Genomic DNA, 72,089 nt, shown 5'->3' with positions numbered 1-72,089 from the left:
TTGCCTACCTCCGAGTATCACTGTGAGGATTAAATCAAACAATTTTGTAAATCACTCGGCTCATAGTAAACACTAATTAAATGTGTGCTATTGTTACTATAATTTCGTGTTAAAGAATATGTCTTATATTTTTCCTAATATTTTATGGCATAAATATCAAGATGAATCTCATGCATTAGATTAGAGAAACTCATTTATAATTATTAAAACAAGGAAGGTGGTAATGAGAAAATTTGTGTTTAAATTTTTATGTTTTTAAAAACAACATTTAATTAGTACGATTTAATCCCAAAAATAACCAACCATGTTGCTAGCAATTATATCTGTTTGTAAACATAACTGCCAGAATATATACGAATATATTTAGCTATTATGTGTCACCCAAAACAGTTTATTCAAGGAAAAAGGAATGGGTGGAAGATGTGGCAGAAAACACTCATTTTAAGATTAAGTGTGAAATGTGTTGGGAAGTCACCATGGAGACGTTGTAAACAGCCAAATAACACAAAAACTAGCCAACGTTTAGAATTGGAATTCTTCTGGATTTTGTAAAGTGGAATAGTCTCATGCCTCAAAGCCTCAAGGACTAATAGGGTTTTAAGGGATCATTCTCCCTTCCCAGATGTTGCAATTAAAAAGTCACAATATGCCTAAATTAGCAAATCAGCCACTGGATAAAAGTTTTAGAGGGCAAACTTCAAGGCCTACTTTTTTGCAGTATTAATAAAAAGTGTACCTAATGAGCCTGGCAGTTAAAAACTGTAAGAGAAAAATTTCTTTCAAGTAAACTGGCCACTACTTCTGATCCAGGTGTTTCTATTTCTTCTATAATAACTTTTAGAGGTCATAGGCTATTATGGGTTAAAGGCGTAAATTCCCTAAAGGGACATGCTAGTAATTTTCCTCCTAACAATAGAAAAATTTCATATTATTTTACAAATAGAAAACAAGTTTGGCCAATAGCAATAATCTTCAGCTGATATTAGATAACCCAGAGAACCAGGCATTTATATCATCTTAAAATACATCAAAATTTTGGTGATTTCAGCAAACATTTATATCTCCACAAATCATTTTAGATTTAAAAAACGATTATGCCAAACAGTAACATAGAGAAAAAAAGTTACTTAAAGATCCAGAAAGAAAGAAACAGGGTTTGCCTCAGACTAGAAAGCAAATTAACTTTTTCTGCAATAATCCAAACATATATTCCTAAATGTCATACAGTGTAAACTGACACTAGAACTCAATTCTAAAGTATTGGACAGTCTGACATTCTTCAGACACCTCTCCTGGCCATCTATGAGCGTTCAGTGTACAGCCCCTTTCACATGACCTGGTTAGCCTAAAACACCCCTTGGTTCTACATACCAATGGTGGGAGATACCAAGTGAAAGGCTAGGGCCATTCCTTTTGAGTTCCCAACTGATATCCCATTTCTGTAACTTAAATTCTAGCACACCCAAGGTTACATAGTCCCTCACAAAGATATTCACAGAGACTTTTGAGTCCTGTTGGTAGCATCTCAGTATCACCAACATTACTGTCATTCTCTATATTCCACATCATTTACTCAATAACATTTCATTAGAGCCCCAGAATGGGCATGGGCAAGGTTAGGAGATGACAGATAGAGGGGGATGAGGGACAGAGATATAATCTTATTCTAAATGAATTTTCTATCTAGTAGCACAGGATGATGACAAAGTAGATGTTTTATTCCTTTCATTAAGTGCTAGACAAAAAGTAAGCTCAGGAATAGAGCCAAGAAGCACAGATTCAACTCCTTAATGGCTTCAAAAATTCTTGAAGAGATGGAAGGGGTGGAGGGATCCAGGCTCTCGAGTCCAGTTTATTTTTAGAAGAAAACAGGAACCAATTTATAAGTAGGCAGTGGCCTATCAGGTACAATTTTAATGGAGGAGGAGGGCTGTAGGCATGGAATGTCCCTAAAATATCACCAATAGGTGTCATTTCACCATTCTTTTGATTAGACCATTCCTTCCATCTTAGGAAAACCTCTTTAAAGGAAAAATTACTTTAAAGCAGATAATGTGTATCCCAGCAGTCCACTTGTCTCAATGCCCATAACAATAATCCTAATCTGCATTCTGTTTGATTTTAGGAACTCCAATATCTCGGGAAATCCCTAAAGAATGTATATTCTACAAATATGTACTACTTGTCACTTGTCACCTCAGCAACCATATCTGTAAGCAAGTCATCTCTTGGTCTCTTTCATGTTCTTAGGATAGAAACACAGACATAAGCCCCTCCCCAAAGTACAGCTAGTTAGAACCTTTAACATTTAGCACAATGTTAACATTTAGCCCAAAATCTTGTGGATAACAGAGAAGAAAGAAAAACTTAACCTATGCATTATACTGGGAACTAGATGTGCCTAGTATAACTAGGTGGCCTTGGGCAAACCCCAACGAGCAAGAGTTTCCTGATAAGCTCCCATCCCCTCATCTACCACACTGTCCCGAGTTTGAAGAACCAACTCACCAGCTCACAGTGGGCGTGTCTTTCAACACATTCTTCTCCACAAAGCCAGGCTTCTCGGAAGTGCCCATGGGGTTTTCTTGTGTGGGAGGATGGTTATTTCTCCCACAGCCACAATAAGTACAATACGCCAGCTAAAATATAGAATAGGAAAGGAGGCCATGCTATAAAGAAGACTAATTCTTCTACCATGTTATTATGTAATTTAGCTCCTCAAATGCCAAAGATCTCCATGCCAGAATAGGATCTTGGCTTTTCCATCTGTATGACCAAAAAGTAAATAAAGAAATGTCATCTAAATGAAGGAGCAGGGGTCTGCCCGTGGCCGAGTGGTTAAGTTCTCACGCTCCACTTCGATAGCCCAGGGTTCGGATCCTGGGCGCGGACATGGCACTGCTCATCAGGCCATGTTGAGATGGTGTTCCATGTGCCACAACTAGAAGGACCACAACTAAAATATACAACTATATACTGGGGGGGTTGGGGGATAAAAAGCAGGAAAAAAAAAGATTGGCAACGGTTGTTAGCTCAGGTGCCAATCTTTAAGAAAAAATAAATAAAAAATAAATAAATGAAGGAGGAATCTGTTTGCCCTTCAAGCGAAAACAGAAAAACTATTGGTAATTGTAACATAGCAGCCCCTTCCCACTGGATTCCCACTACCCAGGCATAAAAGTTGTCAGAGTAGTCAAAATGTGAAATTTTCTCTTAGCTAGAGCAGAGTGCAATATAAGTATTATTCAATTTAGTCCTAACAACAGATCTATGAAATGGATATTATTTCCCCATTTTTACAGAAGAGGAGACTGGTCTGAGAAAGTCCTGTAATTTTGCCCACAGTCACCCAGGCCCGTCTGAACCTAGCACCTTGGTAGACAGCTCAGAACAAGAATGTCACCATGGTAAAGACATGGGGAAACAAGATGTAGCTAGAAGGAAAAGGAAGAAGCCAAGCAAGGGCCACAGGAAGACACCAGAGCTAAAGTCTGCCCATGGGCGAGCCTGCATATCCATCTCCAGACCTTCACCTGTGCAAGAAAGGGTCACCCAGGCAACCAACATCCCTGACCGTCTGGCTTGAGTTTAGTTCTAATACGCTAGTTAGTTCAAACTGTCTCTTAAGTCTTGACTATTTGGCATTCAAGATTTATTCCTCTCTCCAGACTAATACTCTCATTTTCTGAAATCGTTTATTTTTATTATTTTATTGGTTCATATCGAAGAAATCCGAAGTCAAAGCTCTAAAGTTATTTATCCTGATATGAGAAAGCTGCCAATACCATAATTATTTTAGAGGCCAGTTTATGTCTTCTGTCACTGCAATTAGCATGAGCTGATTAGAGTTCCTGGAGATGGGCCACTAGAGGTGTCATTTAATCCCACGCACTTCATGCATTTGTAGTACAGCAGGATCAGACTTATTTACGACAATGACTGTGACCCTCTTAATGGAGTTAACTAAAACTAAGAGATCAAATAAAGAAGGTGGATTTAAAATCCATGTCCTAATTTCATGATAAAGAGCAACAAATAAGAAAAACACCAGGACCTGGCCCCATAGCCCAGTGGTTAAGTTCATGCGCTCTGCTTCAGTGGCCCAGGGTTTCCTGGTTCACATCCTGGGCATGGACCTAGCACTGCTCATCAAGCCACGCTGAGTGGCATCCCACATAGCACAACCAGAAGGACCTACAACTATAATATGCAACTATGTACTGGGGGCTTTGGGGAGAAGAAGGGAAAAAAAAGAGAAGATTGGCAACAGATGTTAGTTCAGGTGCCAATCTTTAAAAAATAAAAAAATAAAAACACCAGAATTGCCTTTGCATAGGAAACTCCTCTTGTAGATGAGTCTACTGAAAAACATCCAAATTTCTGATGATGCGTAAATGCCAATCACACGTCTATTCAATATACTTCTAAAGTAAAATGCAATATTTTGAAATTGATTTTGATTTTATAATGAGGTCATTAAAAAACTCCAAAAGTTCTGGAGACCTCTTGCTGAACATACTTGACACTACTGAACTGTATACGTAAATATGGATAAGATGGTAAATTTCACGTCAGTTATGTGTTTCTTACCACAATTTTAAAAAAATTATTAAAAATTCCTAAGTAAAATAAAATTTAAAATATTCCAAATCAATAAAATCCTTTTAATTATTTATGCTGCAATACTTCATGAGTCAAACAATAATAATCAGTTCAGCAATAATGATAATGCTAATTTTCAAAGATTGGTTTGAGAGTGCTATCGGTTGTTCTGTTGGGTAATATATAAGTATCATCTTTATGGTAGGTTCTAGACATTTTGCTTAAAAAGGTAAAGATAAAAATAACATTTGAAAAATATTTCTATTAAATTTCTAAAAAAAATAAAGTTTATCATTTAAAAGTGTATGTGTCCTATACTAAAATTCACACACTAGAAAAACTTTTTCTCTGGAGACTTTCAATAATGAATTACACTTGGTCTTAGTGGGGAGGAGACGATCGAAATTGAGATAAATGCAAAGTGTACAGAGCTATGAGTGAACAATAATGATTTTTGTAGAACCATCGAGTCAAACTATGTATATTTTAAATTCTGGTCGTAAGACAATATTATCAACACAATTTAACCAATGAACATAGGGATCACAGTATATTATAAAACTTTTACAATTATCAAATTCCCCCATTTTCCAAACTAATGATTAAAAGAATTATAAAGGGGTAGGAACAGTATTTTTACAAACCATAAACAATTGTGCAAAAATAACTGGGTCTTTTCCAAGAAATATTTTAATAATGGCATCTAACTGTACACTTTGAAACTTGCTTTTTTCACTCAACATTACATTTCTGAGTTCTATATTTATCACAAACTATCAATCTAATATAATCCTTTTATCTAGTCAAGCAGTGTTTTTCCAACTTTTGTGACTGAGTCCCACAGTAAGAAATACATTTTATATTGTGACCCAGTTCAAAGTTGTGACTACGCAAAATTGAAAAAAAAATCTCGCCAAAGAATATTTACCCACACTACGTGTAATGAACTCTTTTATTTTCTCTTTTTTTCCAGTTTTATTGAGATATAATCGATATATAGTATTGTGTTAGTTTTAGGGGCACAACATGATGATTTGATATATCCATATATTGCGAAATGATCACCACAAAGTTTCGTTAATATCCATCACCTCACATAGTTACACTTTTTTTCTTGTGATGAGAACTTTTAAGATCTACTTTCTTAGCAACTTTCAAATATACAATACAGTATTGTTAACTATAGTCTCCATGCTGTACATTATATCCCAGAACTTCTTTCCTTTCTTTGAACTAAATATAGACCATATGGAAAAAGTCAAAAATACAAATAATATTAAAATAATCAACTGAGAAGAATCACACTACCCAAAAAGCCACACTATCCAAAAAAACCATTATTTAACATTTTGATTTATCTTTCTGTCTGCTTTGGAATTTTACATAACTGGAATGCATGTATTCTTCTATATCTGGCTTCTTTCACTTAATGTAATATTTTTGAGATTCCTTCATGTTTTGCATGTATTCGTACATAGTTTGTTACTTTTAATTCTAGGTTGTATTCTATTGTGTGAATATACCACAACTTGTCTATTTTCCTGTTGATGGACACCTAAGTGGCTTCCGGTTTGGGGCTGTGAATAAAGAGTTATGAACAAGTGTTCTTGTGGACATGTATTTTCATTTCTCTTGGGTAAATGCCTAGGAATGACATCATTGTGTCATGTGCTAAGAGTATGTTCACTTTATAAGAAAATTCCAAATTGTTTCCAAAATAGAGTGTCATTTACACACCTCTCAACAGTGTACAGTGCCTGCTGTTTCACATTCTTACTGACATTTGGGAGTAGCTTTTTTGATTTTAGCCATTTTAATGGGTATGTATATCTCAGTGTGGCTTCTCATTTGTCTTTTTCTGTGACTAATGATACTGAGCATCTTTTCATGTTCTTATCTCCATTTTTATATAATTTTTAAACAATATTTGCTCAAATATTTTTGCCAACATCCTTGTTGAACTCTTCATCTTTTAAATATTGAATTGTAAGAGGTCTTTATATTTTGGACCTTACTCCTTTGTCAGATATATAGTGTAGATATTTTCTCCCTGTCTGCAGCTTGCATTTTCATTTTAATGACATTTTTCAATTTTCAAGTTTAATGGTAGATTTATTATTATATATATTTTATATATATATAATATATATATATTTAATATATATAGTATATATATTTTATGATGTTATGGAAGAATATATTCATTCTTATTTTCTTGTGAGTTTTTATCAGGAATGGGAGTTGATTTTGTCAAAACCTTTTTCAGCATCTATGAGAAAATCATAAAGTTTTTCTTCCTCAGCCAATTAAAATAGGAAACTATATTAGTAGATCTCATAATATCAACCCTCCTTACATTGTTAGAAAAATTCCAGTCAGTCATAGTGTATTACATTCTAATGTGGTGTTGAAGTTGCTGTGCTTATATTTGATTTAGGATTTTTCATTAATATTAATAAGTAATACTTATTTATGACTTCCTTTTTTGTGTTACATTTAACAAATTTAGGTGTCGATGTTATACTTGTTTTGTAAAAACAATGTGTACATTTTATTTTCTCCCTTAAGTAATTTATATACCATTGGCACTAATTGGTCTCTAAAGTTTGTAGAATTATTCTGTAAAACCATCTGGCCCTGTTGCTTTTCTGTGTAGTAGTTCCTTGATAACTCTTCTATTTCTTCTATACAAAGTAGTCTATGTAAGCTTTCTATTCTTCCTGAGATCAATTTTGGTAAACTGTCTCTTCCTAGGAAAATATCCTTTTTATCTAGGTTTTCAATTGTATTTGCATAGAGGTGTGCAGAGTAATATCTTGTGATTTTTAAAATTTTCTCTGTATCAATCATCATTTTCTGTTTATTTATTATCTCTTATATTTTTCTCCCTTTTCTTCCTGCTTAAAAATGCTAGTAATTAGTTTATGTTGTCAATTTTTCCAAGGACCCAGGATTTTGACTTACTGATTTGATCTGCTTTCCATTCTCCATCTCATTAATATTTATTATCTTTAATATTTGCTTCTTGGTGCTTTCTTTGAGCATCATTTGTTGTTCTTTTTCTAGCTTTTTTTAGTTGGGAATTTTATTTCTATTCTTCCCTTTATATAAGGCTTGCTGTGCTTTTTGGCACATGGATATTTGTAACATATCATCAGAGTGAATTGCAGTTTTTAATATTAGAAGATATCCTATGTCTCCTTGAATGTTTATTGGCCTGAATCCTACTTTATCTGATATAAGGATGAGAACACATGCTTTCTTATTGTTTTCATTTGTGTGCTTTATCTTTGTCCATCCCTTTATTTTTAGCCCTTTAAATCACTGGTTTTAGCCATATCTCTTGTATATATAACCTAGCATTGGTTTTTGCTACATAAGCCAATTTTCAAATCTTTTTCTTTTAGTGGGCAAGTTAAGCCCTTTTGCCTTTTTAATATAACTGATATATTGCTCTCAACTCGATTATATCATCTTACTTTGCATGTACTATGTGTATTACGTGATTCTGTTTCTCTATTTGTTATCTTTATTAATTAAAAATTTTTTCTGGTATTAGGAAGGTTTATATTTTTATTCTTTTGGCTACCTTTATATATATGCCTTTTATTGTGCTCTTAATCCCCTTTTTTTCTTACTTTATACTGTCTTGGCTGCCAATTGAAATAAATGGTATCCTTTCACTCCCACTTACCATTTAGCCATCAATAATAGTCTACTTTTTCCTTTCTCTCTGCATTTACCTCCTAGTTATTTAGCTGCATTTTGTACTTGTCAGAATATACAATGTTTGCACACTATTTTCCCAATCCTTGCCCCACCTTTCATTTTAGTCTTAGCTCTACAATTTAATATAATAAATTCTCACTATCTGTCATTTCCCTACTTATCTCTAGGTTAGAGAAAACACATCCCCTGGATTCTTCAAGAAGGGCTCATGTGGACAATGTTCCCTTAATTACCCCCTCGGTTTCCTTCTTTTGCCTCCCTGCCACATATTCAAAGGCCACCACACCTTTTCTACATATCTAATGACCCTCAGAAGCACTGTTTCTCCAGGGCTGCCACCACTGGTCACTTTCAAGCCTGTTCCCTGTAGCTGGTGCTGAGAATGACCAAGTTGCTGATCTCTGTGGAGTATTTGACTTTTAGTGTTGAACTTTCTCCGTCGGAGGCTGATTTCATCTATGCTTCACCCATGTCCTCTGTCCTTCTCACCTCTCTTACTTAAGATCCCCTAAGCTTCCTTTGCCTACTTTACAAACCCAAGAGTTCATAGTAATAATGCAAGTTCTGTTGGAATTTGGTGGTTTTTAAGTGCATTCAAATTTAGGACAGTTACAGCTTCCTGGTGAACTGAAACTTTTAGCATTACACAGAGTCCTATGGTACTATTGGTAATTTTTTTTTTTTTGCCTTTAAATGCATTTGGTTGAATATTAAAATAGCTAAACTGTCTTTTGTAAGCTAATATTTGCACGCTACATCTTTTCCATCTTTTTGCTTTCAGCCTTTCTATATGCTGATATTTTAAATATTTCTTCTAATCAGCATATCATTGGACATGGTTTTATTACCCTGACAATATTTGTGTTTTAATTTACATTTAATGTAATTACGCTATATTTTAATCTACTATATTACTATTCGTTTTGTATTTGTTCCATCTAATTTTTTTCCTTTTCTTACTTTCCTTGTAATAATTTTTATTCTCTCTCCCCTATTATCTTAAGAGTTATACTAATCTCTTACCTGTATCTTTAAGGCTATAAAATCCATCCTTTACTTATTCAAGTCTAATATAAACTGATTTTTGTATCTCTTCTCAGACAATACATGAGCCTTAGGACTCATTGACTTTATTTACTCTCTAGTTATTTTGGTTCATTTTAATCCCGTATATATGTAAAACTTTAAAAGACATTATCATTTTGTTTATATGATCAATTTGAACTTAGATTTACTTACATATGTTCTTCACAGCATCTTGGAGGAATGTCTGCTGTTTGGGGCTTCTCTGTTTATGTTTTCCCCAAACTGCATCTATTTCACCATCATTTTGAGAGTTGCTTTAACTGAGTATAGCATTCAAATTTGACAGTTATTTTCTCTCAGCCATTTGAAAGTATCATACAATTGTCAACTGACTTCCATTGTTTCTTTTGAGAAGTCAGTTTTATTGTTGTCCTTTGATGGTAGTATGTCTTTCACTCTTTGGCTGCTTTTAATTTTTTTTTTTTTTTTAGTTTTACTGTGATATACCTTGGTGTGGGTTTCTTTGTATCCATTCCACCAGGGTTTTAGGGCTTCTTTAATCTGTAGTTTGATGTTCTTGATCATAGTTGGAATATTTCCAACCACCAACTTTTCAAATATCGCTTAAACTCTCTCAACTGTTTCTGGAGGTCTATTCACAATATTTCCTGTATCTCTTACACTTTTTCCCGTGTATTTCATCCTTTTGTCTCTCCATAATTCAGATTGATCTTTTCTTTATTTCTTTTGACTTATCTCTTAGTTCACTAATTCTCTCTTCAGCAATGCATAATCTGTTGTTAAACTAATCAATTGAATTCTAAATTTCGAATAATAAATTTTACAATTCTGGAATTTTTTTTCTTCATCTTTGCTACTTGCAGTCCTCTGCAAGTGTTCTTAAACTTTTTTTATTTCAAGGAATGTATTTGGCATCTTTTTAAAGTCTGACTATGATAACACGGTAATTTGGATCCTCTCTGAATATTTTCCTATTGTATATTGCTGTTCTTTGCTTTTGGCCACTTTATCTTATCTCTTCATGTGCCTGGATGTTTCGGGTGAGTGCCAGACATTTTATGTGACATTGTAGAAATAATTTAAGGCATGATAGTATATTATCTTTCTCCATAGAGAATTTACATTTGATTATTATAGGTGACAATCCCAGAGCATCTTCATGCAATTATAGAGAATGAAACTGAGGTGATCTGAAGCTATATTTAAGTCCCTATGTGAGCTCTCTTGTTACTCTTTCTAATTGTGCGTAGTTTTTTAGAGTCCCAACCCAAAAAGCAGATTGGGTCAGAGGCAGTTAAAAGAGCTCCCATTCCATTTTTCCCCCCAGTCTCATGAAGTTGTCAATGATCTATTCATCATTTCAACCTCTTGTCCATGTCTTTTGGAATTGGCAGATACCCCATAGGGAAAAACTGCCCCCAAAGTCCACATTTACCAGGCTCACATGTCTTCTAGATCTCAACCCCATAATTTTTCACTGCCTTGTATGCTTTAAAAAATACTCATGGAGGGGCTGGCCCTGTGGCCGAGTGTTTAAGTTCGCGTACTCTGCTGCAGGTGGCCCAGTGTTTCGTTGGTTTGAGTCCTGGGCGCAGACACGGCACTGCTCATCAAACCACGCTGAGGCGGCATCCCACATACCACAACTAGAAGGACCCACAATGAAGAATATACAGCTATGGACTGGGGGGCTTTGGGGAGAAAAAGGGAAAAAATAAAATCTTTAAAAAAAAATACTCATGGAGCTTATGGCAATGGTGGACTATGTAATGATCCTTCCATTGTGAATAACTAAAAAAGCTAGAAAATATTTTTAAATATATTTTCAGATATCTAAGAACCAAAAACTTGCTCTAACTACCATATCTACCAACCTACCTGCATCTATGCTCATATATTCTGCCTGTCCTCTTGTTACAAAGGATGCACTCTCCTAGTTCCTAAAGCAAATCCCTCCACTTGGGTCACTGAATCCCATCCCAGTTCACCTACTCAGAAACACAGCTCCGGAAATTATTGCTTCTTTCCCTTGGAATAACAATATATGCCTTTATTCTCGTTTGCCACAGCACACAAAAGTATCGTAATATATCCCCATCTTGAAATTAAACATTTCAAACTAAGTAAATAAAAAAATCCTTCCTCTATCCTATCAACATTTTCTGCTCTTCTCTATAGCAAAACTCCTCCAAAGCACTGTCTATACTCATTTTCTTTACTCAGTTCCATCCCATTCACTATTTAACCCACTCTAATTGATCTTTTTTCTCATTACTCGACCAACCTCTTTTTAATAAAGGGCATTAGTGTCCTCACATTTCCAAATCCAAAAGCCTCCGATCTCATCTCACTTGAATGATCAGGATAAAACCTGAAGCCTTACCAAGGCCTACATGATTATACCTGCTCTCTTCCCACTCCCTTCTCCCCTTACCTCATCCATCACACTTATCCTCTCTCTCTCCATTTCAGCCACACTGGCCTCTTTGCTATACCTCCACCATAACAACCACGCACTCACCTCAGGGCCTTTCCACTTGCTGTTCCTGCTGTCAGAAGCGTTTTCTCCAGTTATCTACGTGACTTTTTTCTTCACTTCTTTTGGGTTCAGCCTCAAATGACAAGTTGTCAAAGGGACCTTTCCAGGTCACGCACGAAATCGTTATCTGACCCCATTGCCCCGCTCTGTTTTTATTCTTAGCATTTACCATTTCCTGACATATTACAATTTTTGTTTGCTGCCTGTCTCACCTAAAATGCACCTCCAATTCAGAGCTGTATCCCCAGTTCAGAAATATATTTCAGCACTGTATCCCCAGCACTGATAAATATTTACTGATAGCCTTCAATGAATATTTACTGAAGAAATAAACAAACCAGAAATAATTTGAACTAGTCATAGGGATCTGGCCAGAAAATTATGCTGGTCTCAACTACTAGCCAAATATTCTTACACTAAGTAGGCTAAAGCAACAGAGCCCATATTAATTAGTTATTCACTTCCCCAACTAGACCTTAATAACAAATAAACTTATGAAAAAGCAACTAATTCTGACAGCGGATTTAAGAAAATGAACAGTGAAGGTGAGGTCTACTTCTGGTGGACATGAGTGTGTTGGAAGAACTCTATAATGTGTCTGAGTATCTGAAAAGGGTGGTCTGCATAGTGCCCATCTGTTTGTTCATCTAACATTCTGAGCTCCAACATGAACTTTCATAGTTTACGCAGCAAATAAGCCACCGAAAACATGTGGTGAGTGGGGTAGGGAGGTGCAACAGAGGTCATGTCATGTTCCAAGAGAAAGCGTGTCACACACAACACCAAGCTTACGGTAAAAGAGTATGGAAGTATTTTATTTTGCATGCCAGAGTGAGAAAAGAAAAGAATGGGTAATTTTCATTTTTCCTTTTCTATATACAAAACTCAAACAAAAAGGCCTTTATTTAAAAAGGAAACCATTTTAGTTTGCTGCTGTATGGCACCTATTTCTTGGGAGACAATTGTAGGAGGATCCAAAGTAGCAGATATAAAACTGCTCTCTGCTCATACAGATAAATGGGATGTTGTAAGACAAGAAATACATGTTGGATTCTATTACCACCTACGTTTATCTTTCCTAAAATACAAATTCTTTACCTTGAAACTTAACACTTTTATAATGTCTAAGCCTTATTCACCCAACAAGAAAAGAAAGTAGTTCCATCATTTTCAAGAAACCTCCTTAACTCTATTAATATGAAGTACTAAGTTAATGGCATCTAACAAAGGGGCTGGAGAAGGAAGAGGTGGGAAGATTAATTTAATGACCAAAGAAATTCTGGTCATCTAAATTCATTTTATTTTAATTTTTAAGGAGACTAGTGTCTCAATACTTTAATAAAGATGCATGTGCAATTGTAGGTGTGTGCATAATTCAGGGCAGGATGTTGTAAATTTTGATTAAGCCAGAAGTACTCCAGTGCAATAAATATTCACATTTGAGGTGCCTCAAGTCTACCATTAATATAATACTCCTAATAGAAACAGAAAGAGAATACATACCATATTGACATAACAAAGCTCCTAAGTAAAAACATAAAAATAAATTCCTTATTCTATAAAGTTTTCTCTGAGGATTGGGAAAACAATCAATCATGGAGGCTTTTTGTCCCTGAGTCACTATGACTATCACAAAAAGATAATATTTCTCTTAATTATCGTCTGTGGAATATCCACAAATAGCTATAAAAATCTAAATAAGAGTTTCTGTATATACAGTAGAGAGTGTGTGCTGTTCTGAGAACAAACTCTGTCCTTTACTCTGTCATTCTTATGTGCTCTTGAAAGAGTCTCACGTGGCTTCTAACACTTATTAGGAAAAAAATCTATAAGAGTTCCCCAGAAGGATTTTCAAAGCAGAATAGAGGAAAAGAGGGATAAAAGTTGGAAAGACTTCTGAAGCCCAGGGAAAAATAAATCAGTGTCATAAAATCGATGACCTGACAAGTCTAAAAATTTTATTTCTCTTGGTTGAGTCTCAATGCTAAGTTAGCTTTTGTGTTGTTATTCTTGAGCTAGGTGGAAAGAATCTGGGGAATAAGGTAATACAAAGAAGTGTAATTTGAGAATACGTCCTAGATTCTCCAAACCAAATTTTCTACCTATAAATTCAAGTTTGGCTTTTCTAGTGCAGCAAGAAAATATACCACAATTCCTGGGAATAATTTTTGTAATACTCACTTTTAAATAAATTTCAATGCACAGAACTAAGTTACTGCTGCACAGTTTGAAGATCCATAATCTTAAAGAGTACCATATTTGTTGGAACTCTCTTAATCTCAACTGAGTAAAACCCAATTACAATTTAGGAGAGCAGTGGGCCCCAGGGTTAAGTTCGAGCATTTCCGCTTCATCGACCTGGGGTTTCACTGGTTCACATCCTGGGTGTGGACATGGCACTGCTCATCAGGCCATGCTGAGGCGGCGTCCCGCATGCCACAACTAGAAGGTCTCACAACTAGAATATGCACCTATGTACTGGGGGGATTGGGGAGAAAGAAGCAGGAAAAAAAAAGAAAATTGGCAACATTTGTTAGCTCAGGTGCCAATCTTTAAAAAGAAAAAGAAAGAACTTACAGGAAATCAGGGAATGGGGAATATAAATTTACATGGCATATTTCTATTTCCTCCTGAAACCCCATAACAATAGTAAAGAACTAATAAAAAATAGTAAGGAATTTTTTTAATAAACACTCAAAAATAATATAAGTGAAAAAGAAGACAACAAACATTTCACATTTGTTGCCAGGAATATCCATACTAAAGGAAAAATCCTGGCCCATGAGAGTATCTTACATAAGAGATATCAACATATTTGGGGCAGAATGAAGGCAGCTGGCAGAAAAGTAATTGACATGGCAAAGGGAAGAAGCAACTTAATGACTTGAAAGTGATTGTCTCTTGGGATCAGCACCCAGAGTGATGGGAGGATTTCTGCTTTTCTTAAAAGCCTTTAGCATCATTTATCTTATAGACGTTTATTACTTCATGAAAGTAAAAATTAATATACTAAATTAAAAGAGGAATTTAGAGGAAGGATAATAGCACATCTCAGGGAACGTGAAGGATTGAAAAGAAATCTGTGGGACGATTAATCTGACAGTCATTCATGCTGTTAGATCAACCTTTTTCTGTTCTCCCCCAATCTGGCCATATGGCATGTACTTCATGACACACACCCCCCTGTGGTTAGGTGGTACAATCTAACTACTCCTGGTCAATGATTTTCTGAAAGGAAGTGATATGTGGCATTTCTGGGCTCGAGCATTTAATTATTAGTGAGAGATCCTTTGAAGTTAGCTCATTTCCCTCTGTTATGGTGAATAACATCATTTGAGATGGGTCTGCTCCATAAACCTGGATCCCTACATGTCTGTGATGATCAAAGCCCTCCACTTATTCATGATAGATATGAGCATGGTCAAGAAGCAAGTCTGTATTATCTAACCCATTGAGATTTGGGGTTGGTCAAACATAGATGATCCTAATTATTAGATGGACCTAAAGAGCAGTCAGAATCAGGACTCTCTGTGCAGTGCCCATCTCTGCTTTTCCATGAATGTAGCTGTCTTTCTCTTTCCCTTCATTTAGCAGCAAAATAGTTGCCAGCAGCTTCTGGGCTTCACATCCCAAAGCATGTCAGTTGAAGGGGACTAACTTTCTTCCTTACTTCTAGGTCAGAAAACTTTGGGGAAGGATTCTAATTGCCATAGGTATACTCTTGAGCCAATAAAGAGAGGTCAGTGCATCAGAGTCAGGAAATGACAGATAAAAGCGTGTAAGAATCATGTAATGACGTTGTTGGGAAGAGAGCAGGGCATATCTTCAAAATAACTGAGGAATGTTCCCAGGACAAAAGAATTTGCTGCGAAGACAAAATAATGGGCATCCACTCCAAGTCACTGTAAATTTACTTTATATCTTCTTGACAATTTGATGTTTAAATAAGACAATTTGACATCAATGATATAATCCTTGCTTACTTTTACAGTTTGACCTCCCATCATTCACCAAACATATTAGTAACCACTCTAGATAGTTACACAGGAATGCTGCATAATCTCCAAACAAGCCTGCTGTCACATCTCTGTGTCTTTGGCCCTTTATTTCCTTGCCAGAGTACCCAAGTCTACCAATCCCTAGTGTCAACTCAAGTGGTATCACCTCTCAGAAGGCTTCCCAGAGAAAGTGTGCCAAAGTGGAAAGAGTCTAAACTTTGGACTCAGAGAAACACAGACTGAACATCCATTGTGCCATTTATTAGCATGTGACCTTGGTCAATTTACTAACCTTTTTCAAATTGAATTTAAACATCTGTAAAATGATGACAATAATTTGCAGGGTTTTATGGATTAGAAATGATATATGTATGTATAGTTCCCAGAACATGGTAATGCATACTGAAAATGCATGTTACATATTTCACATGATATTTTAGTGCAATTTTATACATATATATTTGTCTTCCATACTAGTCTGTGAGTTCCTTAAAGAAGAACCATGCTTTATTCATCTTCACTGAGTAGAGCAGTTTCTAGTACACTAGAATCACCTGGAAAGTTAAAAACAATACTGACTGCTGAGCCTTACCCTAGAGACATTGATTAATTGATCTGGGATGCCCCCAGGGCATTGTTGGTGGTGTTTAGAATCTTCCCTAGTGGTGTTAATGTGCAGCCATGATTGACAAACACTGTACTAGGTACTCAAATATTTGTTGAATGAATGTTGTTTGTTTTACAAGGCATTTCTAAGGCTCTACTAAAAGCTTCATTTATATACAACTTTCTCCTTATTTAGTCTTAGTGAAAGCCTCTTACCTTACTAAAGGTGGCCGTTTAATGAGATACATTACTCTTTTGTACCTTGAAAGAAGCAAATGGTAATAGACAAGGAGCTCAAGGCTGAACAAAGTTGAGTACAGTCACCTGTACTTTTCTGTCTCATATAAATAAGTACCACCATCTTAAAAATGAGAAAAATTGGCTGTCTTAAAAAGTTAGGAGGAAGAGGATACTGAAGACATGCTTTTCTTGTTTTTTTCTAAATTCCTATTTATAGGTTTTAAATTTCTAGCTAGCTTGCTGAGTATACATTACCTCCACCACAAAAATATTCTGATTAATGAATGATCTTTCTGTTTAACATAGCAGATATTTGCTCCTCCCTCCTGATATATTTCTGAAATTGGAGAGGGAATAAATAAATAAGTGGTAGATAGATAAGATTGATAGACAGCCATAGACATATAGATCTATATCAGCTGCTTCTAGTACTGGGTAATAACATTCACATTGAATTTTCCCTTCTTTTAAAGATGCATTGGGGATTTATGCGTTTCTTAGTTTACAATTAAATCGTGCAATGAATAGAGAAGATCTGCAGCAGCTCCAAGTGTTGCCCATTAAATAACACTTGTTGTCAAAAGGGTATTTATTGCCGTGGATAGCAAAGAAAACAGTTTTAGAAAACTCTAAACTCTGTAATGCCTTTCTATGCTTTTCCTTGCTTTTCTTTCCTTTTTGCCTTTGATGTTCTCAGAGCAAGTAAATAATATACCACAGTGTCTCTGTGACTTAAAAGAATTTGAAATTACAAAGAAAACCAAACAGCAGCTTCTTAATGCCTTCCAGACCTTCTGCCTCATGTCTAAGCAGCTGCCTCTGGATAATTAGTGGTGTGTGAGTAGAAGGGCCAGACAAAAAATTAGAATTTTGTTTCAAAATAGATAGTTGATCAAATCTAGATGATAAATTATAGTCTCTGAAGTACTCAGTTTTTATAGTAATTGCATGTAATTGTTTTGACAACTCAAATTAGTGGACTTTTTTTTTTCTATTTTAAAACAGTTAGCCATCCCTAACCATCATTGAGACCACAGATTTTCACTTCTTTGGACCTCAACTTCCAGGGTTGCCCAGTGAAGAATTGGAATAGTTAAATTCCAGATTCCTTTAAATTTCACCAACCCTATGCTTTTAAGAGACACTAGTTAAAGAAAAAGGAAGATAAAACCCATAAAGAGACAAGTTATCAATCAGTGCTTTTTTACTCTAATTAAATTGTTGGTTGATTTTGTTTTCCTATGCAACACCCACATATTACTTTTCTGTGTGTGAGGAAGATTGGCTCTGAGCTAATGTCTGTTGCCAATATTCCTCTTTTGGCTTGAGGAAGGTGGTCACTGAGCTAACATCTGTGCCAACCCTTCCTCTATTTTATGTGGGATGCTGCCACAGCATGGCGTGAAAAATGATGCTAGGTCCGCACCCAGGATCCGAACCTGCAAACCCTGGGCCACCAAAGCAAAGCGTGCAAACCTAACCACTATGCCAGCAGGCCAGCCCAACTTGCACACTACTTTCATAGCTGATGGCCACGTTTGTTTCAGTTTTTAATTAGTTATTACTGAAAGTAGTCATTATGAAAGTGTGCTTCTGAAACCCTGCGGCCCCCAAGATCCTCTGAGAGTGTCCACAAGGTCAAAATTATTTGTATAAAAACGTGTCTACTGAGGGGCTGGCCCCGTGGCCGAGTGGTTAAGTTCGCGCGCTCCGCTGCAGGCAGCCCAGTGTTTCGTTAGTTCGAATCCTGGGCGCAGACATGGCACTGCTCATCAGACCACGCTGAGGCAGCGTCCCACATGCCACAACTAGAAGAACCCACAACGAAGAATATACAACTATGTACCGGGGAGCTTTGGGGAGAAAAAGGAAAAAATAAAATCTTTAAAAAAAAAAAATGTGTCTACTGAAATAAAGAGTCTAGGTAAAGGTTATATGGAAGAGTTTATTCAATAATCAAAGTGAGGAACTCAAGTCCCAGGAAACAGTCCAACAGAGTATTCTGAGGAACGGCACTGAGGTCTTCAGATCTTCTATACTTTTTTTTAACAAAGCAGTATATGAGCAGGAAAGGGCTTACACATCTAATAGTCATATTCTTCAAAGATAACATAAACAAGAACTTTTTGATAATACCTTAAACAAGGCTTGGAATGTTGGTGTTATCTATGTGTGGAGGGAGACAAGGGCCAGGGTCATTACTTTTTCCCTCAATCTCTAAGGAATGCAGCTGGGAAATGTGAGAGCGAGGTACCCTTTATCTTTTCCTGTTGGGAATCTGTCCAGCTGGCATCTTCAGTCATGAGGTGTGGGTTGCAAGGAGATTTTAACACAGGCTTCAGATGGCCTGCTCAGCTGCTTCACAGGACAGCATGGAATTTGTACTGACTTTAAGCCTATGCAGCTCCCTTGCTGGATTCACCTGTTAGACCAGGGAGCGGGGTCCCAAATGTTTGTTCACAAATACTAAGCAGCTATTTTCTTGTTTGTTCTTGTTCTCTCACGACTGTATGGTGGAGTTTTCCAGAAGCCATGTGGCACATGCTATCACAGCATATTAAATGCAGAAGCAGATATGAAAATCCAGCTCTATCTATGAAGTCAGAGATTGGTAAAAAAGTAAAACAATGCCACTTTGACACTGAGTATTTTTTGTTTGGGAAAGATAGTTATTTCTTGTAAGAAATATGTTAATCTGTGAGCACAAAATGGGTTTATTGCTATTTTTAAATGAATTAAATAAATATTTTTTAAATATCTTGATTTAAATTTCTAATATGTAAATATCAATAGATATAACCACATAAACAAAAGCTCTGTGTTGTCTTCAAATTTTTAAGAGTATGAAAGTGTCCTGAGACCAAAGTTTGAGAACTCTGACTTAGAATAGTGTAAATAATTGAGTTCCATATAATTTCTTTGTACTGATGCATGATATTTTCAAAACAGTTATTTATTTTCTAGTCTAAGTGGATTGTCCTAGCCTTCCACATGACCAACCTATGTCATCTGAGCCTATTACCTTTCCTTCCAGAAACATTCATTTAGCATTTGCTATATGTAAACTCCCTGAGGACAGCAATCATGTCTGTGAGCCTAACACTAGTATTTATGGAATGAATGAATACGTTGGTGCCATGCAAAGCAAGATGTGAAATGCTCACATCACTTCTGAACTACTTTTAGATGATAATCCTAAATGTAAAACAATAAGTGATCAGAAACCCCAATCCTGGGTAAAATCACCTGCTTCCTGGGCAAACCCCATGGCCTAGTGGTTAAAATTCCACGTGCTCCACTTCAATGGCCGGGGTTCACAGGTTCAGATCCCGGGCGCGGAAGTGCTCCACTCATTGGCCATTCTGTGGAGGCATCCCACGTACGGAGTGGAGGAGGATTGGCACATATGTTAGCTCAGGGTTAATTTTCATCAAGCAAAAAGTAAAAAATAAATAAATAAATAACTGCTTTCTATGCCACAACCTTCTACCAAATGTTAGTAAGTAAAGGATTTTCAGCATTTCAGACCAAGTTCCTGGGTTAGAGAACAATTATTCTTGAGCATGATGGGGAACTAGACACAGTAGTCAATCTTCTTTTCTTTTATTTTGTTTTTTGTAATCTTCTTCTTTTAAAATCCAATAATTTTAGCCCCTTCTTTCTAATGTGTCATAAATGAAGCCAAAAGAAGCACTACACATCTTTTAAAATGTACATGAAATAGTATAAACTTCATGAAATGTATTCCTGAATGTTAACTTTTCAGAAATCTTGGGTGACTTTATCTCTAAAAATGTCGTCTTGGATTTATACATAATGTTTTTCAAACCTCATCATACATCATCATTTAAAAGAGAGTTCCTTGGAAACAATTGACTGGAGTGGGTTTTATTTTTCCTCCCTGAAATTATCAAAAGAAAAATGCATTATTAACATGTAGCTGACAATCATTTGACGGCCAGGATAAGAAGTGAAACCATTTGCAAGAAGCGGCTGATAAAGGGCTAGACTCATTAAAGTGAATTCAAAGGCTCATGGCTAAGTGGTAAAATATTTCAGAGGATCAAATCTAATAAACTAATAAGAAAGCTAAATGAATGCCATATCTACTATGCACCAATTTAATTCAATGTTGCACACGTGGTGAACCTCTTAGCCCAACACTTGACAAAATAATTACCTCATTAAAGGAAGGCTGTAAGTGTAGTTTAGAAATCTTCATGGGTTCAGGTTTTCCCAAGGAAAAGAAAAGCTTTGTATAATCTACTTTACACCTGATAACAGAAAATGTAAGCTTAAAAATGCAACAAGGTTTTTTGAAGAGTTGAAAAGTGACTCTTTAGATAAAAATAAAAGCATATAGACAGAATTAAAAAATGTTTGACAATGTACATTTTTATGTTTTATTCCCTACTGTATTTATAACAGTAGCAGAGTTCCAAGCTTTTCTTTCTTTATGGAATACAACAAATATTCTCAGAAAATAGAATTACAGGATTCAGTCAAGATTGAACTGGAAGGAAAGATCCTCCAGGCAAGGGATTCTCAAGCCTGTTGCACATTAGAATCACCTGGGAAGCTTTTGAAACTACTGACACCTGTATTTCATCCTCTGGATTCTGACTTTAGTTGGTATGGGGGCAATGTCTAAGCATCGGAACTTTTTAAAAGCATTCAGAGTTCCTCTGATATTTAACCAGCGTGAGAAATCACTGTTCTGAGTAAATGACTATATCAGTTACTGGAGCACTTTTGAGAGTAAATGGAGCCCCATCAATAATTACACTTGAATTAAGGAGTAAACAGCCCCCAAGATGGGCAAACTGGGAGTTATGGTCACTCTACCACATATCCAATGCTGAACACATGTACAACATTTCTGATAAGAGATAGAAATAGGAGCCTACACCTCATTACCTGCATAATAGGAAATTCCTTATCTCCCAAGACAACACCTTAGAGCTTTTGACAATTGGAATATACCCCCTGTTAGATCTACCCATTATTTCTGGAATTCACAATTAAGAGATTAACCCCTCTTCCATAGAGAGGCCCTGCAGATATTTGGAGAAGCATCTCTTGTGCTCTCCTTAGCAACCACATTTCCTCTTCTGAAGCCAACTTTTTTCACTCCATATTAAATATTATTCAATTTTTCAAGTCTTGCCTCATATGTCATGGTTTTGAGTTTCCTCATCATCATGGTTGCTCACATGTGAAGATTTTCAAGTTTGTTTATACCTTCTAATAACATAGATCCAATGAAGGGATCCTTAAGTGATTATTATTTGAGATAGATATATGTGCAAAATTTAAGTAAAGATTTGATAGAATAGTAAAGCCTGTATAATTCTCTAAACTGCTCAAACCTCTCCTTCACCAACCAGAAGAGTTTTGTAGGCACCCTAATAAATAGATCCTCTGACTATGAGGAAGAAAAGGGTTAACATGAGTCTCTAACTTGTTTATCCTCAGGGGTGCCTGAGGCAATTTTGATCCTAACCAGAACTCTTGGCAAATACTGGCTGATGGAATTTACTAGCTAAAGGACGAATATGGGACCTGAGGGTTTACTTTGTCATGATTTCTTATCAAGGGCTACTTTTAGCTGGATATACCTGGTCTCCCTAGATTATTTAATGTAAATTATCCCTCAATTTTGGGGCTGCAGCTGGGCTGAATAATGGACATTAGTCACTTGACCCGACAGGGCTATGGGCAAACAAGATGTAAAAAGAGATCCCCAAATTCAATGACTTCTCTCTACTAACTTTGCATGTATGCAGTTAGCACTAGCCATCCCGAAACTAAACTACATCTCAGGATGGGAAAAGGAGCTCCAAGAGCTGTGTCGGAAAGAGGCAGGCCTCCCAGATATGCTGTGGTTCGTGACTTCATCTTCTGTTCTAATCATTGGTAAAATTCTCAGTGCTCAGTAAGCCACTCACTATTCCCTGTGTGTCTAATAGTTCTAGACTTTGGGGTTTCAGCTTTGCTCCATTCCCAGGGGACTCTCTTTAGGACCCTAGGGTTTATTCTGAACCGGTGTGCTGCCTTCATTGTCTTTGGTTGACGTCTGTCTGGTTAATTCCTTTAGACTACTATATCCTTTGGAATAAAAACTTGACTTTCAATTCCAACTTTCTCTCTATATATGTCCTTCTTTAAAAAGACTGCTTCAAGATATTATTCACATACCATCCAACTCGCCCATTTAAAGTCTACACTTCAGTCTTTTAGTATGCTCATAGAGTTGTACAAACATTACCACAATCTAATTTTAGAACATTTTCACCCCCAAAAGGAAACCATGTACCCCTAACAGTCACTCCTCCACTACTCACCCACTCCCTCCCCAGAGCTAGCAACCTCTAATTCACTTTCTGTGTTTACAGTTTTGCCTATTCTGGATTTTCATATAAATGGAATCTTACAAGGGGTGGTCTTTTAGAACTGATTTCTTTCAATTCACATGTTTTCAAAGTTCATCCATGTAGTAGCATGTCTAAGGATTTGGTTCCTTTGTATTGCTTAATAGTACTCATAGTATAGACATTCAATTCATTCATTCATTAGATGATGAACATTTGGGTTGTTTCCACTTTTTGGTTATCATCAATATTGCTACTATAAACATTCTTGTACAAGTTTTTGTGTAGACATATTTACATCTATATTGGGAACACACCTAGGAGTGGAATTGCTGGGGCACACGATAATTCTATGTTTAACATTTTGAGAACTTTTGCACTGTTCTCCAAGCATTTGTCCCCTTTTACATTCCCATCAGCAATTTATGAGGGTTACAGTTTCTCCACATATTCACCAACACTTATCTTTCTTTTTTATTTTACTGTGGTGTCACAATGTGATTTTGATTTGCATTTCCTTAATGGCTAATGCAGTTGACATCATTTCAGATGCTGATTGACCATTTGTATATTTTCTCTGGAGAAACGTCTTTTCAGAACCTTGGCTCATCTTGGCGTTATTTTTTTATTATTATTATTGAGATGCAAGAGTTCTTTTTATATTGCAGATTCAAGTCCCTTATGAAATATAGGATTTGCAAATATTTTCTTTCATTCTGTGGATTGTCTCTTCTCTTAATGGTTTCCTTTAAAGTAAAAAAGTTTTTAACATTATTGTAGCCCAATTTATCAGTTTTTTCTTTTGTTGCTTGTGGTTTGGGGGTCCTATCTCAGAAGATTTGCTTAACCCAAGATCACTAAGATTCACTTCTCTCTTTTCTTCAAATATTTTTATGGTTTTAGCTCTTATATTTAGGTCTATGATTTATTTGAAGTTAATTTTGTGTATGATGCAAAGAATGGATACATCTTTGTTATTTTTGCATGTGATATCCTGTTGTCCCAGTACCATTCTTTCCCACAATGAATATTCTTGGCACCCTTGTTGAAAATCTATTGACTTTATTTGCAGATGACATGACCTAGTGTACATTAAAGATTAAAGAATACGTGAAAAAGCTTTAGAACTAACAAATGATTTCAGCAAGTTTTGAGGACACCAGATCAATATACAAAAATAAATTGCATATCTACACACTAACAATGGACAATTCTAAAATGAAATTAACAGTAGCATAAACATTTAAAATAGTGTCAAAAAGAATAAAATATTCAGGAGTAAATTTAACCAAGGAGGTGTAAGACTTGTACACTGAAAGCTACAAAATATTGCTGAAATAAATTTAAGAAGACCTTTATAAATGGAAAGAATGCCATATTCATGGTTCATAAATCTTAATATTGTTAAGATGGCAGTCTTTCCCAAATTGATCTACAGATTTCAGATTCATCAAAACCCCTATCAAAGTTTCAATTCTCCAGCTGGCTCTTTGCAGAAACTGAGAAGATGATCCTAAAATTCATATGAAAATGAAAGGGATCCAGAATATGCAAAACAACCTTTAGAAGAAGAAAATAGTTGGAAGAGTCACACTTCCTGATTTCAAAGCTTAGTACAAAAGTAGAGTAGCCAATACAGTGTGGTACTGGCATAAAGAGAGACATATAGATCAATGGAATATAAATGAGTCCAGAAATAAACCCTCACATTTAGAGATAGTTTTACTTATTTCTTCCCAAGTGGAATGACATTTGCCTAATTGCCCTGACTAGAACCTCTAGTGCAATGTTGAATAGAAGTGGTGAATGTGGACATTCATACCCTATTCCTGCTCTTATTCAGAAAGCATTCAATTTCACAACTAAGTATGACGTAAGCTATGGGATTTTCATAGATGCCCTTTCAGGTTAAGGAAATTTTCTTCTATTTCTAGTCTGATAAAGGCATTTTCGTAAGAGGACGTTGGAAATAGTCAAATGCTTTTTCTGTATCTATTGAGATGATCATGTGATTTTTGTTCTTTATTCTATTCATATGGTGTATTACATTAATTGATTTTCAGATACTAAACCAATCTTGCTTTCCTGGAGTATAGCCCTCTTGGATATGGTGTATGTTTTTCTTAAGCGTTGCTGAGTTTGGTTTGCTAATATTTTATTGAGGATTTTTTTTTTTTTTTTTTGCCTGCAATCATAATTGGTATTGGTCTGTAGCCTTCTTTTCTTGTGATGTGTTTGTCTTATTTTGGTATCAGGGTAATACTGGCCTCATAGAATGAACCAAAATATGTTCCCTCTTCTTCTACTTTTTTGAAAGAGTTTTTGAAAAGTTGGTTTTAATTATTCTTTAAATATTTGGTAAAACTGACTAGGAAATCTTAGCTGAGATTTTCTTTGGAGGAAGATATTTAATTACAAATTCAGTCTCTGCTTGGCGAATGTGTATTTGGATTTCTATTTCTTCTTGTATAAGTTTCATTAGTTTGTGTCCTTCTAGGAATTTGCCTATTTCATTTAAATTATCTAATTTGTTGGCATAGAGTTATTCATAGAATTAACTTATAATCTTTTACTGTTTCCGTAAGGTCAGTAGAAATGTCCTCTCTTCATTCCTGATTTTAGCAACATGTCTTCTCTCTTTTTTCTTGGTAAGTTTAGTTAAAGATTTGTCAATATTTTTTATCTTTTCAAAGAGCCAGTTTTGGTTTATTGATTGTCTGTGTTGTTTTCCTCTTTTTGATTTCATTAATTTCCATTTTAATCTTTACTATTTCTTTTTTTTGGCTTGCATAGGTTTAGTTTGTTCTTTTTTTATCAGTGCCTTAAGAGAGAAAGTTATGTTATTGATCTTTTTTCAATTTTACTTTAGTATAATTTGATTAATAAAATTGTATATACTTAAAGCGTACAACATGCTGATTTGACTTGCATTTGCCTTATGAAATGTCACCACGATCTGGTTAATTAACATATCCATTACCTCACATAGTTACCTTTGGGTGTGTGCAAAGAACTACCCTCTTAGCAAGTTTCATTTACAAAGCACAATATTATTAACATAGTCATCATGCTGTACATTAGATCCCCAGAGCTTATTTATCTTATCATGGTAGACTTATCCCTTTGGCCAGCATCTACTCATCTCCCCCAGCCCTCTAGCCCTGGGTAATTACCATTCTACTCTCTGTTTCTATGAGTCCAACTATTTCTTTTTAGATTCCACATCTAAAAATATCATACATTATTTCTCCTCCTTTGTCTGGCTAATTTCACTTAACATAACATCCTCTAGATTCATCCATAGTGTTTCGAATGACAGGCTTTCCTTCTTTCTCATAACAAAATAATATTCCAGTGTATATACATAGCACATTTCTTTATCCATTCATCCATTGACATTTCGGTGGTTTCCATATCTTGGCTATTATGAACAATGCAGCAATGAACATGGGAACTCAGATATCTCTTCAAGATATTGATTTTGTTTCCTTCAGATAAATACTGAGAAATGAGATTGTTGGGTCATATAGTATATATATTTTTAATTTTTTCAGAAACCCTCATAATGGCATACTAATTCCCACCACCAGTGTACAAGGGTTCTATTTTTTACCACATCATTGCCAGCACTTGTTATCTGTTGTCGTTTAGATAAAAGCCACCCTCACAGGTGTGAGGTAGCATTTCTCAGATGATTAGTGATATTGAGCACGTTTTCATGCTGGACACTTACCAAATATATGGCTTACCAAATATACCAAATATTTTCTCCATTCAATGAAGCTGCTCTTTCATTTTGTTGATTGTTTCCTTTGCTGTGCAGAAGCTTTCTGGTTTGATGTAGCACTTCTTGTTTAGTTTTGCTTTTGTTGCTTTTGCTTTTGGTGTTATATCCAAAAAATGATTGCCGAGACCAATATCAAGGAGATGTTTCCTATGTTTTCCTCTACGAGTTTTACAATTTCAATTCTTACATTTAACTCTTTAATCCATTTCAAGTTAATTTTTGTGAGCAGTATGAGACAGAAGTCCTGTTTTATTCTTTTTCATAAGGATATCCAGTTTCCCCAATACCATTTACTGAAGAAACAATCCTTTCCCCATTCTTGGTGACCTTGTCAAAAATTAGTTGACCATATATGTATGGGTGTATTTCTGTGCTGTCAATTGTTCTACGTATCTGTTTTTATACCAATGCCATAGTGTTTTAACTCCTATACCTTTTTAATATAGATTGAAATCACGAAGTGCAGTGCCTCCAGATTCGTTTTTCTTTCTCAAGATCACTTTGGCTATTTTGGATCTTTTGTGGCTCCACACAAACTTTAAGATTGCTTTTTTCTCTTTCTGTGAAAAATGCAAGTGGAATTTTGATATGGATTGCACTGAATCTGTAGATCACTTTGGGTAGCATGGACATTTTAACAATACTAATTCTTCTAGTCCATTAAGGCTGGATATCTTATAAATTGTTTGTGCCTTCCTCAATTTGTTTCATCAATGTCTTACAGTTTTCAGTGTATAGATCTTTTACCTCCTTAGTTAAATTTATTTCTAAATATTTCATTCTTTTTGATGCTATTGTAAGTGGGATTGTTTTCTTAATTTCTCTTTCTGATCATTCATTATAAATATATAAAAATGCAACTGATTTTCATATCCTGAATATTTACTGAATTTGTTTATTCGTTCTTACAGATTTTGGTGGAATTTTAGAGTTTTCCTCTTTTTTTTCTTAAAGAATGGCACCTGAGCTAACGTGTGTTTCCAATCTTCTTTTTTTCTTCTTCTTCTTCTATGTGGGACGCTGCCTCAGCGTGGGCTGATGAGTGGGGCTATGTTGGCGCCCAGAATCTGAACCAGCAAAACCCTGGGCCACCAAAGCAGAGTGTGCGAACTTCACTTGGCCACGGGTCCAACCCCTTTCTTTTCTTAATGTAAGTGTCTATCACTATAAAGTTCCATCTTAGAACTGTTTTTGCTGTATCATGTAAGTTTCGGTATGTCGTGTTTCCATTTAATGTTTGCTTATTTTTTTATTTCCCTTTTAACTTCTTCTTTGATTCATTGGCTGTTCAGAAGTGTGTTCTTTAATTTCAACATATTTGTGAATTTTCCAGCTTTCTTCCGTTTATTGATTTCTAGTTTCATACCATTGTGGTCAGGAATACTTGGTATGATTTCAATCTTCTTAAAAGCTAAGATTTGTTTTGTGACCTATCAAATGATCTATCCTGGAGAAAGTTTTATGTGTACTTGAGAAGAATGTGTATTCTGCTACTGTCGGATGGAATGTTCTGTATGTGTCTATTATATCCATTATGATTCCATATTGATTTTCTGTCTGAATGATTTACCCATTTTTGAAAGTGGGGCGTTGAAGTCCTCTACCATTGTCGTGTTATTGTCTATTTCTCTCTTCAGATCTGTTAGCATTTGTTAAATACACTTAGATACTCCAATGCTGAGTGCATATGTATATTTACAATTGTTATATTCTCTTCATGAATTGACTCCTTTATCATTATATGATGACCTTCTCTTGTTACAGTTTTTGACTTAAAGTCCGTTTTGTCTGATATAAGTATAGCTATTCCCGCTCTATTTTCTTTTTGATTTGCATGGAATATCTTTTTAGATCCTTTCACTTTGAACCTATGTGTTCTAAAAGCTGACGTGACTCTCTTGAAGGCAGCACACATTGGGTCTCCTTTTCTTTAATCCATTCAGCCACTCTATGCATTTCGGTTGGAGATTTCAATCCATATACGTTTAGAGTAATTATTGATAGATAGACTTACTAATGCCATCTTATTAACTGTTTGCTGGCTGTGTTGTAGTTTCCTTGTTCCTTTAATCCTCTCTTGCTGCCTTCCTTTGTGAATTTGATTTTCCATAGTGGTATGTTTTGATTCCCACCTCTTTTCTTTTAGGAATCTACTGTAGGTTTTTGCTTTGTGATTACCATGTGGCTGACAAAAAACATCTCTTACTTACAACAGTCTATTTTAAGCTAATGGCAACCTGACATCAATCACATATAAAAACTCTACCCATTACTCCTTTCTACACATTTTGTATTTTGGTTTCACAATTTACTTCTTTTTATATTGTATATCTATTAACAAATTATTGTACATATAATTATTTTTAATTCTTTTTTCCTTAACTTTTGTAACAGAGTTAAGTGATTAACACACTACCATATTACAGTATGAGAGTATTCTGAACTTAACTATAGACTTACCTTTACCAGTGTGTATTATATTTTCATATGTTGACATGTTTCTAATTAGTCTTCTTTCATTTCAGGTTGAAGAATTCCTTTCAGTATGTCTTGTAGGCAAGCCTAGTGATGATGAATTCCCTCGGCTTTCATTTGTCTGAGAGAGTCTTTATTTCCTTTCTAAAGAACAACTTAGCTGGGTAAAATGCTCTTGGTTAGCAGTTTCTGTCTTTGAGCATTTTGAATATATCATCTACTCTCTCTTTTCCTGCAAGGTTTCTTTTAAGAAATCTTCTGATATCCTGATGAGTGTTCCCTTGTATATAAAGAATTCTTTTTCACTTGCTGCTTTTAAAATTCTTTCATTATCTTTAACTTTAGACAGTCTTATTATAATGTATCTTGAAGGATAACTTTTTGGGTTGAAATTTGTGGGGGACCTTGAGCTTCACGAACGTGGATATCCAAATCTTTCCCCAGATTTGGGAAGTTCTCAACTATTATTTCTTTAAATAAGCCTTCTACCCTTATCTCTTTCTCTTCTCCTTCTGGGACTCCAATAAAGCATACATTGTTTTACTCGATGGTGTTCAATAAATCATATGGCTTTCTTCACTCTTTTTCATTCTTGTTTTCTTTGTTCTCTTCTGACTGGTTATTTCAAATGATCTGTCTTTGACTTCATAGATTCTTTCTTCTGCTTGATCAAGATTGCTGTTGATGCTCTCTATTGCAGTTTTTTTCTGTTTATTCATTGTAATCTTCAGCTCCAGAGTTTCTATTTAGTTCTTTTTTTATGATTTCTATCACTCTGTTAAACTTCTCATTTTGTTCATGTACTACTTTCCTGCTTTGATTTGTTTTTCTCTGTTTTGTTGTAGATCACTGAGCTTCATTAAAACAACTATTTTGAAGTCTTTATCATGCAAATCACAGACATACATTTCCTTGGGATCAGTTACTGGAAAACTATTGTGACCTTTTATTGGCATCATGCCTCCTTGATTTTTCATGTTCTTTGATGCCTTGCATTGCTGTCTTCACATTTGAAAAAGCAGTCACTTCCTTCAGTCTTTACTGACTGGCTTTGGGAGAAAAATACCTTCTGTCAGCCCTGCTACTGATTCTGAGGCTTTCTCATATGTTGTCTATGGATATAACTGCTCCACACCTCTTATTCCCTCTTAGGAGGGAATTCTTAAGATTGTTTGCCTTCTATCAATCCTGAAAAGTCAGGCTGTGTGCTGACATCCTCCTTTTTGCTTTCCTTAGGGTGGTGCTAAAAGCTTAAGTTTGTGTGCTTTTTCTCAGTCACACTGTGTTGTGACAACTTTTTGTACATAGCCATCTGTATAGGCTTGCACTCATTGCCCACAGGGGCAAAAACAGGAAGAGTGGAGGATAGAGAGGTAGGTGAAATGTGCAGAAAGTTGAAAGTAGCTGTGGGCCAGTTAGGGGGGATCTGCAGATAAGCCATCCCCAGAGGCTTATAGATGGGCTTCCTGATGGAGTCCATGAAGCAGTTAGTAGGATCCTCTTCCTAAATATAGCCAGTGAGCAGGTGCTGTCTGCATTAATTTGAAAAAGCCAGTGATGATTCTAAGAATCAGCTTCACACTCACCAATAAATGAATGTCTTCTCATTACCCAAAGATCTATTTGAGTGTATCTAGGACTGACCAGTGATTTTCAGAGCTCCTGTGTTTATCATTGTATAAGACAATGTGGAGGATATGGTAAAGGTATGATACAAGGTCTCTAACCTTAAAGAGTTTTTGCTCTATTTGGGAAAATAACTTTAATAAAAAAGGATTAAATAACAAAGTAGATTATAAACACGTCAGAAATTCAGTGATGAAGACCATCGTATGCTGAGGTGGCTAAAAAGTCAAGTCTTAAACAATCCTGTAGTTGGATGTTGCTTTGAATCTGGCTTCCACTACTTCTCAGTGGTATGATTTTAGAGAAATCATTTCATCCCTTGATTCTTGGTCTTCTCATCTGTAAAAAGAAACGATAGTACTTGTGTCATAAAGTTCTTTGGAAGATAAAGTGAGGTGAGGAATCTGAATGTAATGTCTGACATAATATAGGGGCATGATCAACATTAGATGAATTAGAGAAGGATCTGGCCTAGCAAAAGAAAAAAGTAGGAGGAGACTTGCAAGAGGAGAAAAAATAATGTAAGGTTTTGAACTTGAACTAGGACATAAAAAATAGTTTGTTTTCTTTTCTTTTTTATGTTAAAGTATATCTAAAACTCTGATAGTTTTGTCAATTTGAATCAACAATACACTAATTCCTCAGTCATATCAGAAATATTTTCTTTGGAAATATTCGCTAAACATGTGCCAGTTCAGAATATTTTTTAGCAAGGAGGGTGGATGCTACTTGGACCATTGTGTCTATTTCAGATTCTTACTTAGAACCCTGTGAAATGTTACATATTAAAAAATGGAATTCAAAGCGTGTTATTATACATCAGCTCATAAGTGATTTTCCAAATTGTCACCTTTTCCTAATTTTGGATTATGTTTTCTATTTCAAAGTGAAATGTTGGCTTGCTTAGTATTTTTTCTTCTTCTTCAAATCTGGATGCCCAACTGTCGAACTTCTAAAATTTTACTTTCTACAGCAAGATGAACATGTTTTTAGATACACTTTATAAATTTTGCTCTAACTTATTTTGCCAAAGCAGTGGAGTCTTTATGACAGAAGAGACATGCTTGCAACAAACAGAGAAAGGAGAATGAAACCTTTCCAAACACAAGCATTTTATAAATTACTTAAGACATGGAAAGCGTTGCTGGAACTGTCTTTCCAAGAGCTTACAAATTTTCTTTGGCTTTTTTTATGATTCATATTTTAAATTTTACTGCTGTAAAATGTGTTTATAGTTACATTATTAAAATTCATCCAAGAATAAGTAGAGAATTTTGTGAAAGATTCAAATCCATAACATTTTTAGCTCGCAAACAGTCCCTATAGTAATATATAATTGAAACACTACCAATTCTGATACTAGTTATACTACTAGACAATTTAAAATCTGGATCTGCCATTGACTAGCTATCTGGTTTTGAACAAGTCACTTCTTATCCCAGAGTCAGTTTCTCAAGCTGTGAATGGCAATAATAATAAATGATGACCACATAGAGTTCATGAGAATCATATTAAATAGTGAATATAAAATGATTGTAAATGAAAAAGAGCTCATTATGTCTATTATCATTTTTATTAGAGAAAGAAACTGGTGACCATTCAGAACATATAGAAAATTATTTGGGGGATATTGAGAAAGTGAGGTCAATTTTAGCTTAGAGACTCAAAATATGAAGATAAATAATACAGGTGCTATCACAAAACAATACATAATGGAGAACTAAATGAATAGGCTAGGAAACAGACCTATAGGAGTAATTGTTCACCATATAAAAACAGTGTTTTATTTAGTGAAAATTGACTATTTCCTCATTGTCTCCAGGAAAGTTTGTGGAGTGGCAAAGGGCAACAGAAGGGATTCTTTTGCTCACGGGCCATAGGCAAATGATTTGAGAATCATTGACATTAAAAAGACTAACACAGCTTTCAAAGTCTAACTATTTCATGGTAAATGTATCCTGGAGAAATTTCTTACCACTGCCACATTAATTCTCCCTCTCCCTGCTCTCTTAAGCACTTTGTAAAAGGCAATATACACTGGATTCAAACCGGTAGGCTGAATAATGTTTCCGCAAAAGATATCCACATCTTAATCCCTGGAATCTGTAACTTTAAGTTATATGGCCAAAAACGACTTTGCAGCATTTTAAAATGAGGAGATTATCCCGGATTATCCAGGTGGACCCTAAGTGCCATCACATGTATCCTTATAATAGGGAGGCAGAGGGAGTCTTGACACAGAATAGAAAAAGACCGTGTAACAGAAGCAGAGGGAAGTAGAGTCAAAGGGAGAAGGTATTGCAAGATGGAGGAAAGGGACATGAAGGGGACTCTGAAGATAGAGGAAGGGGACATGAACCAAGGAATGCAAGGAATGCAGTTCTAGACACTGGAAAAGGCCGGAAAATGTAGTCTCAAGTAGATCCTTTGGAGGGAGCATGACCCTGTTGGCAACCTGACTTCAGCTCAGTGGTACTTATTTTAGACTTCTGTCCTCCAGAACTGTGGGAGAATAAACTTCTGTTGTTTTAATCCAAGAAATTTGTGATAATTGTTATAGGAGCCATAGGAAACTAATACAGTAGATAAAACACATGCATTTATATCTTTCCTCTGCTAAATCTCCATTAAAAGTAAGAAATTAAAATGTTATAAAACTATAACAACTAAGCAAATAGAAGGAAGGACCATCAACGGACAAGACAATTCAACAAATTTCTGGTAAACGATAACTGGATAGAAATATATGCAGAGGAGACTACATTGTGAAAGAAGATAGATGCCGAGAAGTACCTGAGAGACGTCCTAGAATCAGACGTGGAAGTGGTGATGGATGTAAAGGAGAGACACGCAGGACTAAAAAGAGGAATATTTACTGAAGGTCTATATGAGGTTCACTTAAGCTCCTCAAGCCCGTCTCCTACTTCTATGTTCAGAATGATTTCCAGCCAGACATTCATATCCAGTTTCCAAAAATGAATAGTTTTTTTTTTAAGTAAAACTGAATAAACTTTCTAGAGAGAGCCAAGACAACAAGTCTCCTTGTTGGTACCCAGAGTCAAGTCTTAGCATTCTATTATGTTGAAGAATCCTAGTATAACAACTTCCTGCCCTTTTAGGCCAAAACAAATCCTGCTCTCATGCCTAGAGTACACAGTCAACTAACCATCTTAATTCTTCACTTGAACAATTCTTAATTTTGAACAGGCAACTACACATTACAGTCTTTTAAGGAAAGCCTGCATGAGGAAGTCTAAGATGGAGAAACTGACTCAAGAAACAAGCATTTATCAGGAAAGGTAAAAGAACTTAAATTACAGTTCTAATTAGAACCACACAGATGCCCAAGATGTTTTGTCCTTAAAATAAGAAAAGGATGCTATGAATAAAGAACAGAAAACAAGACAGAACTTGTGATTATAAAAAAATAATAACTCAGAATTAGAATATAAAAATTGGTGAAATCTTCCAGAGTATATTACAAAATAATAAAGACAGAAATATGAGAAGAGGAAAGAAGGTAAATAGATATTCCAATATCAAATTAATAGACTTTCCAAAAAGAAAATGATAAAAAGAAAATTAAAAGAGAAAGTGCAGAAAATCTTCTAGAATTAAATGAAGGAGTTAGTCTTCAAATTTAGAGGCTGAACAAACACTGATAAGTACTTAGACTTATATTGTAAAATTTTTCACATCAAATGTCCTTAAGATTTCCGGAGAAACAGATTTTTTTAAATGTTCTTTAAAAGGTCCAGGATCAAATTGGTGTCAAACTTCTCATAAGCAATATGCAGTGCTTGAAGACAGCAATGTTCTGAGGCAAATAACTTTCAACCTAGAGAAATATATCCAGCAAAGCAACCAATCTAGTGGGAGAGGCAAATTACATACATTTTCAGCATGCAAGGATTTAGAAAATTTACTGCCCTGACTCACTTCCCTGGGAAGTTACTTGAGGGTGAAGTCTAACAAAAAAAAAAAAAAGAAAACAAGACAAAGACATGAGATTCAAGAAACAATAGATCAACACCCAGGAGAAGAGTGAATGTAAGTCCCAGGACTGCAGCTGCATGGCAGATCTAGAAAGTAACCAGTTTATTTTGGAGCACAACGATGCAAATTCCAGAAGAAAAACCTCTTGGAGATAAAGAGGACTAACTATGAGTGCCACACTGGAAATATGAAGAATGGGATAAAGGCTAAAAAATCTAAGGAAAGAAAAGACTGTTAGAATTTTGGGGAAACAAGAGCTGTGCAAGAAAGTTACAGAACATTACATATGAAGCAAAACATCAAAGTAGAACAGTAAGTCAATGAGAGTCAAGTGGAATGAGATGGGCTACAAGCAATAGATAGAATAAATATGAATTGTGAAAATATTTTGCTTAAGTTTCTTCCAGCAATGGGGAAAAAAAGATAGTCAGACATTATAAGAAAACTAAATTTAAACAAACGTACTTAAAATACGAAGCAAACAAAAATTATATCACAAATTTTAAGCAATTGGTTGAATACATAAAAAGAGACTCTTCTTTTGAACGTGATACTTAGAGAACTCTCCTTTGGACATCCAAAAATAGTGACTGGCATCTACAGTAGAAATGTAGATGGGAATTATAATTGTAGCTCGTTAAAGAGCTCTGTAGTAAATAACACATCATCAGGATAATTTAAATCTTGTTTATCAGTTGAACTTTTAGAATCAACCTATATGCAAAACATGAAAGCCTTAATTATGGCTGCCAGAAGTAAAAATACTATAAATATGGGTGAGGCAAAAGTAAAAATGACAGAAATAGAGAGGTTGTTGGCAAAGGGAAATGTGAAATGGAAGGAAGGGTAAGATACTAATACCGTCATCTTACATTGTAGAGTCAAGAGTTATGACTATAATTAAAGGAACAAATGGAGGTTTAAATACAATATTTAATGGAGACAATAAATTACTTAAAATGAGTTAAAGTAATATCAGGGAAAACAAAAAAAGATGATATAATGATATTGCGAGAAAAAGGGCTGATATAACTAAATTAAACTCTATTCCATCATAGCAAGAAGTCAATATATAATGCCTAAAGGTGATAAATCGAAAAAAAAATCTGTAGTATATTACTTAGCAATTTGGACAATTCTGACGAAAGAACTTTATTTTTTTAAAAAACTTTAAAAATAAAGTGACAACTCTGAAGAAGAAAAAGACAAAATGTTCATACGTATTAAATCTTGATGGTAAAGATACAGAAGTATTATCCTTTGTATTTATTTAGAGTTACACACACACACACACACACACACACAAAGCAGGTTGTGGAGTCAAACGCATATAAATCCCAGAACTAACTAGCCGTATAATTTAAGACATCTTCACTTCTCTGAACATCTGATCTGAAAGGTGAATAATACTATCTATGACACAGCATTGTTCTGAGAATTTAATGAGATTGAATATTTAAAGGGCTCAGTATAGTTTCTGGCACCTGAAATCTAAATTAAGGAGAGCTTTCTCACAAAGTTCCTTCCCCTGGTGTGCAATTAATGATATAAAGTTGGAACCTGAGGTCCACTCATTTGTATTAGCTCAAAAACAGAATTTCAGAAGACAAATAAAAGGGTTTCAAGCTTCGTTTATTATCCAAGCTTTATAAAACACAGCCAGGGCAGGCTAAGGGGGAACCATCTTGACATCGAATTTGTGCAATAACTAAGACAATCATTCAAGGAGCCTTTCATTAAAAAAAGTATGAATGATTAACCCTTGCTTACCAAAAATGTCTTAAATGTATGATTCTGTAACAACTCTTGTTGACTATTTCAAAGACTCCATGACTGCATACCATTAGTGCCCCCATCAAGCAATTAATAAATTTCTAGTAAACACCTACTAAATGCTGAGTACTACTGAATAGTGTCCTCCAGGTTCTTATGATATGGTGGAATATACACAAAAAGATACACACCGTACAGTTTATTGTGAGTTCCAAATGACCATCTTCAACTTTAGACTTGTCCTTGAGGATTATAATTAATATCTCCACTACTAACAAATGGAGGAGGGCGTTACAATGGAAATAGCACTATGGTTAATGTCAAGAGACCTGGTTTATAAGCCAACTGTTTGGATGACACTATTACGTCCTCACTTAATCTCGCTGAGACTCAAGTTGTTCACTAGTAATATACCACGTAGCCTGACCACCTAGGCGCTGCTGTGAATGTTAAAACGAGTTGACACATGAGAAATTGCTCTTGAAGGAAACAGACTCTTTCTGGGAAGCTGCTCCCAGCTGTGTCCAAAACAGTTGCTAAATGTTCATCGATTTCCCCCGAGCAGATCCTCCAGCTTTCTTCCTCTCATTTCAGAAACTGATTTTAACCTTCTTCTCTCTCCTTCTAGGCCCCTCTCCTGCAGCAGTTACTAAAGACAAGATCAAATCAGCAGAACTGTCTTTCTTTCCATGGTGACAGAATTACCTTTACTTGTGTGTGTAAATGCCTGAGGTCAGAAATACAGCCTAGGACTCCTGACTCCAATCCCATTACTCTTATAATGGCATACTGCATATCTCTCTACTCATAGATGACTAGAGCGGGAAGAAAAGGCACTTCGAAGTAGAAATTAAATAGCCCACTACCCAGCATTGCCACCTCACCTCTGCTCACCCATTAGTTACTTATTGAGAGGTGAAAGCATCTTAATTCCATATCTTGACAATACTGGTTGGCCAAATATCAACTTTCTCCTATTCTTTTCCCTTTCCTCTATACATCAATATTTAATGTCATTGTTTAAAGTCTGAAAATACTTATGATATATCAATAAATATAGAGGAGTTGTATTATTGTTCTCATGTGGTTATTTTACATGAAAAATTATTTCCTTTAGCTAAGTGTAACTGCTGGCGCTACAATGAAAGAAAGCCAGACTTTGCAAACTTGAAACTATGAAGACCACACTGTTGTCTGAAGCTCTAGAGACTTGATGACTTCCAAATCCAGAGAGTCAGGCTGAACTTTGCATAGATAATCTTGTTGGTACAAGCTCTTATAGCCTCATATAACTCCACGTCTTTGTTTCTAGGCAACCAGAAAGACAGAAATATGACAACCTCATATTTTTAATGTAGAATCATGCTGGCTTCAAGATCATTTATGTAATATTTCAGCACTTCATATAAGCTTATAGGCTTAAATTAGGCCCTGGTTTATTAAAAAAAGTAAAGAACTATAGTTTGCTTTCCATTCAATCAATATTTGTAGGGTTCTAACTATGTGTCACGCACCATTTAAGGGAGAAAAATAAGGCAAGATCTCTTCCCTAAAAGATCTTACAATTTAAGGGGGAATTCTAAACAGATAAAAATATCTGAGCCAGACTGTTATAATATGTGTTACAAGACAGAGATTTTTGCACTTGCTAATTTCTTCATTTATTTACTTATTGTAATTATTAAGTGCCTCCTATAGGCCAGAGTCTCTACTAGATATAGGGACCAAAATATAAACGCAGTAGTGTCTTTGCCTTCCAAGCTTAGGATCTAGTGAAGGAAGCGGGCAATAAGAGACTGATTTTACAACAGCGGATGATAAGTCCTACATTAGATGTTCAGATAGAATGTGTGGCAACACATAAGAAAGACATTTTGGCCCTGTCCTAGACAATCCCCTCTACTTGAAATGCATTCTCCACCCCTTACTTTACACACATAGTCCTTTGCCATCCTGGTAATCTACTCACTCTAAAAAACTAAGCTCAATTCTCAACTTCTCTGACGTCACCTTTGCTGCACACTAAAGGCAAATTTAGTTGCTCTATGCCCCATACACATATCCTAATGCTTAACAAATAGTTAGGATATCTGTAGGGCTTTTTTTGTTTTTTTGTTTTTGTTTTTGTTTTTTGAGGAAGATTAACCCTGAGCTTTTTGCTGAGGAAGATCGGCCCTGAGCTAACATCCGTGCCCGTCTTCCTTTTCTTCTTTACGTCGGACGCCTGCCACAGCATGGCTTGAGAAATGGTGCGTAGGTCTATGCCTGGGATCAGAACCAGCGAACCCCAGGCCGCCAAAGTGGAGCGTGCATACTTAACCACTGAGCCACCGGGCCAGCCCCATGTAGTTTTTTTTTTTAAGGAATGACTTTGCAGTGAGAATACTAACTGACACCTTACTAAATCATTTAGTTTGCTAAGACCTGTCCCCTTCCCCTTGAGGAACCAACGAATATTGGTTACTAACCATATGTGAGCACTGACATTTAGTAGTTATTAAATCTGACCCTTCATGATGTCTAAACTACATAAATTAAGTCTGACACAAGTACAACATATTTCCAACTTACTGTGGACCACTCTAAGTCTAGCATGTTAATGCACCCAGTTCAATAGCTGGAGCATCCTGCCTGGTGAGCCCTTAAATAAATATCAAGTACTTATGAAGTTAATGCTAAATGTTTGTTTTTTCCAGTTCTGTAAATGTGAAAAAGAGAAATCTCTCCATGCTGTCATACTATACATCTGTCAGGCTTACTAGCACACAAAGAAATTTCCCATTCTTCCCACAAATTATATTGTTAACTGGTCTAAAATATCTGCTGATTGAGAGGTGACATTAAGCATCAGTTGTCTAAAGAAATATTAGCCCTAGAGCAATACCCCTCTCAGGAACTCTCTCCTTGCTAACTATTTTTCTTATGGAATCTATTTTTAGTTTTCTTTTCTTTGCTCCTCTTTTTCTCTTTGAAATCCTGGCTTTATTACCTTTACATGTTTCAGTGCATGCAGTCTCAAAATTATATTAAATTACCAAATTTATAGCAGAGTTGTTGCAGATCGAAGTGTTTGCTTAAAATATTCGGAAGCAGTTTACCCTCCTTTAGAAAGCCAATTTAGTCGTCCTTCAAGATCTATTTATGTAAAGTGAAAAACACACACACACATCTTCTAAGCAGAGAATTGTATATACAAAACAAAGATAGCAGAAATATCCATAAATTCACAAAATTTTAAATGCAAAATTTATTTAGAAGCAATACAATGTTATAATTAAAAATGAAACCAAAAAGTGAATAGCCTCTGTCTGTATTTTGGTTACCTATTGCTGTATAACAAAATAGCCCAAAACTCGGGGGCTTAACCAGTGGTTTAGTGTTATGTCTCATAGTTCCTTGTGTTGATTGGGTTCAATAGGGTGGTTCTTACTCGGGGGTCTCTCATTGGATTCAGTTAAATAGCAGCTGGGCTGGAGCCATATCAAGGTTTAATTGACCTAGACATCCAAGATAACATCTTCACTCACATGTCTTCACCTCAGCTGGGTTGACAGGAATAGCTGGAGACTGTCCATATGTCTCTCCTTCTTGATGTGGACTCACTGCTTGGCTTCTTTGGGCATTTTCTCACAGCACGGTGGCAGCTGACTTCTCCCAGAGTGCTTGTTCCAAGAGACCTAGGCAAAGAACTGCAAGGCCTCTTATGACCTCGCTTCAGAAGTTAGGTAGCATCACTTCCACCACATTCTACTTGTTAAAAAACAAGTCACAGAGCCACCCCAGATTCAAGGAGAGGGAACTTCACAAAAGCATAAGTACTGGGAAGCATGGCTCAAGGGTGGACCATCTATGAAGACCAGCTGGCCGGATCTCTGATAGTGTTTGTTTAACCATAGTGATATTTTAACTGAGTTCTAAATTATATGCCAAATGGGTGGTGCTCAAAGAGTTAGCAGAGAACACAAACAGACAAATAACTCAATGGATTTTATAGGGAAATGTCTCACAATAACAATTAATATTAGCAAATGAAAGTGTACTTGACTTTTAATTTCCTGTATTTGTAAGTAGTTCACATAAATAAAATTTATAGATAATTCTTAAATCCTCATCTGTGTCAATATTATCATCACTATTTCTTTAAAAAATAACTTTATAAATAAAGTAATAAAAAGCATGTTGCATATCTCAATAAAAAGGTTGTTTAAGAAAAAAGCATTTGATGCATTCGAATTTTCTCTTTTGCTCTGGTACACATTCTAACAAGCAGTAGGCAGGCAAAAAAGCATTAAACGATAACATGCCTAAAAGATGGTATAGAAAAATGAAGAGAGTTATTCCTTCCTGTGACTACAAGAAATATAACAAAATGGGCTAAGGTTTTAGGGAGCCATGGACTTCAAAGGAAAACAATCTCTTTACGACAACATGAAAACACATTCTTCAACTACAAATTTTTGTATCTTCCTACTGAAAAGGCCTACATTGCTTCCAGTTGAGATCAGTATGACTATGCATACTAATAATATGACTTGTGCCAGCACACACTATTTGGTTAGAATTTATAACTTGATTTAGACTTGAGTAGAAATATGATTCTGTTGACTAATCCACTTCTGTCTTAAAACAAGCAGATTACGTTTGTCAGTTTTTGAATGCTATTAGGTTAATTCAATTTAGGAAACCTAATTGGTTCAGTGTGTTATTTTTAAGAGGAAAAATTGTTCCAAACCTAAGATAGACAGTAGAGATGTGTGCCTTCCCACTCTGCTAGGAAAGTCCTCAAGTGTTTAGAGTCAGTGAAGCTCCCTACATAGAAGGGTGCACCATGACCCCAGGCATGAATTGAAAACTCTTCAAGTTTATGAAGTTTTGAAAATCTGATGGGTGAGCAGAGTTTATGAGCTGCCTGAGAAAAAAGATCATAATTTTTCTCTCAGATCATGTTAGGAAAAGAAAAAATAACTTCTTAAATATCTAGGTAAGAGGACATGGCTCATGCTGGTCTAGGTCTTAAACCTCATTAAATCTAAAGATTATTCATCATGCTGTGAGTTAAAATCAATCTTTATAGAACTTTTCAAGATGTCAGTTTAAACATGCAAGTGTGCAATATTCTAAGAAATAAGAGTTTAATATATTATATTGATTATTTTGTAACTTCCAGGAATTCATATGCTGCTTACTCTCACTGATGCCTCAATGACTGACATATCTAAGCTGTATGGACATCGTTCTCTATATTTTGTTCCATATTTTAACATGGGCAATGGTGTTTCAACAGAGGAGATAAACCATAACTCAGTTTGTTTCATTACAGTATAGTTTATTTGGCAAATGTTCAGGGACAATAAATGTATATTTTCACTTTTTTGACATATCCACTTTCAAATTAAGTAACAGTATTCAGACATTTCATTATTTATAGTAATAATCTCACCTCAACTCATGATGCTTTTTATTACTGGTTATTTGAGTGGTAGGATGTTGGGTAATATTGATCAGACAATAAATCTTTTGTTATTGAAAGAGACAGATGTATCAGGATTAATTTGTTGAAACAGAATATAGTAAGTCAGTGAATATTTACAAGTCTCTATGTCATTTTGAAGGAACAAACAGTTGACAGGCAGACTGCGAAATATTTACTTTCTTGTGATTCTGTGTGAGGAAAGCAAGGAATGAAGTTGGAAATTGACAACGGAGCAGAGAATTTAGCTTACAATAAACCTAGAGTTAGGGGCCTAATTCTTGATTGTCCTGGTAGCAGCACCACCTACTCATAAGGATTTGATGATAAGAAAAGACTTAAGCAAATGAGGTAACTGTGAATTAAAGGTACAGCAATATATAGTCTGGATTAGGGTTGGCAAATTATTGACAAAGGACTCTTTCTGTGTAGCCCTCAAGCTAAGAATGGGTTTTATATCTTTAAAAAGTTATAAAAACAAAACGAAAAAGAGGAGGAGGAGACCATACGTCGCCTATGAGGGCTAAAACTCACTTTCTGGCCCTTTACAAAAAAGAGATTGCAGACCCCTAGTCTACATCACTCTCCCTCGAAGAAGCCTGCAGAGAGGTGTAGGAAATGTATGCATGATAAGCAAAGGACAGGAACGCAGGAGCATAGGCTTAGATTTTGCATCAAAGAGTTAGGTTGCATCTTTGTGCTTCCTAATGATTTAAGTGTTGCACACTTATTGTGTCTCTGGCTAAATCTGGTTGTAGTTAGTCCAAGTAATTATTTAAGCATTTGTAGATTCACATTGCCCAGTCATAACAGTCTCGTAGATACTATGGATTATTCTCTTAATTTACTTCCTTGTGTCTTCTCTTTGGAAAAGTCTAGAGAGTTAGAAACTACACTTTACAGACTTCTTTGCAACTATAGTTCTGGATGTAAATTAGGTTCTACTACTTGGTTACACTCAGGCAAGATTTGAAAAATAGAAACTATTGCTACTGGCAAACAAGATCATGATGACATAACGATTAAGACAACTCTGGTGACTGGAATAAGTGCTTTAGTGTCCAGTGACCAGTTTTGTGAGTGTGAAGGCAATTGTGAGAGCAGTATTTGTGAAAACAGCAGTGGCTGACAGAATTCTATTTGGTTCACAGCTATGACGATCTGCTCTTGTAAGTCCTTTTACACCCTTAAATCCCTTTGTTGAGTCCTTTCCTACATTAAATTGGAGTGATTTATGTTTCCTGAACCAAATCCCAGTGGCAATAGTTAGTGAGTCAGCTGTTATTACCTATCTGCACTTTCTTCTTCATTAATTTTAGCGGTAAGAAAGATAAAAATGTTGTTTTCTTCCTCTTCTCTTTGGTTGAGTCAAAAATACCTTCTTGGAGACCTTAGTTTTTAAGGTTACATCATAGCTTTCCTTCCAGACCAATCTATAACTGTTTCACCTTGGTCAATAATACCTGCAACCCTTCCCCTGTGGCAGATAATTGTACAGGCATCGTTTTCAAATCAATAATATAATAATTCTACTATAAGAACATTCCTACACTTCTTAGAAACACCCTACACGTGCAAAGAACATTGATGTGCACAATTCAATAAATTGCAATCCTACAAAATGTAGATCAGAAAGGAATGAGAGACATAGGTCAAGAATACATTAGAGCAGAGTATGAAGCAGGGTACCATAACCCCAAGTAGAAAATGTAGGCAATAATATTTATTGTGTGTCTCCATCAAAAAAGTTGAATGCACAGCAGCTGCAGACAGATAGTTCCTAGTGAGAAGCAGTGAGGAAGATAGAAACAGTAAGAACCAAGCAACCATGCTCTTTGGAAAACTAAAAGACAAAAGGAGCAGAATAAATCTCTTACCAACTGCCAGCTGTTGTCATTACCTAAAAAAGAGCCCATTTAAACAGCCGGTATGGAAACAGCTATGGGTCATTCTTTGTTGCTACATTCATACACTTAGGAAACTTTTTCCCAACAGGTGACAATACCCAATAATGTGTAAGATACATATGTGCTTTTAGTTGAAACTATTGTAAAATATATAACCCCATATATCTGCATTCAATCTTTTCCAATTATTCTCCACAAGAGCTTTAGGATTAAGATCTGTAGGAGAATGATTGTTAATTTAACAATGACTTACTTAAAATTAACCATAGTAGGATATCTCTAAACTCAGAAGACAGAATATTAAAATCTGTATTCTGCTATATTGCCTTGTGGAACAATATTAGCCCTACCAATCTTATCCTTAGCCCTCAAGATATGAAAATGAAAAATGCAAGCTCAGTGAAAAGGTGGCAACCTCCAAATGCCATCACCTGTATTGGATCTCTTCTTACCAGTAAAGTGGTTAATTTTATTCCCAAAAACCAGATCACCAACTCCTATACCACATCCAACTTTTCTTATTTCTTTCATTAACACTATAATTCACTTTTTTCATTTATTCTTTCAATAAATATTTATTAAACACCTACCTTATGCCAAGAACTATGCCAGAAGATGGAAATATAATGGAAAAGAGAATAAGACACACATGATGTCTCTGCTCTGATGTCTGGCAAGCAGACCTTGACACATTAACGAAAAAGATATGAATAAACTCCAACGCATCCCCCAAAATACCTGAACTTTTGCCAGTGACTGAGCTTTTGCCAATGTGGCAGTAATTCCTAATGGCTATTATGTCTGTGGAACTTGCTTTAAGATAAAATCAGTGGCTCATTAACATTATGAGGTTGGAAACAATGTACCCTGACCACTTTTTCCATACCATATGGAAGTTTAGTAGGAGTGCCATTTTCCCATTTGCCTCATTAGTACCTCTAACCACCATAACTCAGAAAGCAAAATTCCTAAAAACAGAAGCTGGCAAGAAAATGGTATTGTTCAATAGGAACACGTTTTACTTGGTCAATATGTCCCAAAATCAAAATGCTGGAGGTCCAATATTTCTACACATAAAGTGAATGTAACAAATCAGGGCATGCTAATGCTCCCGCAAAGTCAACTTTGAAAAATTTAATAAATTAAAATTTCAGATAAGAGAGAATGTTTCAGAGAATGTTTCATAGATGAGCTTAAAATCACCTGTGGGCATTTACCAGTTCTGAGAGTGGGCTGAGGATCAGGTTTAGTTCAAGCAAAAAGTCTCTGCTGGAGGTAAAAGAAAAGCATAAAGACTTAGTGGCCATGTGGAGCTGGAATAGTAAATTCCAAACATGAGGGACCTCAAATGCACTGTCTGTTTCTCCTAAAGGATGTTTGCTGAATTTTGGAGCTGTGTTAGAGGCCAAAGAATTAGGAATAAATCTTTTAAAGGTAATAGTAAATCTCCGACCATCTCAGAGTAGATGAAAAAAAGATGTGTTGCACAGAGGGCCTTCCTCATTCGCACTCCATTTTCCCTCTCAAGACATTTGCTGTATTTTGAAGCTGCATGGGGCTGGACTCTGGAGCTCTGGCCTGGGAAAATCAGAAAAACAGAAATGAATCTCCTGAATATTTTGAAGAATGTAGACAGATACTTTAAAGACACTTAATCAAAAGCCTAGAAGGTTCCTTGAAGAACATGAAAGAAACAGAAGTAAACTGAACCTTACTAAAACTGTAACCCCTTTTAACTCCAGTTCAGTCCTTGATGGGCTTGAAGTGATCAACTTCTAAATCCAAAATGCCTATCAGAAGAAATTGAGATAGATACCAGAGGGGTTGGTAATTAGGTCATCTTAAGCCCTTATAATTCTTTTATACACAATGTCTGTGCTACAACAAAAAATGATTAGATATGTGAATAAATAAGAAAATATGACAAACCATGAAAAGAAAAATAGGCAGTAGTAGTAGATCCACTGATAATACAGACCAATAACTTTAAAATAAATGGTTAATATATATTTTTAAAATAGAAGAGCTCAACTTCCAGTTTCCAATCCTACATGTAAGAAGATTAGAAGTAATTGCTCCCATTCACACAACAAGCAAAAAGCCAAATGAGCTGAAAATCAACAACTCTTCTTAGATCCATAAGATAAATGAGATCATAGGGCAAACCATTGCCCAACAATTGGAGAGACAAACAGGCATATACAGATAATCACAACTTACTGGAGCAGAAACCACCATAGGAACCAGTACTGGGGTAGGGAAACCTAAAGTATAAGTGAAAAGTTTCCGGAAGATTAGTGTGAACAAGTCTGAAAGTTAAGAACTCCAAGGAGGGCCAGTTTTAGGGAGGTCCCATATTTTTGTGAGTTTTCTTTCCAGGAGTCCTATCAGGTTCTCACAGTGCAGATTGGAGAATAATCTCCACATGCTTCTGGCAGGAGAAGGGGACTTGTAGCAATTTTGAAATAAACCCAGAGCAATCTGTTCTTCTGAATAAGGCTTTCCTTGATAGGAAACTATTTCACTAGAGCCTAATTGACTTGGGTTTTACCAGAGCCTATCCAACCTGGAGCAAGGTAAATATCTAACTGTAGTCTGCTCTACCCTTCCATGTGAGGGAAGGGATATGTTTAGATGGAGCCCTTCTACCCTTCCTCTCTCATCTAAGTGATGCGTGGGGACTTATAAGAACTTGTAAAGGTCATAGCACATGGGTAGAGGCTTCCTAAAGGCCAGAGACCTAATCAAAGGTCTATACAATGTTCCCTCTCCCCCTACACCTTACCACCATATCAGTAGGGCTCCTATAAAATGACAGGGGAATACAACTGAAGAGTTGCACATCTCAGACCTTACATAAGAAGTCTTTAGGGAATCCCTAAGACAGTAAGGAAGATCAAAACAAGAATAATAGAGGGAGTTTTAGCCTCTGAAACCTACAACTACAACAAATGGCAAACACAGCCTAAGCCTTAGCCAAATAAACATACACCCTCACACTAAAGGTCTATTTACGACAGTTCCTTTTACCAAGTACATCACATCCAGCTTTAAAGAAAAAGTTACAAGGCATGCTAAAAGAAAAAAAGACACTTTGAAGAGAAAGAGCAAGCACCAGAACCAGACTCATATATGGTAGAGATGTTGGAATTATCAGACCAAGAATTTTAAACAAGTATGATTAATATGCTAAGGTCTCTAAGGGAAAGAGAGGGCAACATGCAAGAACAGATGGGTAATGTAATCAGGGATAGACACTTTAAGAAAGAATCAAAAGGAAATGCTAAAAATCAAAAACACTATAACAGGGTTGAAGAATACCTTTGATGGCCTCATCATAAATTGGACACAGTTAAAGAGAGAAACAATAATCTTGAAGAAGTGTCAATAGAAACTTCCAAAACAGAAATGCAAAGACAAAAAAGAATAAAAAATATCCAAGAACTATGGCACAATTACAAAATCTGTAACATATGCATAATGGAAACACCAGAAGGAGAAGAAAGAGAGAAAAGAATAGAAGAAATAATTAACATAATAATGACTGAAAATTTCACAAAATTATCAATAGATACCAATCCACAGACCCAGGAAGTTCAGAGGACACCAAGCAGAATAAATAACCAAAAATCTTTACCTAGGCATATCATATTCAAATTGAACAAAAAAAGAGAGAATATCCTTTTTTCAATTTTATTGAGAAATAATTGATACACATTACTGTATAAGTTTAAGGTGTACAGTGTGAAAGTTTGATTTACATGTATTGTGAAATGATTGCCACAATAGTTTCAACCCACATCCATTTTCTCATATAGATACAATAAAAAGAAAAGAAAGAAAAAAAATGAAAAAAGATTTCTCCTACTAGTGAGAAATTTGGGGATTTATTCTCTTAACAACTTTCCTATATAACATACAGCAGTCTTAGTTATAGTCATCATGTTGTACATTATATCCCTAGTACTTATTTATCTCATAACTGAAAGTTTGTACGTTTTGACCACCTCCCTCCAATTCCCCTGCCCCCATCCTCCAACTCAGGTAACCACAAGTCTGATCTCTCTTTCTATGAGTTTGGGTTTTGTTTTTGTTTTTGTTTTAGATTCTGCATATAAGCGAGATCATACAGTATTTGTCTTTCTCTGTATGACTTATTTTACTTAGCTTAATGCCTTCAAATTCCATCCATGTTGTCACAGATGATAAGATTTCCTCTTCCTCATTATGTGTATATATATATATACACATATCTGTATGTATATATAGACATGTATATATGTGTGTGTGTATATATATATATGCATGTATGTGTGTATACACCACAACTTCTTTATCCATTCATCTATCAATGGACACTTAGGTTGTTTTCATGCCTTGGTTATTGTAAATAATGCTGCCGTGAACATGGGGTGCAGATATCTTTTTGAGTTATGTTTTTGTTTTGTTTGGATATATTCCCAGAAATGGAATTTCTGCATCATATTTTAAATTTAAATAGTTTTAAATTTTTGAGGATTCTCCATACTGTTTCCCATAGTGACTCTGCCAGAGATTATCTGGAAAGAAGCCAGAAAAAGGATAAAATTTTTTAGCCAGTAATTAGAGCAGAAAATCAATGAAATTGAAAACAGGAAATCAATGCATAAAATCAACAAAACCAAAAGCTGGTTCTTAGAGAAAATCTATATATTTGATAAGCGTATAACAAAGCTAAGAAAGAAAAAAAAAAGAGGCGACACAAATTACTAATATCAAAAATGAAAGAAGGGACACAACTATGCATCATATGGATGTTAAAAGGACAATAAAAATACAATAAATTACTGTATGTTCACAAATTTAATGAAATGAACCAATTCCTTGAAAGACACAATCTGAGAAAACTCCACACAAGAAGAAATAGACAATCTGAACAGGCATATACCCATTAAATAATTTGAATAATTCATAAACTTCCAGCACAAAAAAAACACTATGCCCAGATGGGTTCCCTGGTGAATTCTATCAAATATTTAAAGTAGAAATTATGTTAGTTCTCCATAATCTCTTTCAGATTTGAGAAACAGAGGGAATACATCCTAACTCATTCTATGAGACCAGCATTACTCTAATATCAAAACCAGACAAACACATCATAAGAAAATAAAACTATAGACCAATATCTCTCATGAACACAGATGCAAAATCCTCAACAAAATATTAGCAAATCAAATCTAACAATGTATAAAAAGAATTATACACCACAACCACTTGGGATTTATGATGTGCAAGACTTGTTCAACATTAGAATATCACATCAACAGGCTAAAGAAGAAAAATCACAGGATTGTATCAATAAATTCAAGACGTTTGACAAAATCTAACAGCCATTCGTGATGAAAACTCTCAATAAACTAGGAATGCAGAAGAACTTCCTTAACTTGATAAAGAATATCTACAGAATAACTACCATTAATATCATACTTAATATTCAGCAGCTCAAAGCTTTCCTATTAAGATCAGGAACAAGGCAAGGATGTCCCCTCTCACAGCTCCTTTCAACATTGTACTGGAAATACTAGCTAGTGTAATAAGACAAGGAAAGAAAAGAAAAGATATACAGATTGGGAAGGAAGAAATAAAACTGTCATTGTTCATAAATGACATGATCATCATCTAGAAAATCCAAAAGAATCAACAAAAATTCTGGAACTAATAAATGATTATAGTGATGCTGCAGGATACAAGGTTGATATATGAGAGCCAACCATTTTCGTATATACCAGCAAAGAACAAGCAGAATTTGAAATTAAAAAGACAACACCATTTACATTAACACCCCCAAAAATGAAATACTTAAGTATAAATCTAACAAAATATGTACAAGATCTATATGAAGAAAACGGTAAAACTTTAAAGAAAGAATTCAAATAACTGAATAAACATAAAAATATTCCATGTTCATGGATAGAAAGACTCGATATTGTCAAGAGCCAGTTCTTACAGCATAATCTATAGATCAATGCAGTCCAAATCAAAATCCCACCAAGTTATTTTGTAGATATTGAGTAAATAATTCTAAAGTTTACATGTAAAGACAAAATAAAAACAGAATAGCCAGCACAATATTGAAAGAGAAGAACAAAGTTGGAGGACTGACACTCCCCAACTTCAAGATTTACCATAAATCCACTGTTATCAAGACTATATGGTACTAGTGAAAGAATAGGCAAATATATCAATGGTACAGAATAGAGAGTCCAGGAATAGATCCACATAAATATAGTCAACTGATCTTTGGCAAGGGAGCAAAGGCAATACAATGGAGAAAAGACAGTCTTTTCAACAAATGGTGCTAGAACAACTGGACATCCACATGCAAAAAAATGTATCTAGACATAGAATTTACATCTTTCACAAGTATTAACTCACAATGAATCATAAATTTAAACATGAAATGGAAAACTATAAAACTAGATGACCTTGGATTTGGTGATGACTTTTTAGACATAACCCCAAGGCACAATCCATGAAAGAAAGAATTAATAAGCTTGACTTTATTAAAAATAAATTTTTCTGCTCTGCAAAAGACACTGTAAAAGAATGAAAAAAACAGGAAACAGACTAGAAGAAAATATTTACAAAAGACATATCTGATAAAGAACTGTTATGTAAAATATACAAAGAACCCTTAAAACTCAATAATAAGAAAACAAACAACCTGATTAAAAAAGGGACCAAAGACTTTAACAGACACCTCACCAAAGAAGATATACAGATGGCCAAGAAACATACAGAAAGATGCATCACATCATATGTCATCAGGGAAATGCAAATTGAAACAACAATGGATTACCACTACACACCTGTTAGAACAGCCAATATCTAGAACACTAACAACAGCAAATACTGGCAAGGATGTGGAACAATAGGAACTCTCATTCATTGCTGATGGGAATGCAAAATGGTACAGCCACTTCAGAAGACAGCTGGGCAATATCTTACTAAACTAAACACACTCTTACAACATGATCCAGAAATTGTGCTCCTTGTTATGTACCCAAAGGAGGTGAAAACTTAGATCTACACAAAAACCTGCTCACAAATGTTTACAGCAGCTTTATTCATAATTGCCAAAACTTAGAGGCAACCAAGATGTCCTTCAGCAGGTAATTGGACAAACTGTGGTACACGGAGACAAGAAAATATTAAGATTATTAAGAATATTAACATTAATTATTAAAATCATTAAGAATAATTATTATTATTAAGATTCTTAAGAATATTACTAACTAAAATGAAATAAGCTATCAAGTCATGAAAAGAATGAAGGAACATTAAATGCATGTTGCTAAGTGAAAGAAACCATCTGAAAAGATCACATACTATATGATTCCAATTATATGACATTCTGCAAAAGGCAAAACTATGCAGACACTAAAACAACCAATGATTGCCAGAGGTAAGGGAGGACGAAGGGATGAATAAGCAGAGCACAGGGAATTTTTAGTGCAGTGAAACTACTCTGTATGAGGCTATAATGGTAGATGCATGTCATTATAAATCTGTACAAACCCATAGTATGTACAATACCAAGAGTGAACCCTATTGTAAACTATGAGCACTATGATAAAGACGAGTCAATGTAGGTTCATCAATTATAACAAATGCGTTACTCTGGTGTGGGATGTTAATAGTGGGGAGGCTATGTCCACTTATGGGTAGGTGGCACATGGGAACTCTCTGTAACTTCCCCTTAATTTTTGTTGTGAACCTAAAACTGCTTTAAAAAATAAAGTTTAATAAAAAGAAAAACCCTAACCCATAGAAAAACAAGGATAAGAATTATATGGCACTTCTCTTCAGAAACCTTAAAAGCAAGAAGTAAGTAAAGTGGAATATTTAAGTGTTGAAGGAAAAGCCACCAACTCATAATTCCATATTCAGTGGAATTATCCTTCAAAAGTGAAGGAGAAATAAGGACTTCCTCAAACAAACAAAAATGGAAGGAATCTATCAGCAATAGATCTGCCCTCCAAGAAATGATAAAAGAAATCCTTCAGAAAGAAGGAAAAGAACATAGATCAGAAGCTCAAATCTACCTAAAGAAACGAAGAGTGTTAGAGAAGGAATAGATGAAATTAAACAGAAATGTTTTATTTTTCTTATTCTTAATTGATCCAATAGGTAAGAGTTTGTTCAAAATAATAACAACAATGTATTCAATGATTCTACCTTATTGATAAGTGAAATGAATGACAAGAATGTTATAGCACTTGCACTACCCATGAAATGGCATAGTATTATTTGAAAGAGGACTTGGATTAGTGTAAGTGTATACTGCAGGTTCAAGAACAACCACTTAACAAAAATTTTAAAAGAGAGAGAGAGAAAAGGATAATTAATATGCTTAGAGAAGAAAAAATGGAATCACATAAAATGCTCATTTAAAACTACAGAAGGCACAAAAATACTGGAAGACAAAAGAAAATAAGAAAAGGACAATGAATATAAAACACTAACAGATGTGATAGATATCAATCCAACCAAATCAATAATCACTTTAAATGTCTATGAGCTAAAACACCAATTAAAAGATAGACTGTTAGAATGGGTTTAAAAACACAGGCAAAATCTATGTTATCTTTAAGGTCCTATTTTAAATATAAAAATGCAGATAGACTAAAAGTAAAGGGAGGGAGAAATATATACCATGCTATTCCTAATAAAAAGAAAACTGTAGTAGCTATATTAATTTTAGGCAAAGCAGAATTCAGAGCAAGAAAAAGTATCAGGGATAAAGAGAGATATTATATAATACTAAAGGGGTCGGTTCTCCAAGAAGACATAACAATCCTTAATGTGTACGCATCTAACAACAGAGCGTCAAAATGCATGAGGCAAAAACTGAAACAACTACAAGGAGAAATAGATAAGTATGTTGTTATAGTTGGAGACTGCAACACCCCTCCATCACTAATTAACAGAGCCAGCAGGCAGAAAATCAGTAAGAACATAGCTGAATTGAACAGCACCATCAATCAACTGGATCAAATTGCCATCTATAGAATACTTCATCCAACAACAGCAGAATACACATTCCTCTCAAACTCACTTGGACATTCACCAAGAGAAACTACATTCTGGACCATAAAAAACATCTTAACAAATTTCAAAGAATATAAATCATACAAAGCATTCTCTCAGACCATAATGGAATTAAACTAGAAATCATTAACAGTAAGATAGTTGGAAACCCCAAAACACTTGAACATTAAACAACACACTTCTAAACAACATATGGGTCAAAGAAAAACTCTCAAGAGAAATTTAAATATAGTTTGAACTAAATGAAAGTAAAAGTACAATGCATCAAAATTTGTGGAATGCAGAGAAAATGCTTAAAGGTAAATGGTTAGCATTGAATGTGTATATTAAGTAAGAAGAAAGATCTAAAATCAATGATCCAAGCTTCCACCTTGGGCAACTAAAGAAAGAAGAGGAATATAAACCTAAAGAAGCAGAAGAAAGGAAATAATAAAAATTAGAACAAAAATCCACCAAATTGAAAAGAGGAAAACAATAGAGATTATCAAAGAATACAAGTGCTGTTTCTTCAAAAAGATCAATAAAATTGAAAACCTCTATCTATGCTAATAACAAAGAGAGAAGACAAAAATTACTAAGGTCAGATATGAAAAAAGGAACATCACTACTGATCCCATGAATATTAAAATGATAGTAAATTTATTACCACAAATTTGATAACATAGATGAAATAAACCAATTCCTTGAAAAGCACAATCTACCAAAACTCTCACAAGAAGAAGTAGATAATCTGAACAGGCCTATATCTGTTAAATAAATTGGATTAATACTGAATAAATTTCCAAAAGAGAAAACACTTGACCCAGATGATTTTACTGGTCAATTCTACCAAACATATAAATAAGAAATCATACCAGTTCTCTACAATCTCTTTCAGACGGTAGAAACAGAACGATTGCTTCTTAATTCATTTTATGAGACCAGCATTAACCTAATACCAAAACCAGATAAAGACATTACAAGAAAGGAAAACTACAGATCAATATCTCTCAAGATCACACATGCGAAAATACTCAACAAAATATTAGCAAATAGAATCTAACAATGTATAAAAAGAATTACATACCATGACCAAGTGGTATTTATACCAGATGTGCAAGGTTGGTTCAACATTAGAAAATCAATTAATGCACTCCACCACATCAATAGGCTAAAGACAAAAAATTGCATGATCATATCAATAGATACAGAAAAAGCATTTGAGAAAATCAAAGATCCATTCAGGATTAAAAACTCTCATTAAACCCGGAAAAGAGAGCTTCCTCAATTTGATAGAGAATATCTGTAAAAAACCTACAGTTAACACATACTTAAAATGTAGCCAGAAACTCAAAGCTTCTGCCCTAAGGTCGGGAACAAGGCAAGGACATCCCCTCTCACCATTCCTAAATATCATCATACTGGGAATTCTAGATAATGCAAAGACAAGAAAGGGAAATGAATGTATACAAATTGGGAAGGGAGAAATAAAATTGTCTTCATTCACAGATGACATAGTTTTCTATGTAAAAAATCTGAAAGAGTCAACAGAAAAACTCCTGGAACTAGTAAGTGATTATAGCAAGGCTTCAGGATACAAGGTTAACATTAAAAACCAATTACTTTCCTGTATGCCAACAATGAACAAGTGGAATTTGAGATTGAAAAACATAATACCATTTACATTAGCAGCAAAAAAATGAAATAGTTAGGTATAAATCTATCAAAATATGTACAAGATCTGTATAGGAAAGTTGCAAAGCTCCAAAGAAAGACATTAAATAGAGAAATATTCCATGTTCATGGATAGGAAGACTCAATATTATGAGGATATCATTTCTTCTCAATTTGATCTATGGATTCAATGCAATTCTAATCAAAATACCAGCAAGTTATTTTGAGGATATCTACAAATTAATTCTAAAATTTATGGCAAGGCAAAGACCTAGAATAGCCAACACAATACTAAAAAGAACATAGTTGGAGGACTGACGCTACTCAACTTCAGGACTTCCTATAAAGCTATAGCAATCAAGCCAGTGTGGTACCTGTGAAAGAACAGACAAATAGATCAATGGAACAGAAATAACAAAACCATATAAATATAGTCAACTGATCTTTGACAAAGGAGCAAAAGTAGTGCAATGAAGAAAAGATGATCTTTCCAACAAATGGTGTGGAAACAACTGGATATCCACATGCAAAAATATGAATCTAGACACAGAATTTATATCTTTCACAAACATTAACTCAAAGGAATCACAGACCTAAATATAAAATGAAAAACTACAGACTCCTAGAAGATAAGGTAGCAAAAAATCTGGGTGACCTTGGGTTTGGCAATGACATTTTAGATACAACACCGAAAGCACAATCCATGAAAGAAAAAATTGAAAGTTTGGGCTTCATTCAGATTAAAAACTTCTGCTCTGCAAATACGTTGATAAGAGAATGAAAAGACAAGAAACAGACTGGGAGAAAATCTTTGCAAACACATAACTGATCAAAGATTTATATCCAAAATGTACAAAGAACTCAACAATAAGAAAACAAACTCAATTAGAAAAATAGCCAGTAATCTGAAGTCACATCACCAAAGAAGATATACATATGCAAATTATACAGATAGCAAAGATGCTCACCATCATGAATTATTAGGGAAATGCAAATTAAAAATAAATGGCTTTACACCTATTAGAATGGCTAAAATCCATAAAAATGACAATACCAAATGCTAGCCAGGATGTGAAGCAAAAACAACTCTGACTCTTTGATGATAGAAATGCAAAATGTTACATCCACTTTGGAGAGCAATTTGACAGTTTCTTACAAAGCGAGGCATAATCTTACCATACAATCCAGCCATCATACTCCTAGGTATTTAACCAAATAACTTGAAAACTTACATTAACACATAAACCTGAACATGAATGTGTATAGTAGGTTTTTTCATAATGGTCAATAACTGGAAGCAACCAAGATGTCCTTCAAGGTGAATGGATAAACAAATCGTGATACCTCCATACAACGAAATATTATTCAGTGATAAAAAGAAATGAGTTATCAGGCTACAAAAAGACATGAAAGAAACATAAATTGCTCAGTGAAAGAAGCCAGTCTGAAAGGCTACCTTCCATGTGATTTCAACCACGACATTCTCAAAAGGCAAAACTATAGAGACAGTAAAAAGATCAGCAGTTGCAAGGGCTCAGCAGTCTGGAGGGAGGTAGAAGTGGACAGGGATGAACAGGTAGACAGTGAAACTGATGATACTGTAGTTAGTGACTACATGACCTTATACATTTGTCAAAAGCCATAGAATCATGCAACACAAAGACTGATTCCTGATGTAAACTATGGACTCTGGGTAATAATAATATATCAATATTGGTTCATCAATTGTAATAAATGTAGCACGGTAATGCAAGATGTTAATAATAGGGGAATCTGTGAGCAGGGGGAAGAGGGAGTTTAAGGGAATTCTCTGTTCAATTTTCTGTAAACCTAAAATTGTTCTAAAAATTATAGTCTATTAATTTCAAAAAGCATATCATCCATTCTTAAGTAATCTCCGTTACAAAAATGTAATTACTGCATATGAATTATGGAGCTTGTATTACTTAGAAAACTTGTAAATAAATTATGCATATGCCATATGTATAGCTCTTTACGTCTATTTGGATTTTTTTTCCTCCTTACGTAAACTTCAAATATTGAATACTGAAATGCTTGGATATTTAGATGCTAACCCAGGGAACTAATATAGCATATATTGTCTCATAGGTCTGAGATTTGGGCTAGTAAATATTATAAAAGTAAATTATTAGCTATTTCTCTATTATTACTGCTTCAAAGTGAATATCACTATTTCTTCCAAAACTGAAAATCACTTAAATTTTCCAATACCTAGGTCTTTGAACACACACACAAAGACATTAATCAACTCACATGTATAATTGAAATTGTTGCAGTGTATAATTCTGACAAACAGGAAATTCAGAAGAGTCAACAAAACTACTACAGACCTGAAGTAAAAATTAGAAGAAAAATCAAAAGGCACTAAAAACATAGATTCTTGATGAGGAAGGAAGAAAAGGCATTTACTCTTCTGTGAGGGCAAATGGTTTAAGGAAATGTTATTTTTAACTATTTGACTCAAAATATCACACATTTTTCATAACCTTAAAAGGAGGAAAAGTAACAAGGGAGTTTAATTTTTTTATTTCAATCTCAAATTTATAGAAAATTTTCCAGTACAGTACAAAGAACTTTTTTCTTCAAGTAATTGAAAGTAAGCTGCCAACCTGATGCCACATCAGCGCCAAATCTGTGTGTGCTTCCTACAAACAAGGACTTTCTCCTTCACAACCACCATACAACGACCAAAACTCAAGAAGCTGGTTCATCTAATATTAACATCTAATCCTCAGAAATCATTCAAGTTTCACCAATTGTCCCAATAATATCCTTTATAACAAATGGATCTAGTTCACAATCCTATACCGTATTAATTTGCAGCATCTCTTTAAAGTCTATCAGTCTGGAACAGTTTCTCCATCTTTTCTTGTTTTTTATGACCATGACACTTCAGAAGATTCTAGGCTAGTTGTTTTGTAGGCTGTTCTTTAATTTGTATTTGCATGATGTGTCCTTAAGATTCGATACTGGCAATACACCTTTGGCAAGAATATCACAGAAGTGAGGTGTTCCTCTCATTGCATCCTGTCAGGTGGCGCTTGATTTTGATTTATTCCGTTACTGATGATGTTCACTCTGATCACTTGTCTAAGGTGGTGTCTGTCAGACTTTTCCATTGTAGAAGCATAATTTTTTTCTTTGTAATGAAAAATTCTGTGTGGAAGTGCTTTGAAACTATGTAAGATTTTTGTCCCCAGCAAACTATTAATTATTCATTTATATCAGTAAGGGCTCATGGTTTTCCATTTTATTCAATGGGTTCTCATCCATTACTATGATTAATTTTGATCAACTTAAGATATAATTTACACATAATAAAATGTGGCCATTTTAAATGTACAAGTTGATGAGTTTTTAAGAATTTGTGCACCCGTGTAATCACCACTCCAATCAGGACAAAAAATTTTCCTCACTTCAAAATGCTTCCTGGTACCCTCTTTGCAGTTAACCTAGTCCTACTTAACCACTAATCTGTTTTCTTTCAAAATACTTTGAGTTTGTCTCTTCCAGAATATTATATAAATGAAACCATACATTACATACTCTTTTGTGTCTAACTTCTTTCTCTCCACCAAATGCTTCTGAGATTCATCCACATTGTTGCATGTGTCAGTTGCTCATCCCTTTTTATTGCAGAGTAGTATTTCAGGATATGGATATACCACAATTTATCTATTCTCCATTTGATGGACATTTTGGGTTTTACTATTTAGGGGCTATTTTGAATAAAATTGATATGAACACAGGAACAAGTCTTTGTCTGTGCATATGTTTCATTTGATAAGTGTTTATTGAACTTTATAAGAAACTGTCAAAGTGTTTTCCGAAGAAGCAGCACCATTTTTTACTCCAACCAGCAACATGTGGGAGTTCCAGTTGTTCAACGTCCTCCTGAACTTTTAGAATTGTCCTTCTTTTCACTATTAGTCATTCTAGCGAATGTGTAGTATATCTCGTTGTGGCTTTAATTTTTATTTCCCTGATACCTAATATTGTTATGCACCTTTTCCTGGGCCTTTTGGCCACTTATAAACTTTTATAAGGTCTTTTATACTTTTCTTGCTCATATTTTAGTTGGGTTGTATGTCTTTTTACTACTATGTTTTAGGAGGTCTTTTTATATTTTTCTTTCCAATTATGTGCTTTGATTAACTTATATGTGTATAAATGTAGGATAAATTTTTAAAGATGTAGTGGCTGGGTCAAAGGATGTACTTTTTAACCTTTTGATAGATATTGATTAATTACCCTCTATAGAGACTGTACCAATGTATAATTCCCTTAACAATACAAGAAAGAGAGTAAAATATTTATTTTAGACAGCTTAAGTTATTTTTCAAATATTACGGGTGTCATCTCACTTCATTCAATAGACATATTTCTAAAAATCTGGATACAATTCATCTGGGGTAGAACTCCTTCCATATTATTAGTTACAATACGGCTAACATATCTGAAATGAAGGAATGTAATAAAGTACTGGAAAGTTTTCAGGATAAATTTTCTTAATGCAAAAACAAATATTGTTATTGCTTTGGCAAATTTCACGTATCAAATAAATATTCAAAAACAAAATTAATAGTGAACTTATAACAAAAATATAACAGGTCTTAGCATATGACTATATGGTATTCATCTTATCTGACTAACATTATAAATATATTCTTTGAAAAATCTCGTCCTTGCTCAACATACCGCTAAAAGTATAACATATGATTATTTTAAAATAATAAACATATTTGAATGCCAAAGGTAAATACTATGGTAGCATAAAATAGATCACGTTGAGGGTATTCTTCAAAATACAATTATTTAATGGGGGTAAAGTTTCAGTTTGGGATGGTGGGAAAGTTCCAGAGGTGGATAGTGGTAATGCTTGCACAACAATGTGAATGTACTTAATGCTACTGAATTGTGCACTTAAAAATGATTACGGGGGGGCTGGCCCTGTGGATGAGTGGTTAAGTTCGCACACTCTGCTGCAGGCGGCCCAGTCTTCGTTGGTTCAAATCCTGGGCACGGACATGGCACTGCTCATCAAACCACGCTGAGGCAGCTTCCCACATGCCACAACTAGAAGGACCCACAATGAAGAATATACAACTATGTACTGGGGGGCTTTGGGGAGAAAAAGGAGAAAAATAAAATCTTTTAAAAAAAAATGATTATGGGGCCGGCCCAGTGGCACAGCGGTTAAGCGCGCATGTTCCGCTACAGCAGCCCGGGGTTCGCCTGTTCGGATCCCAGGTGCAGACATGGACCGCTTGGCAAGCCATGCTGTGGTAGGTGTCCCACATATAGAGTAGAAGAAGATGGGCATGGATGTTAGATGAGGGCCAGTCTTCCTCAGCAAAAAGAGGAGGATTGGCAGCAGATGTTAGCTCAGGGCTAATGTTCCTCAAAAAAAAAATGTTTAAAATGGTAAATTTTGTTATATGTATTTTATCATAATAAAAATACAGAAAAATATATAACTCATGCATTGATTCAGTATTCAAGATTTCAATATATCTAGGTAGATTTAAGTGATTTCATATCATGTAAAAGCTTTTCATCTTACTAAAATTAAAAAGCCACTTCCATTCCCTTAGTTTTTCCTACAACCCTTAGTTTTAACTCTATATTATTATCAATGTACTTGTTTCATATTTCATCAGATAACATAGCTATGCTAAAAATGCTTTAAAGATCTTAAGAAGCAACAAATAATTTTATGAAGTCAGTATGCCACCACCCCCTCCCCTAATTAGTCTATTTTGAAACTATGGATTTTCACGTGTGAAGTTTCTTAAATAAACACCTGTGTTGTAAAAACATTTTGTTTGAGCTTCCTTAAAATTGAGCTTTCAATTATTAGTTTGTAAACTCCTAAAGTCTTTATTCACAGAGAAGACCCATCATTTTCAAAAGAAAAGGTCACTATCTGAAATAGATGTGGTTCTGACTAAACAAAGATTTATAAAGGCACTACTGATTTTATTTACTGCAATTATATTGAGAGCTATTTCTCACAGAAAACAAACAGAAGGTATTATCTCATTCACCAGCGTAGCATTAAGTTTTTATCAGGAAATAATTGTATTTTATGTAGTTTCATTTGTCAGTGCTAAAGGTTACAACGTCCAAATAAAAGAGTAATGAAAACAATTTACATTTGTAGGTTTTAAGTCTCCAAAGAGTTTCCATATGCATTGCTTCTTTTGAGGAAGACAATCTTGCGACACAACGTCAGTGGATTTTATTCATATATTTTACAGATGAAATAACTGAGGTTTAAAGAATTCCCATTGATCACCTATGATTTCACACTAAAAGAATTCCATCTTAAACCAGAATTCTTTGCACCACCTCCACACTCTCTCTCAAGCTAGCGTAACAGACAACATCTATCTCCAGTTCATCACTACTTACAGACTGTATCATTAGCAATAAAGAAGGCAGGCAGAAGGTGTGGAATTGTGCAACTCCACCATTACTAATGAGGGAACACCCCAAAGAACATCTTACTGGTGGCCACTGGCATAGTTTTTACATAATAATAAAGAGCTCACAAAGGCCTCTACAGTTGACGTACCCTGCATGCATCATCCCATTTGATCTTTACAACATACCTGTGAGGTAGTACATAAGACAGATGTCAACACGTCTGTCTGTTTGGTAGATGGAGAAACGAAAGCTAGGGAAACCCAAGAGACTTCCCAAAATTCACACAGTCAATTGTGCGGCGTAGTTGAGTTGGCATATAGCGGTCACAGAGCCGAGGTTTGCTCAGTCCAAATCCTAAGTTATTTTACTTCATTAATGTGGAAGATGAACAAAAATAGAGACTATTTTATTGCTGATTTATTGCTGACATTATCTAACATTTCTGCTGCCTAATGATGGAATCCCATGTTTAATGAATATTTTCCAATCTGAAGTTTTCAATTTTCACTTCTAGAAAATACATTTTTGATAAAAATTATTCCCAAATACTTCTGCTTGTTTTAAGACATTCAGCTGAATTCAGGAAATCCTCCATTTTCACTGCAGACATGTGTAATGCCTAAGCTCTCAAAGCAGCTAGTGAGTAAAGGAGCTTGGTGTTTTTCTCTTTCCTTTTTTCCAGTGGATAAAAACGAAGAGTTTTCTCCTGAGAAAAGTGAGAAGATGAAATATTTTTAACCAAATGGAATGCTATTAAAAAAGTAAGATGCATGCAACGAAATTCTGAGGTACCGTTCTATACACCTAGAGATCAAATTCCCCCCTCAGTAATTACATAAATCATGTTTATGGATGCTTCTTTTCACCAAATGAATAAATCATACTTGCTAAGTGCTGAGTATACCCGTATTCCATGTACAGGTTCTGTGCTCCCTGTTGGAATCTTGCTGTCTTGAACCATGCATTCCAGCCTCTGGCAGCCAAGTATTTTTATGTCTTCAATAAACTAAACCGAACCAAGCTATTATTACTGAATTGCAAACTATCAGAAGCTGAATGCAGCTGTGGTGTATCACCATGGGAAATAAAAACTTATTACGTTCATTTTGTACGGAACCCAGACAGTTGCATTTGCAAGCAATCAGCATTTGCAAGGGCTGTTTCAGATTTGAAGAGGTTGTGCAGGCCTCATAATGATTTCTATACCTGCTTTGGATTTGTAAGCTACCTGTCACAGAATTCGTTGTGCAAGAATTGAAGAATCAAAGCCATTTTCCAGGCTGCAATGATATCTGCTTCAATTGATAAAATAATGTTGTTCTTCATGCACACAAAGGTGGGCCCTATTTTAAAACAATAATAATAATGAAATAAAATAAAGCAATGGAGTATGGGCAAGAGCAGCCTAGATGGACTGCATAAGGTGAAAAGCAACAATGGATTTCATGCTATAGGCATTCCATCACCAAGGAGACCATAAAAGAAATACAATTTCAGAGAAACATTGACTTAAAAACATTTTGCCAAAGAGAAAGAAAAAAATTGCTTTCCCAACATAATATCTATTGAACAAGTAGTATGACTATTTGCTAATATCTCTACACCCATTAAGTGGAAGCCAGAAGTAGACATGAAGACTAGACCCAGATTAGAGCAATTATCTACTTAATTATTAAAGTTTCTCTTAGCCAAAGAGCTAAACCATAGCTAAGCTAAGGCTGCATCAAGGCCATAGCTGAGTAATCTAATATAACGCAAGATTCTCAAGCCTTGTAAAGTGTTTCAGAAGGTAACTAAACAAAAGTTAGAGACTTCTTCAAAATTTACCTTACTCTCTAGCGAGAGGATAAAGTTAATCTTTTTATTAACTATTTAAAGAAAGAAAAGTGTTAATCTTCTCTAATATATATTAATAATATACAATAATAATACATTATTCTGGTTAATTTTTCTATGCTTCTGTGACCAAATTCTTATGCTTTAAAAATGAAATGAACTCCTTGCGTTAACACTTTATTTTTTCCAAATACCAAAAGTGTTTTATTCAATCCTACTGACTCTGTTTTCAGAACAATCTGAATCTATCACTTTTATAATATTAAGCTCTCTCCAAAAGTCTTGTTCAAAATGACTAGCTGAAAGTCAGCAAATCTAAAGGAATATAAAATTTCTCTTTCCTTTCATTGCAAGGATAAGTGATATTCTAAAAAGGAAACAGATAAGCACAAAATGGAAAATTGAGTGTCTAGTCCATATCAAAAGAATACTGGCATTTTCTTTTCTGGCTCACACATTTATACAGAGTCCACAGAGGTATTTCCAAATGACTGAAGAATGACAATTCCTTCCTCACTGCAGTAGGCAGAATAATGACCCTCAAAATGTGCTCAGATGTTAATCCCTGGAACCAAGCAATATGCTAACTTACATGGAAAAATAGAATTAAAGCTTCAGATGGAATTAAAGTTGCTAACCATCTGATTAAAATGGGAAGACCGTCCTGGATTATCTAAGTGGGTCCAGTGTAATCACAATGGTCCTTAAAAGTGAAGAGGGAGGCAGAAGAGTTGTGCAGTGATACAGCGAGAGAAGGACTAGACCTGACATTGCTGGCTTTGAAGATGGAGGAAAGGAACCATGAGCTAAGGAACACAGATGGCCTCTAAAGCTGGAAGAGGCAAAGAAAGGGATTCTGCCCCTGGAGCCTCCATGAAGAAACACAGACCTGTTGACATCCTGATTTTTTCCCAGTGAGACCTGAGTCAGACTTCTGACCTCCAGAGCTGCAAGATCATAAACTTGTGTTGTTTTAAGCCACTAAATTTTTAGCAATTTGTTATAGCAGAAAATAGAAAACTAATGTACCAACCAAATTAAGATATTTTGAGCACTTCCTTCTCTAAACTTCTAGAACATTTTAAAAATTGATACCAAAAAATAGCTTTAATTTATTCTTTTCAATATTGTTTTCTCATTTTTTCACGAGTATTCCAAGTGGTTTGGAAGCTTAACAAGGACTGAACACAGTCAACTCAACTTTTTTGCTTTCTATTCACTTAAAACGGATTGTACCTATATTGAAAGCTCAAAAATGTTTACTGATTGCCTGTATTTTTAAAACTAAATCCAGAGGCTCCTCAAAATATTAAAAATAGAACTACCACATGATCCAGCAATCCTACTTCAGGGTATATATCCAAAGGAATCAAAATCAGGATCTCTAAGAGCTACTTTTACTCCCGTGTTCATAGCAGCATTATTCACAGTTGCCAAGATATGGAAACAACCTAAGCATCCATCAGTGGATAAATGGATAAAAGAAATGTGATACATGGTATCTACAATGGAATATTATTCAGCCTTAAAGAGAAGGAAATCTTGCCATTTGTGACAACATGGATGAACCGAAGGACATCATGCTAAGTGAAATAAGCCAGTCACAGACGAACAAATACTGCATGACTCCACTTATATGAAAAATCCAAAATAGTCAAACTCACAGAAGCAGAGAGTAGTATGGTGGTTGTCAAGGTCTGGAGGAAGGGGGAAACAGGGAGGTATGAGTCAATGGGTACAAAGTTTCAGTTATATAAGATGAATAAGCCCTAGAGAGCTACTGTACAGCATAAAGCCTACAGTTAACAATACTGTATTTTACACTTAAAATTTTGCTAAGAGGGTTGATCTTATGTTGTGTTCTTGCACAAAATAACAACAACAATAATAATAATAATAAATAAAGAGGACAGGAGGAATTTTGGAGGTAAAGATATAGTTTATGGCATAGATTCTGGTGATGGTTTCACGGGTATATACTAATCTCTAAACTCATCAACTATGTACATTAAACATGTACAGCTTTCTATATGTCAAGCATACCTCAATAAAGTGGTTTTTTAAAAAACTAAATCTGACGGTGTGAATCTAAAGAGGTTCATTGGGATGAGTGGTTCCAAGTATCTATCGACTTTCTCCAAAATTACTGATGTACCCCATAGATGCTGAGGACTATAACAGTAAACGTTACATGAGAAGCTGAAGTGCAGAAACTTAATGAGACGAATACCTTTTCACAAGCAAACCCAAAGTTTAACAAAGGAAACTGACTACTTTTTACCCTAGAAGATGAACATTCCTTCTATACATGGCTCACTTCCTCTTGCGTTATTCTGAATGTTGTTTATTGGCATTTCTAGCCCAGTAAACTGGTTCCTGTCAATAATCAGTTCATAGCTCAAACTCTAAGATTGCAAATTCACATATACAAAAGTGTAGCCATTTTTGCTCTGTGGATGCTGGTCTCCATCTTCTCCCCTGTTTTCCTGTGCCACTGAAGATATTGTTAACACTGTGTAAGGTCGGGCCTTCTACAATAGCCCTCGCCCCTCTCTAGACTCAGCTACCACCATCCTCACCGCTCCAGTTAAGCCCAGCAATACTGCTTTGCTTGTGAGGTCCGATCCACATTACAAGTTCATATATCTGTGATATTGGTCATACTATTCTTTTATCTGGAAGGCCATTTCCTTCCCCTATGCATTAATTTGTGCACCTCTTATGATTGCGCATATAACGCTAGCTGTTATTTTATGTATATATAAAATCAGTGGCTTAGCACAATACAAGTTTATTTCTCTCTTTTTTGCCAAATTTAATGTGAGAAAACATCTGTTCTTGGTCAAGTGGCTCTTCAGGATGGCTCTCTGTCTAGACCCTTCCATCTTGTGGTTCCACCATCTTCTAGGACAGTGTGGGCAAATTTTTCTCTGTAAAGGGCCATTTAATAAATATTTTGGGCTTTGCAAACCATGTGGTCTCTGTTACAACTACTCTGCTCTGCCATTGTAGCACTAAAGCCGCAATAGATAACATGTAAACAAATGGATGTGGCTGTGTTCCAATAAAACTTAATTTATAAAAAGAGTCAGTAAGCAAGATTTGGCCTCCAGGCTGTAGTTGTCCAAGCCCTGGCCTAGGGCCTTGGAGTTCTTTATTTCCTGTCCACATTTAATTGGCCAGAATTCAATCCCCTGTTCTCACTTATATACTGGGGTGAGTCAGTGAAGGTGAGCTGGGAAAGGTGGTTTAACTGTGTGCTACCAAAGAGAGGACCAGCTTGATGAACTATAGAAGTCTCTTCCATACCCCTATTCATCCTTTAAGATATCTTCCTTGAGACCCCATATGAACTGTAACATAGGCTCCACTACCCCATGTGAACTATATCACAGGCTCCACTAACCCTCTGTATGTACCACTATTATAGCAATCAGTCACAGACTGTCATTTAATTTTCTGTTTGTCTATCTCCCCTACTAATCTATAAGCACCTACAGAGCAAAGATTCTGAGCAATTTGCATTTGCCTGTTCCTGGAATAAATTAGAGACATGAATAATTTTTAACGAATGGACAAATTACCCAAAGTCTAGGGAAGAGTGAAACCAGAACTATAAAGCGGAGATTTCCAGTTGGCATTTTTCTGTCAGTCATTGATTAATTACACAGCCCCGTGTTCAAATACCTGATCAATCTCCTCACACTGCCACTTAGTATTGAATAAATATGCACATTCTCATAATTTTAATTCCTACTTTTTCCCATTACGGACATTATTTCAGACCTACTTGCCTCCTTTTTTTTAACATTTTTAACTCTGATTTATGCAATCTCAGAGGTGTCTCTGCTTAGTCAAGCAGTTTATGATGCCTCTCAATAGAAAGTATTAAATGTTCACAGGTTGTACATCTCCATCTTATCTGTGCTGGTTATCAATCATGTCCACAGCTCTAGACCACATATCTTGGTTCATCAAAACCAGGACACTGCCAAGGGAGCCTTCTCCCTTGAAATCAGAGCTTTCTTGCAGAAAATGGTAGGACTTAACTCATTCATTTATTCAACAGTGTTTGTTGGGCATATGTTATGAGCCAGGTTCTATGTTAAATGCTAAGGATACACAATAAATAATACAATCACAGCCTCTGTCCTCATGGAGCTGTCAATATGGTGTCTAGAATCTCCACCTATTGAGTGCAATAAGACCCTTAGCACCTCCTGCCACTGTTCCTTCTGAAGAAAAATTGCCCTGATGGGAACGGAGAGTAGATTCTTCAATGATTCCCTAACTTCTCATCACTGTGATATCTGTATTACAAAGATAAGGATGTTTTTGTGGCCAAGCTGCAGAAATGGAATGGATCCCCTCTAACCAAACTTTGGTTCAGCTGTCAAGACTGCTAAGGCCATATATGCATCAAGAGGGTATGAAGATGTTTACTACTCACATGATGAGGCTTTATGGAGAGAGCAGGATCAAGTAGGTCTGAAAATGCCTTTAGAGAGCAAGGAGAGGTAGTTGACTTTGGCTTTTATTGTGATTAGAGGGTGGGGCTAACAGTGAGAGTCTGTAGGTGGTAGGGCCTTGCATGGTTTGAACTTCACCCACATCAAAAGAGTGAGAACACACCTTTTCTTGCCCAGATGTGGGACAAGAGGGAAGGAGGGAGGTCTGGGTCTCAAACATTGTGAGAAGTCAAACACCAAAAATAGATTCAGAGTCTTTATTACAGATACTGTCATTATTTTGTTACTATGGTGATAGCCCTGGTAACAAACAAATCCTCTGGCAACAAAGCTGTTTTAATAAAGCGAATCCACAGAGATGGGAGGAAACAATCTTATGTCTCATCAGTGGATCAGTAAGCAGTAATTTTGGCAGCCAAAAATGAGGAAAGTTAGTAGCAGTGATAAAGCCTAACTGAGGGGAAGGAGCAGTATTGTGATGGAGGAAAAGGTGTTTCCAATGTACGTGTGTCAAGGGATAAGTCTGGTCCCAAACAAAGCAAGAAGGAACACACACACACACACACACACACAACTCCAGTACCAGTGAGGACCTAAGAGGATCAAAGCAAAACCTCTCCCACCTAAAAGGAAGGAAAGTGGAGAGTGTGTTCTAGTTAAGTGATAAGGAAATCCTCCTCTGAGAAACTGTTATGCTTCCAATATTACTGGTACTTCCAGTAATTTCGTTCCCAATCACTGGATATCAATGGAGTGCCTGTTTTAACTACTGAAACTTTAAACCATCTGTAGCTCACTCATCTTTGCCTTGTAGCTATTGCTCAGCATTAGAATTGCATCATTTGTATGATTTGGGTTATAAGTAACAGAATAACCAACTAAAACAGGGTTAAAAAATAAGGTCAAGATTTCTGCTTCCTCCCAAGTGGAGTAATTCCTCCCGTTACAACGTAAAAACCCTACATAACACAACAAAGAAGCACAAGAAGTCTCCGAAAGGTGAAAAGAAAGAGACCTCAGCATTGAGCAATGTCACAGCAATGAGTTCTCTTGGATTCCTTATCTCCCTACACATCCCACACAGATGCTGCAGAAGCCTCTGATCCAGAATTGCCAACAGGCACAGACCAAAAGGAGTTTCTAGAAGTGCCTGTTTCTCCTAGCCAAAGAGATAGGGAACGATTACCCTATAGCCAGAAAACCTTTTTAGCAATACTAGCCCTACTGTAGGAAAAGCAAACAACTGTTGCCCAGTGGTTTCAGAGAGGATAAGCAAGTAGCTGATCATTTCTTCGACTGGTAGAAGCAGGTGGTGATCTAATTCTCCATCAGGGTAGTGTCGGTAGGGTCCAGTGATGAGCTGAGACTCCATCTCCACCCACTAGCTATAAAACTTACCCAGGTGGTGCAAGGCAGAGCTCATTACCACTGGGCTTCACCACCATTCCCTTGACTGCAGGGAGCCTCCACCTCCACCTGACATCCACAAGTGACCAAGGCCGTGCAAATCAAGGTGAGAAAGCACTCCACTCTCCTCCTCTTCTGGTGTCAGAGAGGCCCACTGCCACCCAGCATCAATGAAACTGAGTGAGGTAGTTCAAGGTGGGATGTTCAACACTCCAGCCCACTCTGCCCCAGAGTCAGTAGGGCCCAGTGGGAGCTGAGCAGCTGTGCTCACTCTACAGCAACAAAGCAATATAGGTTAGCCCCTTGTTTCCCCCTCCCCAGTGGCAAGGGAGCCCACCCAGGAGCTAATCATACACCCTCTCTTGCAAGCAACCAGGAAGTGAATCAGTGCCCCACTTTTACTGGGATGGTGTCAATGGGGCCAAGGTGTTGCTGAACTTTCAACCTACCCTTCTGCAATGAGGCAATGTGAGTCAGCACTCCACTTTTGTTGGGGTGGTATTGGCAGGGCCCAGCAGAAAGCTTAACATACACCTTCACTAGCCTCTTGGGGCTACACCTCAATAACAGGACTGCCTACTGAAAAACAAGGGCTAAATAGGATCTACAGTCTCATAACATAATAGCCAAAATGCCCAAAAGACAATTTAAAAAATCACTCATCATACCAAGAACCAAGAACATGAACTGGAAAAGACAATCAAGTAACACCATCACCAAGAGGAATCTAATGTTGGAATTATCTGGCAAAGATTTTAAAGCAGCCATCATAAAAATGCTTCAACAAGCAACCAATAATTCTTTTGAAACAAATGAAAAAGTAGAAAAATCTCAGCAAAGAAATAGAATTTACAAAAAGAACCAAATTGAAACTATAAAATTGAAAATACATTAACAAAAATTAAAAATTCACTGGAAGAGCTCAAGAGTAGATGGAGATTACAGGAGACAAAAATCAGTGAACCTTAGTCCAAATCAATAGAATTTACCCTATGTAAAAAATCATAGAGAAATAGGCTTAAAAATTTAACAATAAACCCACTTATTACCTCCCATAAAAGTAACTCAAGAAGCAGGGCATTTCTAGATTTCTTTCAGTGCCTCAGCAATAGCAATATATCTGCTCGGCTAGCCTCAGTTTGTAGGACATTTCCTCAGGCTTCTTGCCTTGTGATCACAAGATGGTTGCTGCAGCTCCACGCCTCACATCCAATGACATAAAGGAGAATTTTCTTTAGTTTGTTTGGTTTTTAGGTATTGCTGTTGTAGTTGTTCTTTTTGAGGGAGAAAAACTTCGTGTAAACCCATTTTATGACTTCTTTTTGACCATTTAAACATACACTCATGCTTTAGGTACAAGGGAGGCTGCAAAAGAAAGCCTCTGGCTTTTCAACTTCTATGATGGGAGCTAACCTCTGCCAGTGGCAAGTGGAAAAGGCTGGGGGATGCCTTTTGGATCAGAACCAAAAAAGTTTAACAAAAAAAAATTTTTTTAATTGTCATTTTTTAAGTTCTTAAAGAAAAATTTCACAAATTATTCCTTCCTCTTCCATTTCTAATGCCATAAACTTTTCAAACCTTATTGTTTTACCAGCTTCACTTCCTTCAGCTTCAATCTACTTCCATCCATAGGATAAGACACATTTTTAACAATATCTTTGATCACATCGTCGCTTCTTTGCAAACTCCGGAATAGTTCACAACTGCCTTTTGAACCAAATGGGATAATGAATTGTGACTTTTTTAAGGTTCTCCATCAAAAAAATCTTTCTGGCATTCCCAAAGACTATTACTCAAACCCATCTCATTTCGAGGGTTTTATTAACAATCACACTAAACACAGCAAAAATTAACTTGAAAGTATTATCAAGACTACGACGTCCTTATAGTTAGGATCTTTTTCTACAGGTCCTCATCACCTGACTTCGATGCTCACCTAAGGGTGAATCTTACCACACTGTGGGACTCCTACCAACTCAGGTTCCCCACCACCTCATCTCAGGTCCCAAAGTGCCATGGAGGCTGTCTTTCCTAGACTGCAAATGTGAAGAGGGAGAGGTCCGCCTGATCTCTGGTGGGTAATTTCTTCTCTAAAGAAATTCAGACTGGTCGACACCAATTTCAGCGAGTAATTCTGAACTGCACAGAAGTGACATCCTGTGAGAAGGACTTCATAAGTCTAATCTTAATAAAACACACAATGTTTCTCCCACTGGTTCCACCTGTTTAAAAAAAATCTCTTTTCCTTTCTCTTTCTCTGCTACAGTTTCCGTTAATTATTATGTAATATATGTGTTATTATATGTATGACGCATTATACTGAATATCAGATATAAGTGAAAAGTTGATATGAACATCAAGAAGAGAAAAAAGGAATTTATCATACAATGACTTGTTTGATCACAAAAATATGCCACACTTCATTTTTTAAGGTCTCATGCAAATTAGCCCATATGTTCATTTATTCATTCAACAAATATTTATTAAATGCCTACTGTGGATTGGCACGTGAACTTGTTCCCAGTAAATGTGTGAGCTGGGAATGGAAATGTTAATATATTTAAATGTCAATACTGCATGTCAATATTTGTCTGAATAAATGTGGCCCCAGTACAATCACTGTTGTCACACATGCTTTGTGGGTGGAGGCAGGGTCATGCGTCTGCCTGTTCCTCTAAGCCCGCAGAACTGGGGCACTGAGCTCCTCTTTTGTAACTCCATAAAGCTTTGAAGAGTGTCTTGAATGCATCTAACACAAAACAAATTGAACTGATTTAGACTGAATTTCTGACAATAATTTTTAAAAATAAGATTTCTTACTATTCATAGCAAAGATTACATATAATATCAGATTTATCAGTAATGAAAACTAAAAATTATAACTCAAACAGGTACCCAGTTATGGGCTTGAACATCACAGGTGACACAGCCTCTGACAGTGTGAAAACGTTGTTCACCAAATTATAGACCAAATATCATATGAGGGAAGAATTGTACTAGATTACATGAACCATACCT

General features: G+C 35.5%; 1 long non-coding RNA gene across 1 annotated transcript; it reads right to left on the bottom strand.

Annotated features, from left to right (window-relative positions):
- Positions 1-29,983: 29,983 nt before the first annotated feature.
- Positions 29,984-40,482, bottom strand: LOC139084829 (uncharacterized). The gene is made up of 2 exons (XR_011542617.1): positions 40,317-40,482; positions 29,984-31,359 (listed from the first exon to the last, which is right to left on the bottom strand). It is a non-coding gene; the product is annotated as an uncharacterized lncRNA (long non-coding RNA).
- Between the last annotated feature and the right edge of the window lie 31,607 nt (positions 40,483-72,089).

The sequence above is a fragment of the Equus przewalskii genome, chromosome 7 (genome assembly GCF_037783145.1).
Source record: "Equus przewalskii isolate Varuska chromosome 7, EquPr2, whole genome shotgun sequence".
Taxonomy (NCBI): domain Eukaryota; kingdom Metazoa; phylum Chordata; class Mammalia; order Perissodactyla; family Equidae; genus Equus; species Equus przewalskii.
This window is presented reverse-complemented; position numbering and strand designations above follow the sequence as displayed.